The sequence below is a fragment of the Rutidosis leptorrhynchoides genome, chromosome 1, assembly GCF_046630445.1.
Source record: "Rutidosis leptorrhynchoides isolate AG116_Rl617_1_P2 chromosome 1, CSIRO_AGI_Rlap_v1, whole genome shotgun sequence".
NCBI lineage: Eukaryota > Viridiplantae > Streptophyta > Magnoliopsida > Asterales > Asteraceae > Rutidosis > Rutidosis leptorrhynchoides.
The window spans coordinates 47,197,690-47,269,778 of record NC_092333.1 but is presented as its reverse complement, the minus strand read 5'-3'; the positions used below and the strand labels follow the sequence as shown (position 1 = coordinate 47,269,778).

The following is a 72,089-nucleotide window of genomic DNA, read 5'->3' as shown; positions in this document are numbered from 1 at the left end:
GAAGTTACAGGTATTTCAGGTGGTTTAAGTGTTGTACCACTTCTTGTGGTAATGGCTTTAGCTGTTTCATTCCGGGGGTTAGCATTTGTATCACTAGGTAGACTTCCCGGTTTTCTTTCACCTATTAACCTTGCTAGGTTACTCACTTCTTGTTCCAGATTTTGAATAGAAGCTTGTTGATTTCTAAATGCTTGAGCATTTTGTTCATTGGTTTGTTTCTGAGATGTGAAAAACTGTGTTTGAGTTTCAACTAGCTTTGTCATCATATCTTCTAAATTCGGCTTTTTATCATCGGTTTGTTGTGGTGGTTTGTTTTGAAAATTAGGTCTTTGCTGGTTGTAAGTATTATTGGATACTTGTTGATTGCTAGGACCTTGTTGGTTGTTGTATGGAATATTTCGGTTATAATTCTGGTTTTGATTGTAAATCGGTCTTGGCGGTTGATAATTATTCTGATAATTATTTCCAGGCCTTTGGTTTATGTATGAAATATTCTCTCTTTGTTCCATTGTTAATTCAATACTGAGACAATCTTTTGTCAAATGTGGTCCTCCACACTGCTCACAACTAATTCGTATTGAGTGAATATCTTTAGTCATCTTTTCCATTCGTCTCTCTACAGCATCTATCTTTGCGGAAATGGAATCTAAGTCATGGCTAGAATCGGCTCTAGCTGCTTTAGATGATCTAATGATGTCTTTTTCTTGGTGCCACTCATGTGAGTGGGAAGCAGTATTATCAATAATTTTGTAAGCATCAGTTTCGGTTTTCTTCATAATAGAACCACCAGCTGCTATATCTATGTCTTTTCTTGTAGTGATGTCGCATCCTTGGTAGAATATTTGTACTATTTGACAGGTGTCTAAACCATGTTGCGGACATCCTCTTAACAACTTTCCATATCTAGTCCACGCCTCATATAGAGTTTCATTTGGCTTCTGTGTGAACGTAACAATTTCTGCTTGAAGTCTTACGGCTTTAGATGCAGGAAAGAATTGTTTAAGAAATTTGTCAACTAAAACGTCCCATGTATCAATCGCCCCTTCAGGTAATGATTCCAACGAATCTTTGGCTTCTCCCTTTAAAGTCCAGGGAAATAACATGAGATATATCTGTTCATCCTCCACTTCTCGGATTTTAAATAGTGTGCAGATCCTATTAAAGGTACGTAGATGTTCATTTGGATCTTCCTTAGGCGCACCACTAAATTGGCATTGATTAGTCACCATGTGTAGAATTTGTCCTTTGATTTCATAATCTGGTGCATTAATGTCTGGATGAGTAATTGCGTGACCTTGGCCAGTGCGTTTAGCTCTCATTCGGTCTTCCATACTTAAAGGTTTCAGATTCTCCATAATTGAATTTGTTGAATCGGTATCACTAGATGATTCTGATTTAATGGTTCGTTCCTCAACACTCTCTGTTTGAATGATTGGTGGCTCCGGAGGAAAGTTTAATGGTTCAGGATCTACGAACCGTTCCTGAATATTTTCCGGATTCTCAATTGTGAGGTCGGGTTCAAAAAATGGATTATCGGAAATTTGAACTGAAGTACTTGGTCTACTGGATGACGATTCTAAAGAAAAATCAACGGTGGTTATATTTGCTAAATGTCTTGATCTAGTTACAGGTGGTGAACGTACAAAAGGTGATGAACGTCTTGCTCGGTGCATTCACTGAATATCCTATTAGTTTTTAAAAGGAAAGAAAAATTATAATAAGTTATCCAATTAATAGACTTTTCTGATTTTGCCCACGTTTCGAATAGCCAAAAGATGCAGCAGAGGGGCAGGATTCGTTTGGTCTCAATATAATTGAGGACTGTTTGGCTCCAATAACCCGGTCCACGTACAAATCCAACTATTACTACGAACCAGAAAATTTTGATGTCTATTAATTTAACCACTTAAAATAAATTTTCGTAATTTTAAGAAAGTTTAGATAAGAAGTAGAAAAAATCTATGTCCTAAAACTAGAATAGCGAGAAATGAGAGAGAAAAAGAGTTCGTCGCAAAAGGTCGAAAAAGAAAAAATGGTTGAAAAATAAAAGGTGACGGAAAAATAAAAGAAACTTATAAAAACTTAAAAATACTTGACTAACCTAACCTTATTACTACAACTAACTTAAAATTATAATCGCAAATTGATATTACTAATTGGAATGATAATTGGTACATAGTAAAAGTCGTCTAAAAATATTAAAGCTTACAGGAAAAACTAAATCCCAAATGGAAATAACTTAAAAAGAAACTAAAACTTAAAAAGGCGTCGCAAAATTTTAAAGTACCTAAATCTTAGTCTAAAGAAAAAGCACTTAAGGAATTCTACGGCAAAGCCTAAAAATCTAGGAGTAAAATTAACTATAGCAAAAACTAAGTTTAAAATTAAATATGAGCGAAAAATACAAATATTATGCTACAACGATTAAAAAGGGACAAAATATAAAAATATACAAAAAGTTGTAAAAATTACAATTTTTATAAAAATATTATTTTTATATTATTTATTTAATAAAACTACTAATTTTACAATTTAATTAAACTAATTAATACTAAATACAAATTAATTAAAAAGTAAAAGTTAAAATAAAACTAATAATAATAATAATAATTATTAGGGTTAAATAATAATAATAATTAATAATTATCCGTAATTAATGCAGGATTAGGGCTTCCTGTTCGCGTGTCAGAGCAGCTCCGCGAGTTGCGGTAATTTATAAAGAAAACCCCGCGAGTCGCGGGGTTCAGAAATTCAGATGACAGCTTATAATTTCAACGCGTTTTTCTTTATTTATTTATTTTTTTTTTTCTGTTTTTTATATAAATAAAAGATATTTAAATAAAACTTATATTTTTTATAAACTAAAATAAAAATAAAGAAACTTATAAAACTTTTAACAAACTCTTAAAAATATATAAATTTTTGTTTTTCTTTTTATATTTTCGAATTTTTAAAACGTATTTTTACAAAAGCGACTTTTAATAAAAGTAAAATAAAAATCTTTTTTTTTTTTTTTTATATTAGCATTCCGCTTCCGGCTTTTAAGAGATTTCCCCGGCAGCGGCGCCAAAAATACTTGGTGTCAAAGCTAAGGTATACGAAATAGTTTATATTTTACTAGGGAAAACTATTAAATACGATACAATTTTACACAAGATATTTATTTATTTAGAGAATGGATATACTTAAACCTTGCTACAACACTTATAGGCAGTGTACCTAATCGTACAGTAGTGTAGTTTTTAGTAAGTCCGGTTCGTTCCACAGGGAATCTTTTTTAAACAAAGCTCAACGCTATATTAGTTTACTTTTATAAAAATACAAATATATATAAGTAATATTATTATTATAAAGGGGGGTTTTTACCGTTTAATGACCGGTTTGTCGATTTTAAAACTTTAGTCGTAGTTAAAACCTAATGTAAAATATTAAATAAATAAAAGACTTAAATTAAAACTTAAAGTAAATAACGATAATGAAATTGCGAATAATAAAAGTGCGATAAAATAAACTTGCGATAATTAAAAAGTACGATAATTAAAAGTGCGATTAAATAACAATAAATAAAAGTGCGATAATTAGAAGTGCAATTAAATATAAAATAAAGGAAATTAAATATGAAATAAAAGAATTATGCTTATTTAAACTTCCGTAATCATGATGTTCGACGTGTTGATTTTAGTTTTATGCCCATGGGTTAATTGTCCTTTGTCCTGGATTATTTAATATGTCCGTCTGGTTTTTGTCCATAACAGTCCATCAGTCATAAATATAAAGTGCGAGTGTCCTCATCAAATTATTCTTATACCCGAAGTTAAATATTCCAACTAATTGGGGATTCGAATTGTAACAAGGTTTTAATACTTTGTTTAATGAATACACCAGGTTATCGACTGCGTGTAAACCAAGGTTTTACTACTTTGTTAACAATTACACCAATTACCCTTGAATGTAATTTCACCCCTGTTTTAATTATTCTAGTGGCTATTAATCCATTCCCGTGTCCGGTTAAATGAACGATTATTCGTACATATAAATACCCCGCCCATCGTGTCCGATTGAGTGTATATGGTAATTTATAGGGACGCCCAATTGTAAATCTTTATATTAACATTAACAAACTATCATTTAGTTAAACAAATATAAAGCCCATTAATAGCCCATAGTCTAATTTCCACAAGTGTCGTTCTTTTGTCCAAACCCCAATTATGGTACAAAGCCCAATTATCCAATTTTAGTAATTAGCCCAACATCATGATTACTTCGTTTTAAATAAGCATAATAATAACTTAGCTACGAGACATTAATGTAAAAAGGTTGAACATAACTTACAATGATTAAAAATAGCGTAGCGTTACACGGACAGAATTTCGACTTACACCCTTACAATAATCGCTAACATACCCTTATTATTAGAATTATAATTAAAATTAAAATATAAATTATAAATATAAATATAAATTTTACGTATGAATGAGGAAGAAAAAAGATGGATTTTACGATCAGAATTCGGTTGGCTTTATAGGCATAATTTCATTTTGGGGCTCCGCGACTCGCGGCATATTTTGCCTTCAAACTCCGCGAGTCGCGGAGTTTGAAATTCCAGCTCACACTTTGGAGTCTTCTCTGCCGACGATTTTTATTTATAAATATAATATATATATAATTAATATAATTAATTATATATTATATTATATTTATATACATAGTTAACTTGTAATTTTTAGTCCGTTGCGTCGAGCGTTGAGAGTTGACTCTGGTCCCGGTTCCGGATTTTCGAACGTCCTTGCGTACAATTTAATATCTTGTACTTTGCGTTTTAAAATCTTGTACTCTTGTAATTTCGAGACGTTTCTTATCAATAATTGGAACCTTTTTGATTGTCTTTTGTACTTTTGAGCTTTTTGGTCGTTTGCGTCTTCAATTCGTCGAATCTGTCTTTTGTCTTCACCTTTTATTATTTAAACGAATATCACTTGTAAATAGAACAATTGCAACTAAAATAGCAGTGTACCTAATCGTACAGTAGTGTAGTTTTTAGTAAGTCCGGTTCGTTCCACAGGGAATCTTTTTTAAACAAAGCTCAACGCTATATTAGTTTACTTTTATAAAAATACAAATATATATAAGTAATATTATTATTATAAAGGGGGGTTTTTACCGTTTAATGACCGGTTTGTCGATTTTAAAACTTTAGTCGCAGTTAAAACCTAATGTAAAATATTAAATAAATAAAAGACTTAAATTAAAACTTAAAGTAAATAACGATAATGAAATTGCGAATAATAAAAGTGCGATAAAATAAACTTGCGATAATTAAAAAGTACGATAATTAAAAGTGCGATTAAATAACAATAAATAAAAGTGCGATAATTAGAAGTGCAATTAAATATAAAATAAAGGAAATTAAATATGAAATAAAAGAATTATGCTTATTTAAACTTCCGTAATCATGATGTTCGACGTGTTGATTTTAGTTTTATGCCCATGGGTTAATTGTCCTTTGTCCTGGATTATTTAATATGTCCGTCTGGTTTTTGTCCATAACAGTCCATCAGTCATAAATATAAAGTGCGAGTGTCCTCATCAAATTATTCTTATACCCGAAGTTAAATATTCCAACTAATTGGGGATTCGAATTGTAACAAGGTTTTAATACTTTGTTTAATGAATACACCAGGTTATCGACTGCGTGTAAACCAAGGTTTTACTACTTTGTTAACAATTACACCAATTACCCTTGAATGTAATTTCACCCCTGTTTTAATTATTCTAGTGGCTATTAATCCATTCCCGTGTCCGGTTAAATGAACGATTATTCGTACATATAAATACCCCGCCCATCGTGTCCGATTGAGTGTATATGGTAATTTATAGGGACGCCCAATTGTAAATCTTTATATTAACATTAACAAACTATCATTTAGTTAAACAAATATAAAGCCCATTAATAGCCCATAGTCTAATTTCCACAAGTGTCGTTCTTTTGTCCAAACCCCAATTATGGTACAAAGCCCAATTACCCAATTTTAGTAATTAGCCCAACATCATGATTACTTCGTTTTAAATAAGCATAATAATAACTTAGCTACGATACATTAATGTAAAAAGGTTGAACATAACTTACAATGATTAAAAATAGCGTAGCGTTACACGGACAGAATTTTGACTTACACCCTTACAATAATCGCTAACATACCCTTATTATTAGAATTATAATTAAAATTAAAATATAAATTATAAATATAAATATAAATTTTACGTATGAATGAGGAAGAAAAAAGATGGATTTTACGATCAGAATTCGGTTGGCTTTATAGGCATAATTTCATTTTGGGGCTCCGCGACTCGCGGCATATTTTGCCTTCAAACTCCGCGAGTCGCGGAGTTTGAAATTCCAGCTCACACTTTGGAGTCTTCTCTGCCGACGGTTTTTATTTATAAATATAATATATATATAATTAATATAATTAATTATATATTATATTATATTTATATACATAGTTAACTTGTAATTTTTAGTCCGTTGCGTCGAGCGTTGAGAGTTGACTCTGGTCCCGGTTCCGGATTTTCGAACGTCCTTGCGTACAATTTAATATCTTGTACTTTGCGTTTTGAATCTTGTACTCTTGTAATTTTGAGACGTTTCTTATCAATAATTGGAACCTTTTTGATTGTCTTTTGTACTTTTGAGCTTTTTGGTCGTTTGCGTCTTCAATTCGTCGAATCTGTCTTTTGTCTTCACCTTTTATTATTTAAACGAATATCACTTGTAAATAGAACAATTGCAACTAAAAGCTTGTCTTTCTTGAGGAATAATGCTATGAAATATATGTTCGTTTTTAGCATTATCAAATATTCCCACACTTGAGCGTTGCTTGTCCTCAAGCAATATCGTTTTGAAATACTAGAATCACTTCTTTATTCTTCACATTTTGTACATCAGTGATTTTCTATACTGCGGTATAAACAATGGTAGTAACGATATGGTTTACAGTCCCACATGACTATAAAAATTTAGATCCATTAAGGAAATTGGATCTTTATGAAAACATTTGATCTTTTGAAAATTAAATCTAGTTTTTACCCTAGATAAGTTTTTCGGGATAACCCTTTACCGGTGTTTGCAAAATATTTTTGTGGGTTTGGTGGGTTTCAGAATTGAAAATTTTAGCTCAAAACTTGCTGTTTTGTGTCACCCACTTGCTAACCTTGTATTTGGAAAGCAACACTTCCAGTTTACTTGTCCCGTATATTACCTTTCGATAAACTACCGTCCGGTTGTAAAGGAAAGCGTTGAACAAGCAACTGTTAAGGCAATGTCCCCTGACATGCTTTTAATTATGGTCTATAACGTGTCGGACGCAATTACTATCCTTGGTAGGAGCAATAGTAAAGCTCACCCTTATAATTTTTCGGTATGGCACAAGGTCCTGTCTTTGACCATGCTATGCAACCACCGTTCTTACGGTTGACACCCGATTTGGTTCAGGTGACCTAATGAATTCCAGGTGAATTCCTAGGATTTTACGTTCAATGGTAATGAACGCATTGAAAATGGGTTTTCAGACAACAAATCGGTTTATAATTTTGATCAAAATATTTTCTCGTTCAAGCTCGAGTTTAGATATCATTGAATTCCATGAGTTTGAATTCTCAATCTTTAAGGTCAATCTCTAGGATTGAGTAATATCAGTCTTAAAAGCTGATTTTTAATCTTTAAGGAGATTATCCTTTCTGGGGATCTGATTCATTAGTCTTATCCAGCTAATTTGCATGGTGCCCCCCATTGTACGAGATAAATCCTTCTCATGGTTAGGATAAATCTGACCACTTGGCGACCCTGTTTAATGCTGAGGTCCGTGGATTTCCTGCTGATTTTAGTGATGACTTTTCTAGATTTTTCGTCAACCTACAGCTGGTCTGGACGACAACTTCATGACCTAAATCAAGAAGCGCGTGTCTTTTTCGGAAGACTTTACTTCCTTTTAATGATGGAATTGATTCATCGTGTAGATCCATATCTTCTTTTCTTTCATCGGGTAAAACAGTTTAGTTTAGTCCAAAGCAAAAGTATTTTCAGTTATTTGTTACAGATATATGTGATATATGTTTTGAATAACTTGGAGAATTTTCCCACACTTGGCTTTTATTTTCCTTTTTATCGTCCTCTATTCCATTTTAAATGAATTTTAACATTTTGGTTTGTTTCTCAATTTATGTCCTTTCCGAGGTTACAATAATTTCGGTGTTAAAACCTAGTTTTATCGTTCATAAATATGTATAAACATGATTTTGAGTTCATTTAATTGAAAATTTTGAAAATTTTTTACTAGAATTGGGTAGTCAGTATATAAGACCAGGGTTGTTCTTTATTATCAGAGAGCACTAGATTCTAATACAACTACTGCTTTACTAGTATTTTTAATGATAACCAAGTGTTTAAGATAAAAATTTTAAAATTCGAAAGAATTTAACCCCTTCCCACACTTAAGATCTTGCAATGCCCTCATTTGCAAGAAATCAGTAACAATTTAAATTATTGAGGGTGATTTGTGTGAAAATGATTAAATTTTTACCAAAGTTTCCAAATATATTGGCGTTTGTTTGCTGAATGATAAATGGTGCACATCATTTGTTCATTCCGTCTTGTTGTTATTTCACATATATTTTGCATCTTGTCGTCAAAATTAGTTGCTTTTGCTGAACTTAATGCCAGTCTTTGAAAATGCGTTGTTTTACCCTGTTGTGTACATAAGATAAACTGCAAACATATATACATATTTTTGAAGTTTGGTATATTACCCCACATTCAAAAATTATTAAAATCTAAGAATAAAAGTTAGATAACTATAAAAATGATTATAATATTAACAAAAGTATTAAACGTATCAATAATTACAAATTACAAAATAAAAAAAAAATAATAAGTAAACTAAGGATGATATTGGTACCAATAGGGGTTCCAGGCATAACCATAGGTGCTATAGAATGCTTCGGCAGGGTCATACGTAGGATATGGTGGCTGCATCTCTATAGACCAAGGAGGGAAGATGGGTTTCGATGTAGGAATATAGTTTCTACCTATATGTTGTAACATCCCAACCAGTTAACCACCCAAATACGCGTAATAATTTTTTTTTTATAACAGACAGGTGCGCCGAGCGCACCACACCCAGTGCGCGGCGCGCACAGGGGCCTGGGACAGTTCTGATCAAATTTTCCTTTTTACGCAAAAAGATCTTCCGCTTCCCGACACTTTTAGACAAAACGACTTTCACAACATATTACAATAAGTAAAACTAACACGTTTTGATAATAAACAAGTTTTACGACACCGGGCCCACATCGGCCCGTTTTACGAGTTAAGTACGAAATACAATTTTCGACCACATGTTTCTAACACAAAATAAAAGCCGAGCATGGCGATTGGAGATACGCTACCCAATTCTAATCCAAGTCCAAAAGCAAGTCCACTAATGCCCGCGCTCACCCGAGCCACCGCCTCCAATGCAAATCTATAGAAAAGTAAATAACGAGAGGGTAAGCTAAAGCTTAGTGAGTAGAATAAATATATACATGCATATACAACCTACCTACTCGCATCCACGACATCACATAAATACATATATATATATACATACCCTGTCGTATCAATAGCTAGCATCATCAAATCGTACAACTACTAACATCATTAGCATAAATAATCATAGTAAATATTAAATGCTACCATCAACAAATTATAAACCATGGTTAACCAATTCTTCGCAAGGGAATGACTTCGCGAAACAAGTCATCGATGTTCATAACAACCGTTAGCTTCCAAACACGGCTATGGCATGCTAACCCCCGAGGTGTTCCAAAAACGGCTATGGCATCACCCCCAAGTGTTCCAAAAATGGCTATGGCATCACTTGATCAATGAGTGAGTAAAACACGGCTATTACTCACAATCATGTGCACAAACACGGCTATGTGCACAATTAATACGGATAACAACGTGGGAGTAAAACACGGCTATTACTCGCCACCATATGCACAAACACGGCTATGTGCATAAATAATACGGACAAACGATGTATGAGTAAAACACGGCTATTACTCACAATAATCAATATGGACAAGAACGGCTATGTCCCACAACTATGGTCACAAAAACGGCTATGTGACACCATTACTACGGGCACATAAATCATATACATACATATATAGATATTCCACTCACCTTGTCCCCTTGATGAAATGCTATCGAATAATCCGCAACTCGCCGATGGAATATACCTATTCCATTATCACAAATACAACAACACACTTAGAGTGGATTTACAAACCAACTCAATTCGACACTTAGTGCAATTTCCACCAATTGCACTTCCAACACAAACGCGCCCAAACTAACCAATAATCACTAACACAAGTGAAAATGATCTTAATATGCTAAATGAACCCAATCATAATTGTTAAACACTTATTATTCACAAAATCACCCAAAACCCTAATTTTGACTCATTTCAAAATTAGTCTTTCAAATACACTATAATGGGTTCCAATACTTCCATAATCACTAAACCTAGTGATTAAACCCAATTACAAGTCCTAATCAAGGCCAATTTGTTCACTAACCTAAAACCCACCAACAACAACCAATAACCCGATTACTAACATCAATAAACTCACTTCAAGAGTTTAAATGGATTTCTCAACAATTTAAGTTCAAACCCTAACTTGAATATCAAAATCAAACAATAAAATTCGGAGTTAGAACTTACCACAACAACCAAAACGTAGCTAGGAACGAGGTGAAAAACTTTAACACTTGTGCTTTTGATCAAACCAAGCTTCTTCTTCTCCAAAACCCCAATTCTCTCTCTAGAACTCTCCCTCTCTCTAGAATAGTTGAGAGTGTTTGTGGATGTGAAAAGTGATCCAAAACTGAATCCAAAACAGCTGATATGGCCTGGGATCCGGCCTCATGTGAAAAGACCAAAAAGCCCTTCATTAAACTCTAAAAAGAAAAAGAATGCGTGTCGCGCACCTTTAGGTTTGCGCTCGGCGCACTATGCCAGCGACAGAATTCAGCCTTTTTCTTTTTAGAGTTTAATGAAGGGCTTTTTGGTCTTTTCACATGAGGCCGGATCCCAGGCCATATCAGCTGTTTTGGATTCAGTTTTGGATCACTTTTCACATCCACAAACACTCTCAACTATTCTAGAGAGAGGGAGAGTTCTAGAGAGAGAATTGGGGTTTTGGAGAAGAAGAAGCTTGGTTTGATCCAAAGCACAAGTGTTAAAGTTTTTCACCTCGTTCCTAGCTACGTTTTGGTTGTTGTGGTAAGTTCTAACTCCGAATTTTATTGTTTGATTTTGATATTCAAGTTAGGGTTTGAACTTAAATTGTTGAGAAACCCATTTAAACTCTTGAAGTGAGTTTATTGATGTTAGTAATCGGGTTATTGGTTGTTGTTGGTGGGTTTTAGGTTAGTGAACAAATTGGCCTTGATTAGGACTTGTAATTGGGTTTAATCACTAGGTTTAGTGATTATGGAAGTATTGGAACCCATTATAGTGTATTTGAAAGACTAATTTTGAAATGAGTCAAAATTAGGGTTTTGGGTGATTTTGTGAATAATAAGTGTTTAACAATTATGATTGGGTTCATTTAGCATATTAAGATCATTTTCACTTGTGTTAGTGATTATTGGTTAGTTTGGGCGCGTTTGTGTTGGAAGTGCAATTGGTGGAAATTGCACTAAGTGTCGAATTGAGTTGGTTTGTAAATCCACTCTAAGTGTGTTGTTGTATTTGTGATAATGGAATAGGTATATTCCATCGGCGAGTTGCGGATTATTCGATAGCATTTCATCAAGGGGACAAGGTGAGTGGAATATCTATATATGTATGTATATTATTTATGTGCCCGTAGTAATGGTGTCACATAGCCGTTTTTGTGACCATAGTTGTGGGACATAGCCGTTCTTGTCCATATTGATTATTGTGAGTAATAGCCGTGTTTTACTCATACATCGTTTGTCCGTATTATTTATGCACATAGCCGTGTTTGTGCATATGGTGGCGAGTAATAGCCGTGTTTTACTCCCACGTTGTTATCCGTATTAATTGTGCACATAGCCGTGTTTGTGCACATGATTGTGAGTAATAGCCGTGTTTTACTCACTCATTGATCAAGTGATGCCATAGCCATTTTTGGAACACTTGGGGGTGATGCCATAGCCGTTTTTGGAACACCTCGGGGGTTAGCATGCCATAGCCGTGTTTGGAAGCTAACGGTTGTTATGAACATCGATGACTTGTTTCGCGAAGTCATTCCCTTGCGAAGAATTGGTTAACCATGGTTTATAATTTGTTGATGGTAGCATTTAATATTTACTATGATTATTTATGCTAATGATGTTAGTAGTTGTACGATTTGATGATGCTAGCTATTGATACGACAGGGTATGTATATATATATATATATGTATTTATGTGATGTCGTGGATGCGAGTAGGTAGGTTGTATATGCATGTATATATTTATTCTACTCACTAAGCGTTAGCTTACCCTCTCGTTATTTACTTTTCTATAGATTTGCATTGGAGGCGGTGGCTCGGGTGAGCGCGGGCATTAGTGGACTTGCTTTTGGACTTGGATTAGAATTGGGTAGCGTATCTCCAATCGCCATGCTCGGCTTTTATTTTGTGTTAGAAACATGTGGTCGAAAATTGTATTTCGTACTTAACTCGTAAAACGGGCCGATGTGGGCCCGGTGTCGTAAAACTTGTTTATTATCAAAACGTGTTAGTTTTACTTATTGTAATATGTTGTGAAAGTCGTTTTGTCTAAAAGTGTCGGGAAGCGGAAGATCTTTTTTCGTAAAAAGGAAAATTTGATCAGAACTGTCCCAGGCCCCTGTGCGCGCCGCGCACTGGGTGTGGTGCGCTCGGCGCACCTGTCTGTTATAAAAAAAAATTATTACGCGTATTTGGGTGGTTAACTGGTTGGGATGTTACAAATAAAGCCAACCGAATTCTGATCGTAAAATCCATCTTTTTTCTTCCTCATTCATACGTAAAATTTATATTTATATTTATAATTTATATTTTAATTTTAATTATAATTCTAATAATAAGGGTATGTTAGCGATTATTGTAAGGGTGTAAGTCGAAATTCTGTCCGTGTAACGCTACGCTATTTTTAATCATTGTAAGTTATGTTCAACCTTTTTACATTAATGTCTCGTAGCTAAGTTATTATTATGCTTATTTAAAACGAAGTAATCATGATGTTGGGCTAATTACTAAAATTGGGTAATTGGGCTTTGTACCATAATTGGGGTTTGGACAAAAGAACGACACTTGTGGAAATTAGACTATGGGCTATTAATGGGTTTTATATTTGTTTAACTAAATGATAGTTTGTTAATGTTAATATAAAGATTTACAATTGGGCGTCCCTATAAATTACCATATACACTCAATCAGACACGATGGGCGGGGTATTTATATGTACGAATAATCGTTCATTTAACCGGACACGGGAATGGATTAATAGCCACTAGAATAATTAAAACAGGGGTGAAATTACATTCAAGGGTAATTGGTGTAATTGTTAACAAAGTAGTAAAACCTTGGTTTACACGCAGTCGATAACCTGGTGTATTCATTAAACAAAGTATTAAAACCTTGTTACAATTCGAATCCCCAATTAGTTGGAATATTTAACTTCGGGTATAAGAATAATTTGATGAGGACACTCGCACTTTATATTTATGACTGATGGACTGTTATGGACAAAAACCAGACGGACATATTAAATAATCCAGGACAAAGGACAATTAACCCATGGGCATAAAACTAAAATCAACACGTCGAACATCATGATTACGGAAGTTTAAATAAGCATAATTCTTTTATTTCACATTTAATTTCCTTTATTTTATATTTAATTGCACTTCTAATTATCGCACTTTTATTTATTGTTATTTAATCGCACTTTTAATTATCGTACTTTTTAATTATCGCAAGTTTATTTTATCGCACTTTTATTATTCGCAATTTCATTATCGTTATTTACTTTAAGTTTTAATTTAAGTCTTTTATTTATTTAATATTTTACATTAGGTTTTAACTGCGACTAAAGTTTTAAAATCGACAAACCGGTCATTAAACGGTAAAAACCCCCTTTATAATAATAATATTACTTATATATATTTGTATTTTTATAAAAGTAAACTAATATAGCGTTGAGCTTTGTTTAAAAAAGATTCCCTGTGGAACGAACCGGACTTACTAAAAACTACACTACTGTACGATTAGGTACACTGCCTATAAGTGTTGTAGCAAGGTTTAAGTATATCCATTCTCTAAATAAATAAATATCTTGTGTAAAATTGTATCGTATTTAATAGTTTTCCCTAGTAAAATATAAACTATTTCGTATACCTTAGCTTTGACACCAAGTATTTTTGGCGCCGCTGCCGGGGAAATCTCTTAAAAGCCGGAAGCGGAACGCTAATATAAAAAAAAAAAAAAAAGATTTTTATTTTACTTTTATTAAAAGTCGCTTTTGTAAAAATACGTTTTAAAAATTCGAAAATATAAAAAGAAAAACAAAAATTTATATATTTTTAAGAGTTTGTTAAAAGTTTTATAAGTTTCTTTATTTTTATTTTAGTTTATAAAAAATATAAGTTTTATTTAAATATCTTTTATTTATATAAAAAACAGAAAAAAAAATAAATAAATAAATAAATAAAGAAAAACGCGTTGAAATTATAAGCTGTCATCTGAATTTCTGAACCCCGCGACTCGCGGGGTTTTCTTTATAAATTACCGCAACTCGCGGAGCTGCTCTGACACGCGAACAGGAAGCCCTAATCCTGCATTAATTACGGATAATTATTAATTATTATTATTATTTAACCCTAATAATTATTATTATTATTATTAGTTTTATTTTAACTTTTACTTTTTAATTAATTTGTATTTAGTATTAATTAGTTTAATTAAATTGTAAAATTAGTAGTTTTATTAAATAAATAATATAAAAATAATATTTTTATAAAAATTGTAATTTTTACAACTTTTTGTATATTTTTATATTTTGTCCCTTTTTAATCGTTGTAGCATAATATTTGTATTTTTCGCTCATATTTAATTTTAAACTTAGTTTTTGCTATAGTTAATTTTACTCCTAGATTTTTAGGCTTTGCCGTAGAATTCCTTAAGTGCTTTTTCTTTAGACTAAGATTTAGGTACTTTAAAATTTTGCGACGCCTTTTTAAGTTTTAGTTTCTTTTTAAGTTATTTCCATTTGGGATTTAGTTTTTCCTGTAAGCTTTAATATTTTTAGACGACTTTTACTATGTACCAATTATCATTCCAATTAGTAATATCAATTTGCGATTATAATTTTAAGTTAGTTGTAGTAATAAGGTTAGGTTAGTCAAGTATTTTTAAGTTTTTATAAGTTTCTTTTATTTTTCCGTCACCTTTTATTTTTCAACCATTTTTTCTTTTTCGACCTTTTGCGACGAACTCTTTTTCTCTCTCATTTCTCGCTATTCTAGTTTTAGGACATAGATTTTTTCTACTTCTTATCTAAACTTTCTTAAAATTACGAAAATTTATTTTAAGTGGTTAAATTAATAGACATCAAAATTTTCTGGTTCGTAGTAATAGTTGGATTTGTAAGTGGACCGGGTTATTGGAGCCAAACAGTCCTCAATTATATTGAGACCAAACGAATCCTGCCCCTCTGCTGCATCTTTTGGCTATTCGAAACGTGGGCAAAATCAGAAAAGTCTATTAATTGGATAACTTATTATAATTTTTCTTTCCTTTTAAAAACTAATAGGATATTCAGTGAATGCACCGAGCAAGACGTTCATCACCTTTTGTACGTTCACCACCTGTAACTAGATCAAGACATTTAGCAAATATAACCACCGTTGATTTTTCTTTAGAATCGTCATCCAGTAGACCAAGTACTTCAGTTCAAATTTCCGATAATCCATTTTTTGAACCCGACCTCACAATTGAGAATCCGGAAAATATTCAGGAACGGTTCGTAGATCCTGAACCATTAAACTTTCCTCCGGAGCCACCAATCATTCAAACAGAGAGTGTTGAGGAACGAACCATTAAATCAGAATCATCTAGTGATACCGATTCAACAAATTCAATTATGGAGAATCTGGAACCTTTAAGTATGGAAGACCGAATGAGAGCTAAACGCACTGGCCAAGGTCACGCAATTACTCATCCAGACATTAATGCACCAGATTATGAAATCAAAGGACAAATTCTACACATGATGACTAATCAATGCCAATTTAGTGGTGCGCCTAAGGAAGATCCAAATGAACATCTACGTACCTTTAATAGGATCTGCACACTATTTAAAATCCGAGAAGTGGAGGATGAACAGATATATCTCATGTTATTTCCCTGGACTTTAAAGGGAGAAGCCAAAGATTGGTTGGAATCATTACCTGAAGGGGCGATTGATACATGGGACGTTTTAGTTGACAAATTTCTTAAACAATTCTTTCCTGCATCTAAAGCCGTAAGACTTCAAGCAGAAATTGTTACGTTCACACAGAAGCCAAATGAAACTCTATATGAGGCGTGGACTAGATATGGAAAGTTGTTAAGAGGATGTCCGCAACATGGTTTAGACACCTGTCAAATAGTACAAATATTCTACCAAGGATGCGACGTCACTACAAGAAAAGACATAGATATAGCAGCTGGTGGTTCTATTATGAAGAAAACCGAAACTGATGCTTACAAAATTATTGATAATACTGCTTCCCACTCACATGAGTGGCACCAAGAAAAAGACATCATTAGATCATCTAAAGCAGCTAGAGCCGATTCTAGCCATGACTTAGATTCCATTTCCGCAAAGATAGATGCTGTAGAGAGACGAATGGAAAAGATGACTAAAGATATTCACTCAATACGAATTAGTTGTGAGCAGTGTGGAGGACCACATTTGACAAAAGATTGTCTCAGTATTGAATTAACAATGGAACAAAGAGAGAATATTTCATACATAAACCAAAGGCCTGGAAATAATTATCAGAATAATTATCAACCGCCAAGACCGATTTACAATCAAAACCAGAATTATAACCGAAATATTCCATACAACAACCAACAAGGTCCTAGCAATCAACAAGTATCCAATAATACTTACAACCAGCAAAGACCTAATTTTCAAAACAAACCACCACAACAAACCGATGATAAAAAGCCGAATTTAGAAGATATGATGACAAAGCTAGTTGAAACTCAAACACAGTTTTTCACATCTCAGAAACAAACCAATGAACAAAATGCTCAAGCATTTAGAAATCAACAAGCTTCTATTCAAAATCTGGAACAAGAAGTGAGTAACCTAGCAAGGTTAATAGGTGAAAGAAAACCGGAAAGTCTACCTAGTGATACAAATGCTAACCCCTGGAATGAAACAGCTAAAGCCATTACCACAAGAAGTGGTACAACACTTAAACCACCTGAAATACCTGTAACTTCTGATGAAACTATTCCTACTCCACAAGAACCACAACCTGATCAAGATAAGGAAAAAGAACCGGTAGTTGAGAAGGTTAATGAAGATAACAAAGTTAAGGATAAACCTTATGTTAAACCATACCAACCACCACTTCCTTACCCGAGTAAAATGAAGAAAGAGAAACTTGAAGCCGAGCAATCCAAATTTTTGGATATGTTTAAACAGATAAATGTAAATCTTCCTTTCATTGATGTGATTTCAGGAATGCCAAGATATGCTAAATTCTTGAAAGATCTAATCTCAAATAGAAAGAAAATGGAAGAACTCTCGGCTGTTACTATGAATGCTAATTGTTCAGCAGTGCTGTTGAATAAGATACCAGAAAAACTATCTGATCCAGGAAGTTTCACAATTCCATGTTTTCTGGGTAGTCTTAGTTCAATAGAAGCATTGGCAGACTTAGGTGCTAGTATAAATCTAATGCCGTATTCACTATACGCTAAACTAGACCTTGGAGAATTGAAACCAACCAGAATAAGCATACAACTAGCCGATAGATCAATAAAATATCCTAGAGGGATAATGGAGAACATGCTAGTTAAAGTTGGTACTTTAGTATTTCCAGTAGATTTTGTTGTTTTGGACATGGAAGAAGATTCTCAAGTTCCTCTCATATTAGGAAGACCATTCTTAAACACGGCTAAAGCAATGATAGACGTGTTCGGTAAGAAACTGACCCTAAGTATAGAGGATGAGAGTGTTACCTTTTCAGTTGATAGAGCAATGCAACAACCACAATCTGCAGATGATACATGTTATTATATTCAAACTATAGATGCACATGCAGAATTATTAGAAGAATTTCCAGAATTACAAGGAACAGGAGAATGTTCTTTAGGAGAAGGTAATGAACCAATTGATGAAGCTGAAATGTTAGCTACACTTATAGCTAATGGATATGAACCAACAACAGAAGAAATTCAAATGCTAAAAGAAGAAGACAGATATCGATATAAATCATCGATAGAAGAACCTCCGAAATTAGAGTTAAAGCCACTTCCAAACCATTTGGAATACGCTTATTTACATGGTGAATCTGAATTACCTGTAATAATATCGTCTTCTCTTACTGAAAATGAGAAATCACAACTCATTTCTGTGTTAAAAGCTCATAAACCAGCCATTGCATGGAAGATTCATGATATTAAAGGAATAAGTCCTTCGTATTGCACACATAAAATCCTTATGGAAGAAGGTCATAAAATGTATGTGCAACGCCAACGAAGACTAAATCCTAATATGCAAGATGTAGTTAAGAAAGAGATTATTAAACTGCTAGATGCAGGTTTGATATATCCAATTTCTGATAGTCCATGGGTAAGCCCAGTTCAATGCGTGCCTAAGAAGGGTGGCATGACTGTCATTACAAATGAGAAAAATGAGCTTATTCCTACTAGGACTGTAACAGGATGGCGTGTATGTATTGATTATAGAAAATTAAATGACGCCACCAGAAAAGATCACTTTCCCTTACCTTTCATAGATCAAATGTTGGAAAGATTAGCCGGAAATAGTTACTATTGTTTTCTAGATGGATTTTCCGGATATTTTCAAATTCCAATAGCACCCGAGGATCAAGAGAAAACCACATTCACGTGCCCTTATGGTACTTTTGCTTACAAACGCATGCCATTTGGACTTTGTAACGCCCCTGCAACCTTTCAAAGGTGCATGATGGCGATTTTTCACGACATGATAGAAGAATGCATGGAAGTATTCATGGATGACTTTTCAGTCTTCGGTGATACATTTAAATCATGTCTAGTTAATCTGGAACGAATGCTAATTAGATGCGAACAATCAAATCTAGTACTTAATTGGGAGAAATGCCATTTCATGGTTAAAGAAGGCATCGTTCTTGGACATAAAATTTCAAAAGAAGGAATTGAAGTGGATAGAGCTAAAGTAGATGTAATTGCTAAACTTCCACATCCCACCAATGTTAGAGGAGTTAGGAGTTTTCTAGGGCATGCCGGTTTTTACCGACGTTTCATAAAAGATTTTTCAAAAATTGCCACTCCTATGAATAAACTCCTAGAAAAGGATGCTCCATTCATCTTTTCAGATGAGTGTATCAAATCTTTTAATATTCTTAAAGAGAAACTCACTAATGCACCGATCATGATAACACCAAATTGGAATCTACCATTTGAACTAATGTGCGATGCAAGTGATTTTGCAATGGGAGCCGTTTTAGGACAAAGGATTGAAAAACGATTTCAACCTATATATTATGCTAGTAAGACGTTACAAGGAGCACAAACGAACTATACAACTACTGAAAAAGAACTCCTTGCTATTGTCTTTGCTTTTGACAAATTTCGTTCATATCTCGTTCTAGCAAAAACGGTGGTCTATACCGACCATTCTGCTCTTAGATACCTATTTTCAAAACAAGATGCTAAACCAAGATTAATCCGTTAGATCTTACTCTTACAAGAGTTTGATATTGAAATCCGAGATAAAAGAGGAGCAGAAAATCTCGCCGCTGATCATCTTTCTCGTCTTGAAAATCCCGAATTAGAAGTTCTGAATGAATCGGCCATACAAGACAACTTTCCTGATGAATATCTATTGAAGATAGATTATAAAGAAATCCCATGGTTTGCAGACTATGCAAACTACTTAGTTTGTGGATTCCTTGAAAAAGGATTATCGTACCAAAGACGAAAGAAATTCTTCAGTGATATAAAACACTATTTCTGGGAAGATCCACATCTGTTTAAAAGTTGTCCCGATGGAATAATACGCCGATGTGTATTTGGAGATGAAGCTAGTAAAATTTTAAACCATTGTCACACAGGACCAACAGGAGGGCATTATGGGCCTCAACTAACAGCAAGAAAAGTTTATGAAGCTGGATTCTATTGGCCTACAATTTACAAAGACGCACACCTTCTTTGCAAATCCTGTGATGCATGTCAAAGGGCCGGAAAAATAAGTCAACGTGATGAAATGCCACAAAATGTCATCCAAGTATGTGAAGTATTTGACATTTGGGGTATTGACTTTATGGGTCCATTTCCAAAATCTCATAATAATCTATATATACTCGTAGCCATTGATTATGTATCTAAATGGGCGGAAGCACAAGCTCTCCCAACTAACGATGCACAAGTTGTAGTCAACTTTTTAAAACGTCTTTTTGCAAGGTTTGGAACACCGAAAGCCTTAATAAGTGATCGGGGTACTCATTTCTGTAATAATCAACTTGAGAAAGTTCTTAAAAGATATGGAGTAACTCATAAAATCTCCACCGCATATCATCCACAAACAAGTGGACAAGTTGAAAATACCAACCGAGCTTTAAAACGTATTCTAGAGAAAACCGTAGGATCAAATCCGAAGGAATGGTCCATTAAATTGGAGGATGCACTCTGGGCTTTTAGAACAGCCTACAAAACTCCAATTGGAACCACACCTTTTAGACTTGTTTATGGAAAAGCATGTCATCTTCCAGTAGAAATTGAACACAAAGCATTTTGGGCTTTGAAGACATGTAATCTTGATTTACATGAAGCTGGACGTCTACGATTAAGTCAACTAAACGAATTAGAAGAATTAAGACATGAAGCATACGAAAATTCGTTAATCTATAAAGAAAGAACGAAGAAATGGCATGATAAAAGAATCAGAAGTTCAAAAGAATTTAAAGAAGGAGACAGAGTTCTTCTTTTCAATTCACGATTCAAGCTATTTCCTGGAAAATTGAAATCAAGATGGTCTGGACCATTCATAGTCAAAAGAGTTTTCCCATACGGAACGATAGAATTAATAAATTCAAATGGGATTGAATTTAAAGTTAATGGTCACAGAGTTAAACATTACATACATGGTCCGATGGAAGTCGACAACGAAGTTAATCACAATTTCGACACCACAGCTAACTAAGTGTGGGGAGAATCGAGTCTTTAAAGGATAATATGTATTTCTGTTAGAGTTAGATTGTCTGTTTTCGTGTAGTTCTCGAAAATGGAACCCGAATGGTCTTTCCCTAGCAGACCCTAAAGAACTAGTCTTCTCCCCCCATTCTGAATTTTTATTTTTTTTAGGTTTTTACAAAATGAAGACTGCCTGTGAGCTAAACCATGGTCTAATGCTACATGCTTTGATCACTAAACGTAATAATGACATACTACAGAGTGAAATAGTATCAGTAATCAGAGAAAGAATGGACGGAGTTAGAAAAGAATCCAGATGCGAAGATAATAAGTTACAATTTGGTAAAGGAAAATCAAAATCCGCAGCGAAAAGAAGAGCACGACACCTAGAAAGATGTCACAAATGCGGAAAATGGTCACATGGAGGTAAATGTTCAAATAATCAAACCTATTCAAATACCGAATTTGTTACTTTATGCAGAGACGGACCGTTCATATGTTTAAAAGAAAAGACACTGAATGCTCGAGGTTACGCCTATGTAGCCATGGAAAATCAATTAAACCGACTATCTTATGAATGGGATAGATCATATAACTAAGAAATCTATTCCACAGGTATGTCTGTACAGTTTTTATTTTTATTTTTATTTTTAATCTTTTAATAATAAATGCTAATTTGTTCGCTAAAAAGTATTAAATTGGTATTAAATAAAATTAGGTTTGGCGACCGAAATTATTGATATCATTCAAAAATTTATTACATCACTGCGAAATTTAACGTTTATTCTTAAGGTATAAATATCTTTAATCAATCAACACAAAATATTTCAAAAATTCGTCATGAGTTAAATTAAGTCTTGGAACCGAAATTACTTTACCGAAAAGAGGGGCGCATATTTTTGATAATATTTGATTGATTAAAGTGGGATAAAAAGACAAAAAGATTTTTAATTTTATTTTTACCATGTTTTTTTTTAAAAAAAATTAATATTTGAACCCTTTATAAATATTGTAAACTTTGTAAAATCAATATTTTTAAAATTGTAAATATTTGAAAAAATTAATATAAGTTTGGTGTGAATTTATAATATGAATTTTTAAATTAATATTGGTGTGAACTTTTAATTTTTAAAATATGAATTTTTAATTTTATGCATTTCAAATTTTGAGTTTGGTGTGAATTTTTAATATTAATTTTGAATTTTATATTTAAGTTGTGTGAATTTAAAAACAAAAATTTACTTTATCTCATTAAGTTAAGAATATGATTTTTAAAATTCATCGTAAGTTGAAGACTAGGTCTTTGAACCGAAATTGCTTTACCCGAGGGAGGGACGAGAACTTTTAATATCATTATTTTTAATCTTATTGAATTAAAGTATGCCAAAAACATTGAAAAAACCCAAAAATCTTAGCTTTTAAAACAATCGCTACAAAAAGACAAATTTTAAAATTTTGTCGAAGGACGGACTAGGACATCGATCCGAAACGACCTCGTCCTAAATAACAGGGGAAACAAAATTTTAAAATTAATTACTTAATTGTTTTAATAAGTTAATGATTATAAAAAAAATAAAAAATAAAAAATACCAAACTCCGCGAGTCGCGGAGTTTGGAGGGTTAATCCCCGCGACTCGCGGGAGAGTCGGATTACAGAAAAAAAATAAAGAGCTGCAACAGCTCAGTTTCACACACCCAAAACAGAAAATAGCTGCGAAATACTCCGAAAATACCCGAGAAAAAATCCCCAAAATCACAATTTTTAACAGTTAATCACCAAATCTTTTGCTAAAATCATGTTGAGAAGGATGCTATCTAAGAATTACTCAAGAAAAACGGTAAATTTCTACACCTAAACACCATTTAATCCGAAATTTGGTGTTCTTGAGTCATTTTTTTCCCAATTTGATTTGATGCTTTTTAGTGTAATTAAACTTAAATTGTTTATGTATTATGCTTGTATAACTTAGATTGATGCTGTTTAACATAATTAGAAGCCTTAAACTTCAAATTTTGTGTAATCTAGGGTTTGTGTTCTTGAGCAAATTTGGGGCTTTTTGATATAAACAGGTTATGGCCGATTTTTGTCATGAATTGTTGCTAAAATAAGTAGTGTAACATGTCTAGGTAGTTGAATGATCCAAACTTTGAGCCTAAACATGATTTTGAGAATTAAAGTGGACTTTTTCAAGTCTAAAATTCATGAACTTGATTTTTGAAAGATAATGCCATTTGAAACTTGTTTAATTGCTAGTAATGATTATTTTGACATGTTATTTGAGTTGAATGATTATGAACTTGGCGAACATTTTCGTATATGCTTATTTGAAAAAGTGTAGATTTGATGAAAATATGAAAATGAGCTTAAGTTTGATATAAATTGATAATGTCATTGTAATTATTTTGATTGATGATTTTGCTGAAACTAATGCATATTTGGATGCACAAAAATTGTGTTTGATGTGTTTTGCAGAATGAAAGGGGTGAATCTTCATCCCAAGCCCGCAATGCTCCTGCTGAGAATTTGGAACAACAGGAGGTGGATAACTACTACAAGCAGGATATACCTCATCCAGTCATGACCTTTTCCGATATGCACTTGGAAGAGTTGCACCCGAACCTGAAATTTGACAGACTTTGGATAGATTATCCAAAATATCAACGGGGTTTGCATACTCTTCATTCTAAGGTTGTTGAGGTACCGAGGGTCATAGAATGGGGACCCTTAGAAGCTGTAGAATTGGCCGGGCCAATTAGGGAATTACTTGTACAGAGGTATGGTAATTCTTCTTTTAATGACTGGGTACGTTTATTCACCATGCGTAGACCTGTATATAAAGTATGGTGTGAAGAATTGTTATGTAGTATAGAGTTGAATGATCGGGTAGCTAGTTTAACCGATCGTTCTTTTATTAGATTTTTGTTAGGCGGTTCGATGCGCCACATGTCTTTACTGGACATGGCTCAGGCTTTACGTATATATACGCCTGAGGAGTTAGCGTCTGCTGATTGTAGAGGATTGATACTAAACGGTAGAAAGATAGATGAAAATTTTGATACACACGGTGTGTGGAGTCAAATGACAAGCCATCACCGTTTCAAAGGGGGAAATTACTCTTATTTGGATATAGATAGAGCCGAATTAAGAGTGATACATAGGTTTTTAGCTAATTCGATTACACAAAGGGGTAAAAACAAGGAAAAGGTAAATGAACAGGATTTGTTTTACCATATGTGTATTCGAGACCCACAAAGCGCTGTAAGTATACCATATTGTGTGGGTTATTATTTATCAGCTATGGTTCGGGGGATGCGACCGCATAGCATAATAGGAGGTGGTATTTTTATTACTTTGATTGGTGAATATCTCGGTGTGGATATAAGTCGGGGGGGATTATTAGTAGAAGAACCAGAACCCCGCGATACTATAGGTTTAAATGTATACCATGGTGCGAAAGTTTTGAAAAGGCGAAATAACGCCGCAGTACGATACCATGGTAGACATCCACAGGTGGAGAGAAACCAACAACAAGGTAATGTAGGAGGGGGGAATGAGATGCAAGAAATGCATAGGTTTATAGCTTCTCAGGAATACGAAAATGCTAGACAGAGAGCATTTGAAGATTGGCAAGTTCATCAGAACCAGATCATAGCTCATTGCCAACATATAGGTAGAAACTATATTCCTACACCGAAACCCATCTTCCCTCCTTGGTCTATAGAGATGCAGCCACCATATCCTACGTATGACCCTGCCGAAGCATTCTATAGCACCTATGGTTATGCCTGGAACCCCTATTGGTACCAATATCATCCTTAGTTTACTTATTAATTTTTTTTTATTTTGTAATTTGTAATTATTGATACGTTTAATACTTTTGTTAATATTGTAATCATTTTTATAATTATCTAACTTTTATTCTTAGATTTTAATAATTTTTGAATGTGGGGTAATATACCAAACTTCAAAAATATGTATATATGTTTGCAGTTTATCTTATGTACACAACAGGGTAAAACAACGCATTTTCAAAGACTGTCATTAAGTTCAGCAAAAGCAACTAATTTTGACGACAAGATGCAAAATATATGTGAAATAACAACAAGACGGAATGAACAAATGATGTGCACCATTTATCATTCAGCAAACAAACGCCAATATATTTGGAAACTTTGGTAAAAATTTAATCATTTTCACACAAATCACCCTCAATAATTTAAATTGTTACTGATTTCTTGCAAATGAGGGCATTGCAAGATCTTAAGTGTGGGAAGGGGTTAAATTCTTTCGGATTTTAAAATTTTTATCTTAAACACTTGGTTATCATTAAAAATACTAGTAAAGCAGTAGTTGTATTAGAATCTAGTGCTCTCTGATAATAAAGAACAGCCCTGGTCTTATATACTGACTACCCAATTCTAGTAAAATTTTTCAAAATTTTCAATTAAATGAACTCAAAATCATGTTTATACATATTTATGAACGATAAAACTAGGTTTTAACACCGAAATTATTGTAACCTCGGAAAGGACATAAATTGAGAAACAAACCAAAATGTTAAAATTCATTTAAAATGGAATAGAGGACGATAAAAAGGAAAATAAAAGCCAAGTGTGGGAAAATTCTCCAAGTTATTCAAAACATATATCACATATATCTGTAACAAATAACTGAAAATACTTTTGCTTTGGACTAAACTAAACTGTTTTACCCGATGAAAGAAAAGAAGATATGGATCTACACGATGAATCAATTCCATCATTAAAAGGAAGTAAAGTCTTCCGAAAAAGACACGCGCTTCTTGATTTAGGTCATGAAGTTGTCGTCCAGACCAGCTGTAGGTTGACGAAAAATCTAGAAAAGTCATCACTAAAATCAGCAGGAAATCCACGGACCTCAGCATTAAACAGGGTCGCCAAGTGGTCAGATTTATCCTAACCATGAGAAGGATTTATCTCGTACAATGGGGGGCACCATGCAAATTAGCTGGATAAGACTAATGAATCAGATCCCCAGAAAGGATAATCTCCTTAAAGATTAAAAATCAGCTTTTAAGACTGATATTACTCAATCCTAGAGATTGACCTTAAAGATTGAGAATTCAAACTCATGGAATTCAATGATATCTAAACTCGAGCATGAACGAGAAAATATTTTGATCAAAATTATAAACCGATTTGTTTTCTGAAAACCCATTTTCAATGCGTTCATTACCATTGAACGTAAAATCCTAGGAATTCACCTAGAATTCATTAGGTCACCTGAACCAAATCGGGTGTCAACCGTAAGAACGGTGGTTGCATAGCATGGTCAAAGACAGGACCTTGTGCCATACCGAAAAATTATAAGGGTGAGCTTTACTATTGCTCCTACCAAGGATAGTAATTGCGTCCGACACGTTATAGACCATAATTAAAAGCATGTCAGGGGACATTGCCTTAACATTTGCTTGTTCAACGCTTTCCTTTACAACGCTTTCCTTTACAACCGGACGGTAGTTTATCGAAAGGTAATATACGGGACAAGTAAACTGGACGTGTTGCTTTTCAAATACAAGGTTAGCAAGTGGGTGACACAAAACAGCAAGTTTTGAGCTAAAATTTTCAATTCTGAAACCCACCAAACCCACAAAAATATTTTGCAAACACCGGTAAAGGGTTATCCCGGAAAACTTATCTAGGGTAAAAACTAGATTTAATTTTCAAAAGATCAAATGTTTTCATAAAGATCCAATTTTCTTAATGGATCTAAATTTTTATAGTCATGTGGGACTGTAAACCATATCGTTACTACCATTGTTTATACCGCCGTATAGAAAATCACTGATGTACAAAGTGTGAAGAATAAAGAAGTGATTCTAGTATTTCAAAACGATATTGCTTGAGGACAAGCAACGCTCAAGTGTGGGAATATTTGATAATGCTAAAAATGAACATATATTTCATAGCATTATTCCTCAAGAAAGACAAGCTTTTAGTTGCAATTATTCTATTTACAAGTGATATTCGTTTAAATAATAAAAGGTGAAGACAAAAGACAGATTTGACGAATTGAAGACGCAAACGACCAAAAAGCTCAAAAGTACAAAAGACAATCAAAAAGGTTCCAATTATTGATAAGAAACGTCTCGAAATTACAAGAGTACAAGATTCAAAACGCAAAGTACAAGATATTAAATTGTACGCAAGGACGTTCGAAAATCCGGAACCGGGACCAGAGTCAACTCTCAACGCTCGACGCAACGGACTAAAAATTACAAGTTAACTATGTATATAAATATAATATAATATAATATATAATTAATTATATTAATTATATATATATATATTATATTTATAAATAAAAACCGTCGGCAGAGAAGACTCCAAAGTGTGAGCTGGAATTTCAAACTCCGCGACTCGCGGAGTTTGAAGGCAAAATATGCCGCGAGTCGCGGAGCCCCAAAATGAAATTATGCCTATAAAGCCAACCGAATTCTGATCGTAAAATCCATCTTTTTTCTTCCTCATTCATACGTAAAATTTATATTTATATTTATAATTTATATTTTAATTTTAATTATAATTCTAATAATAAGGGTATGTTAGCGATTATTGTAAGGGTGTAAGTCGAAATTCTGTCCGTGTAACGCTACGCTATTTTTAATCATTGTAAGTTATGTTCAACCTTTTTACATTAATGTCTCGTAGCTAAGTTATTATTATGCTTATTTAAAACGAAGTAATCATGATGTTGGGCTAATTACTAAAATTGGGTAATTGGGCTTTGTACCATAATTGGGGTTTGGACAAAAGAACGACACTTGTGGAAATTAGACTATGGGCTATTAATGGGCTTTATATTTGTTTAACTAAATGATAGTTTGTTAATGTTAATATAAAGATTTACAATTGGGCGTCCCTATAAATTACCATATACACTCAATCGGACACGATGGGCGGGGTATTTATATGTACGAATAATCGTTCATTTAACCGGACACGGGAATGGATTAATAGCCACTAGAATAATTAAAACAGGGGTGAAATTACATTCAAGGGTAATTGGTGTAATTGTTAACAAAGTAGTAAAACCTTGGTTTACACGCAGTCGATAACCTGGTGTATTCATTAAACAAAGTATTAAAACCTTGTTACAATTCGAATCCCCAATTAGTTGGAATATTTAACTTCGGGTATAAGAATAATTTGATGAGGACACTCGCACTTTATATTTATGACTGATGGACTGTTATGGACAAAAACCAGACGGACATATTAAATAATCCAGGACAAAGGACAATTAACCCATGGGCATAAAACTAAAATCAACACGTCGAACATCATGATTACGGAAGTTTAAATAAGCATAATTCTTTTATTTCATATTTAATTTCCTTTATTTTATATTTAATTGCACTTCTAATTATCGCACTTTTATTTATTGTTATTTAATCGAACTTTTAATTATCGTACTTTTTAATTATCGCAAGTTTGTTTTATCGCACTTTTATTATTCGCAATTTCATTATCGTTATTTACTTTAAGTTTTAATTTAAGTCTTTTATTTATTTAATATTTTACATTAGGTTTTAACTGCGACTAAAGTTTTAAAATCGACAAACCGGTCATTAAACGGTAAAAACCCCCCTTTATAATAATAATATTACTTATATATATTTGTATTTTTATAAAAGTAAACTAATATAGCGTTGAGCTTTGTTTAAAAAAGATTCCCTGTGGAACGAACCGGACTTACTAAAAACTACACTACTGTACGATTAGGTACACTGCCTATAAGTGTTGTAGCAAGGTTTAAGTATATCCATTCTCTAAATAAATAAATATCTTGTGTAAAATTGTATCGTATTTAATAGTTTTCCCTAGTAAAATATAAACTATTTCGTATACCTTAAAACAAAGCTTTATTAATTCCATCTTCTGGTGCTGGTTTTTCAGAATTCGTTGAAACCATATTAACATTCTCATTCCGAGGATTTACTTTAGTATTACTCGGTAGCTTTCCTTGTTCCCTCTCACTCATCATGCTAGCAAGAGTACCTACGTGTTTTTCAAGATTCAAAATGGAAGCTTGTTGAGTTCTTAATGACTGATCAAACCTCTCGTTCGTTTGGGTTTGAGATGTAATGAATTGTGTTTGAGATTCAACTAGCTTGAATACCACGTCTTCCATATTTGACTTTTTCTCTTCGGTTTGTTGTTGTGGTTTATATAAGCCAGGTCTTTGTTGATTGAAAGTGTTGTTTTGAGTTGGTTGGTTATTCGGACCTTGTTGGTTATACCAGTTATTTTCGGGTCCTTTTGGATTGTAAAGAATGTTTTGATTTCGATTGAAGTTTAGCTTTGGCGGTTGATAATTATTTTGATAATTATTTCCAGGCCTTTGGTTCATATAGGAAACATTCTCTCGTTGTTCCAATGTTGGTTCAATGTGACAATCTTTCAATAAGTGTGGTCCACCGCATAGCTCACAACTGATTCGTATTGCGTGAATATCTTTATTCATCTTTTCCATTCGTCTTTCGAAAGCATCTATTTTTGCTGAAACGGAATCAAAGTCATGGCTAGAATCGGCTCTAGCCACTTTAGATGAACGAAAAATATCTTTTTCTTGGTACCACTCATGCGAGTGGGAGGCTGTGTTATCAATAATTTTGTAAGCTTCAGTTGCGGTTTTCTTCATAATGGAACCACCAGCTGTTATTTCGATGTCTTTTCGTGTAGCAACGTTGACACCTTGGTAGAATATTTGTACTATTTGGTAAGTGTCTAAACCGTGTTGAGGACATCCTCTCAACATCCTTCCGAATCTTGTCCACGCCTCATATAATGTTTCATTTGGCTTTTGCGCGAAAGTAACAATTTCTCCTTGAAGTCTCACGGCTTTAGATGCCGGAAAGAATTGTTTAAGAAATTTTTCAACTAAAACATCCCATGTGTCAATCGCCCCTTCAGGTAACGATTCTAACCAATCTTTGGCTTCTCCCTTTAAAGTCCAGGGAAACAACATGAGATAGATCTGCTCATCTTCCACTTCTCGGATTTTGAATAGTGTACAAATTCTTTTAAACGTACGAAGGTGTTCGTTAGGATCTTCATTCGGTGCACCACTGAATTGGCATTGGTTAGTTACCATGTGTAGAATTTGTCCTTTGATTTCATAATCTGGCGCATTAAATTCTGGCTTAATAATGGCGTGACCTTGGCCCGTGCGTGTGGCTCTCATTCGATCTTCCATACTTAGAGGTTCCGTTACTTCCATAATTGAATTTGTTGAATACGAATCACTAGAGGATTCTGATTTAATGGTTTGTGGCTCAGGATGAATAATTAGTGGTTCAAGATCTTGGAATTGTCCTTGAATATGCTCCGGGTTCTTAATTGTGAAGTCGGGTTCAAAAGATGGATTATCGGAAATTTGAGTTGGAGTTCTTGTTCGACTAGATTACGATTCTAAATAAAAATCAACGGCGACAATATTTGCTAGATGTCTTGATCGAGTTACAAGTGGTGAACGTATGACCGGCGGCGAACGTCTTGCTCGGTGCATTCACTGAATATCCTATTAGTTATTAAAAAGGAAAGAAAAATTATAATAAGTTATCCAATTAATAGACTTTTCTGATTTTGCCCACGTTTCGAATAGCCAAAAGATGCAGCAGAGGGGCAGGATTCGTTTGGTCTCAATATAATTGAGTACTGTTTGGCTCCAATAACCCGGTCCACGTACAAATCCAACTATTACTACGAACCAGAAAATTTTGATGTCTATCAATTTAACCACTTAAAATAAATTTTCGTAATTTTAAGAAATTTAGAGAAGAAGTAGAAAAAATTCTAAGTCCTAAAAACTAGAATGGCGAGAAATAAGAGAGAAAAAGATTACGCGTCGAAAAGTGTCGAAAAATAGGCGTCGAAAAATAAAAATAAGAAAGTAGTGCGAAATACGGCGTCGTAAAATTCTAAAGCACCTAAAACTTAGTCTAAGGAATAAGCACTTAAGGGATTTTACGGCAAAGCCTAAAAATTCTAAAAGTAAAAATAACTATGGCAAAACTAAACTTAATACTAAAAGTTGCGACTATAGTCTAAAAATCTAAAGGTAATAAAACTAAAAAAAAAACATTTTTTTTTTTATAGACAAAATCTTAAAAAAATATATATATATTTTTTTTTAATAAACTACACTACTGTACGACCATCAAGTATTTCAATTTTCGTATACTTGGTGTCAAAGCTAAGGTATACGAAATAGTTTATATTTTACTAGGGAAAACTATTAAATACGATACAATTTTACACAAGATATTTATTTATTTAGAGAATGGATATACTTAAACCTTGCTACAACACTTATAGGCAGTGTACCTAATCGTACAGTAGTGTAGTTTTTAGTAAGTCCGGTTCGTTCCACAGGGAATCTTTTTTAAACAAAGCTCAATGCTATATTAGTTTACTTTTATAAAAATACAAATATATATAAGTAATATTATTATTATAAAGGGGGGTTTTTACCGTTTAATGACCGGTTTGTCGATTTTAAAACTTTAATCGCAGTTAAAACCTAATGTAAAATATTAAACAAATAAAAGACTTAAATTAAAACTTAAAGTAAATAACGATAATGAAATTGCGAATAATAAAAGTGCGATAAAATAAACTTGCGATAATTAAAAAGTATGATAATTAAAAGTGCGATTAAATAACAATAAATAAAAGTGCGATAATTAGAAGTGCAATTAAATATAAAATAAAGGAAATTAAATATGAAATAAAAGAATTATGCTTATTTAAACTTCCGTAATCATGATGTTCGACGTGTTGATTTTAGTTTTATGCCCATGGGTTAATTGTCCTTTGTCCTGGATTATTTAATATGTCCGTCTGGTTTTTGTCCATAACAGTCCATCAGTCATAAATATAAAGTGCGAGTGTCCTCATCAAATTATTCTTATACCCGAAGTTAAATATTCCAACTAATTGGGGATTCGAATTGTAACAAGGTTTTAATACTTTGTTTAATGAATACAGCAGGTTATCGACTGCGTGTAAACCAAGGTTTTACTACTTTGTTAACAATTACACCAATTACCCTTGAATGTAATTTCACCCCTGTTTTAATTATTCAAGTGGCTATTAATCCATTCCCGTGTCCGGTTAAATGAACGATTATTCGTACATATAAATACCCCGCCCATCGTGTCCGATTGAGTGTATATGGTAATTTATAGGGACGCCCAATTGTAAATCTTTATATTAACATTAACAAACTATCATTTAGTTAAACAAATATAAAGCCCATTAATAGCCCATAGTCTAATTTCCACAAGTGTCGTTCTTTTGTCCAAACCTCAATTATGGTACAAAGCCCAATTACCCAATTTTAGTAATTAGCCCAACATCATGATTACTTCGTTTTAAATAAGCATAATAATAACTTAGCTACGAGACATTAATGTAAAAAGGTTGAACATAACTTACAATGATTAAAAATAGCGTAGCGTTACACGGACAGAATTTCGACTTACACCCTTACAATAATCGCTAACATACCCTTATTATTAGAATTATAATTAAAATTAAAATATAAATTATAAATATAAATATAAATTTTACGTATGAATGAGGAAGAAAAAAGATGGATTTTACGATCAGAATTCGGTTGGCTTTATAGGCATAATTTCATTTTGGGGCTCCGCGACTCGCGGCATATTTTGCCTTCAAACTCCGCGAGTCGCGGAGTTTGAAATTCCAGCTCACACTTTGGAGTCTTCTCTGCCGACGGTTTTTATTTATAAATATAATATATATATATATATATAATTAATATAATTAATTATATATTATATTATATTATATTTATATACATAGTTAACTTGTAATTTTTAGTCCGTTGCGTCGAGCGTTGAGAGTTGACTCTGGTCCCGGTTCCGGATTTTCGAACGTCCTTGCGTACAATTTAATATCTTGTACTTTGCGTTTTGAATCTTGTACTCTTGTAATTTCGAGACGTTTCTTATCAATAATTGGAACCTTTTTGATTGTCTTTTGTACTTTTGAGCTTTTTGGTCGTTTGCGTCTTCAATTCGTCGAATCTGTCTTTTGTCTTCACCTTTTATTATTTAAACGAATATCACTTGTAAATAGAACAATTGCAACTAAAAGCTTGTCTTTCTTGAGGAATAATGCTATGAAATATATGTTCGTTTTTAGCATTATCAAATATTCCCACACTTGAGCGTTGCTTGTCCTCAAGCAATATCGTTTTGAAATACTAGAATCACTTCTTTATTCTTCACACTTTGTACATCAGTGATTTTCTATACGGCGGTATAAACAATGGTAGTAACGATATGGTTTACAGTCCCACATGACTATAAAAATTTAGATCCATTAAGGAAATTGGATCTTTATGAAAACATTTGATCTTTTGAAAATTAAATCTAGTTTTTACCCTAGATAAGTTTTCCGGGATAACCCTTTACCGGTGTTTGCAAAATATTTTTGTGGGTTTGGTGGGTTTCAGAATTGAAAATTTTAGCTCAAAACTTGCTGTTTTGTGTCACCCACTTGCTAACCTTGTATTTGGAAAGCAACACGTCCAGTTTACTTGTCCTGTATATTACCTTTCGATAAACTACCGTCCGGTTGTAAAGGAAAGCGTTGAACAAGAAACTGTTAAGGCAATGTCCCCTGACATGCTTTTAATTATGGTCTATAACGTGTCGGACGCAATTACTATCCTTGGTAGGAGCAATAGTAAAGCTCACCCTTATAATTTTTCGGTATGGCACAAGGTCCTGTCTTTGACCATGCTATGCAACCACCGTTCTTACGGTTGACACCCGATTTGGTTCAGGTGACCTAATGAATTCCAGGTGAATTCCTAGGATTTTACGTTCAATGGTAATGAACGCATTGAAAATGGGTTTTCAGAAAACAAATCGGTTTATAATTTTGATCAAAATATTTTCTCGTTCAAGCTCGAGTTTAGATATCATTGAATTCCATGAGTTTGAATTCTCAATCTTTAAGGTCAATCTCTAGGATTGAGTAATATCAGTCTTAAAAGCTGATTTTTAATCTTTAAGGAGATTATCCTTTCTGGGGATCTGATTCATTAGTCTTATCCAGCTAATTTGCATGGTGCCCCCCATTGTACGAGATAAATCCTTCTCATGGTTAGGATAAATCTGACCACTTGGCGACCCTGTTTAATGCTGAGGTCCGTGGATTTCCTGCTGATTTTAGTGATGACTTTTCTAGATTTTTCGTCAACCTACAGCTGGTCTGGACGACAACTTCATGACCTAAATCAAGAAGCGCGTGTCTTTTTCGGAAGACTTTACTTCCTTTTAATGATGGAATTGATTCATCGTGTAGATCCATATCTTCTTTTCTTTCATCGGGTAAAACAGTTTAGTTTAGTCCAAAGCAAAAGTATTTTCAGTTATTTGTTACAGATATATGTGATATATGTTTTGAATAACTTGGAGAATTTTCCCACACTTGGCTTTTATTTTCCTTTTTATCGTCCTCTATTCCATTTTAAATGAATTTTAACATTTTGGTTTGTTTCTCAATTTATGTCCTTTTCGAGGTTACAATAATTTCGGTGTTAAAACCTAGTTTTATCGTTCATAAATATGTATAATTATGATTTTGAGTTCATTTAATTGAAAATTTTGAAAAATTTTTACTAGAATTGGGTAGTCAGTATATAAGACCAGGGCTGTTCTTTATTATCAGAGAGCACTAGATTCTAATACAACTACTGCTTTACTAGTATTTTTAATGATAACCAAGTGTTTAAGATAAAAATTTTAAAATCCGAAAGAATTTAACCCCATTATTTCATAATACTTGGTGTCAAAGCTAAGGTATACGAAATAGTTTATATTTTACTAGGGAAAACTATTAAATACGATACAATTTTACACAAGATATTTATTTATTTATTTTTTTTTCTATTTTTTATATAAATAAAAGATATTTAAATAAAACTTATATTTTTTATAAACTAAAATAAAAATAAAGAAACTTATAAAACTTTTAACAAACTCTTAAAAATATATAAATTTTTGTTTTTCTTTTTATATTTTCGAATTTTTAAAACGTATTTTTACAAAAGCGACTTTTAATAAAAGTAAAATAAAAATCTTTTTTTTTTTTTTTTATATTAGCGTTCCGCTTCCGGCTTTTAAGAGATTTCCCCGGCAGCGGCGCCAAAAATACTTGGTGTCAAAGCTAAGGTATACGAAATAGTTTATATTTTACTAGGGAAAACTATTAAATACGATACAATTTTACACAAGATATTTATTTATTTAGAGAATGGATATACTTAAACCTTGCTACAACACTTATAGGCAGTGTACCTAATCGTACAGTAGTGTAGTTTTTAGTAAGTCCGGTTCGTTCCACAGGGAATCTTTTTTAAACAAAGCTCAACGCTATATTAGTTTACTTTTATAAAAATACAAATATATATAAGTAATATTATTATTATAAAGGGGGTTTTTACCGTTTAATGACCGGTTTGTCGATTTTAAAACTTTAGTCGCAGTTAAAACCTAATGTAAAATATTAAATAAATAAAAGACTTAAATTAAAACTTAAAGTAAATAACGATAATGAAATTGCGAATAATAAAAGTGCGATAAAATAAACTTGCGATAATTAAAAAGTACGATAATTAAAAGTGCGATTAAATAACAATAAATAAAAGTGCGATAATTAGAAGTGCAATTAAATATAAAATAAAGGAAATTAAATGTGAAATAAAAGAATTATGCTTATTTAAACTTCCGTAATCATGATGTTCGACGTGTTGATTTTAGTTTTATGCCCATGGGTTAATTGTCCTTTGTCCTGGATTATTTAATATGTCCGTCTGGTTTTTGTCCATAACAGTCCATCAGTCATAAATATAAAGTGCGAGTGTCCTCATCAAATTATTCTTATACCCGAAGTTAAATATTCCAACTAATTGGGGATTCGAATTGTAACAAGGTTTTAATACTTTGTTTAATGAATACACCAGGTTATCGACTGCGTGTAAACCAAGGTTTTACTACTTTGTTAACAATTACACCAATTACCCTTGAATGTAATTTTACCCCTGTTTTAATTATTCTAGTGGCTATTAATCCATTCCCGTGTCCGGTTAAATGAACGATTATTCGTACATATAAATACCCCGCCCATCGTGTCCGATTGAGTGTATATGGTAATTTATAGGGACGCCCAATTGTAAATCTTTATATTAACATTAACAAACTATCATTTAGTTAAACAAATATAAAGCCCATTAATAGCCCATAGTCTAATTTCCACAAGTGTCGTTCTTTTGTCCAAACCCCAATTATGGTACAAAGCCCAATTACCCAATTTTAGTAATTAGCCCAACATCATGATTACTTCGTTTTAAATAAGCATAATAATAACTTAGCTACAAGACATTAATGTAAAAAGGTTGAACATAACTTACAATGATTAAAAATAGCGTAGCGTTACACGGACAGAATTTCGACTTACACCCTTACAATAATCGCTAACATACCCTTATTATTAGAATTATAATTAAAATTAAAATATAAATTATAAATATAAATATAAATTTTACGTATGAATGAGGAAGAAAAAAGAAGGATTTTACGATCAGAATTCGGTTGGCTTTATAGGCATAATTTCATTTTGGGGCTCCGCGACTCGCGGCATATTTTGCCTTCAAACTCCGCGAGTCACACTTTGGAGTCTTCTCTGCCGACGGTTTTTATTTGTAAATATAATATATATATATAATTAATATAATTAATTATATATTATATTATATTTATATACATAGTTAACTTGTAATTTTTAGTCCGTTGCGTCGAGCGTTGAGTGTTGACTCTGGTCCCGGTTCCGGATTTTCGAACGTCCTTGCGTACAATTTAATATCTTGTACTTTGCGTTTTAAAATCTTGTACTCTTGTAATTTCGAGACGTTTCTTATCAATAATTGGAACCTTTTTGATTGTCTTTTGTACTTTTGAGCTTTTTGGTCGTTTGCGTCTTCAATTCGTCGAATCTGTCTTTTGTCTTCACCTTTTATTATTTAAACGAATATCACTTGTAAATAGAACAATTGCAACTAAAAGCTTGTCTTTCTTGAGGAATAATGCTATGAAATATATGTTCGTTTTTAGCATTATCACTAACCGAGTCGGGTTAATCAATTTGATGTTAGGTATTGACCGAATGCGTTTGACTAACCAAGTTGGGTTAATCATTTGTCGTTAGAGGTTTGACCGAGGCAGGTTAACCAAGTGAGTTTGACTAACCGGGTCGGGTTAATCAATTAGATGTTGGGTGTTGACCGAGGCGGGTTAACCAAGCGAGTTTGACTAACCGAGTCGGGTTAATCAATTAGATGTTAGGTGTTGACCGAGGCGGGTTAACCAAGTGAGTTTGACTAACCGGGTCGGGTTAATCAATTAGATGATAGGCATTGACCGAGTCGGGTTGACCTAGGGTATTTGACTAACCGAGTCGGGTTAATCAATTTGATGTTAGGTATTGACCGAATGCGTTTGATTAACCAAGTTGGGTTAATCATTTGTCGTTAGAGGTTTGACCGAGTCGGGTTGACCAAGTAAGTTTGACTTAACCAAGTCGGGTTAATCAATTAGGTGATAGGTGTTGATCGAGGCGGGTTGACCAAGCGTGTTTGACTAACCAGTTCGGGTTAATTGTTTTGGTGTGGAGGCTTAACCAAGTCGGGTGTAACCATGAGGTGATTAGAGGGTTACTTGTATTGTTCTCCATAATGGTTAGCGTAGAAATGGTATGCCGTTCGAGAGGCGTTTACGTTGACCAAGTATGTGTGCAAGAAGAGTCACGGATGTTGACTATCTTTGATGTGTGTAGTTTTCGGCCAGTCTTCATGATTGTTGGATGTGTGATCTATTGGTGGTTTTATATGCCGAGAGTGAGGTCGTGAGGACCACGTCGTGGGATTAGTGAGGCGATAGCCGTGTTTCGCTCACATGTTGTTACGGGTGTGACAATAGTCGATTTTGTACACCTTAGGTTTAGCATAGCCATAGTCATTTTGGGCGCTTTTGGTTTTACCCGTTGCTTATGATGTTAGGATAGTGGCGTATTGGTTGTATTGCGCACTACAAAGGATGTTTAGTGGTAAGTGTAATCTGTAAGGATTCATGTGGTTCGATCTTCAACGTTCGGATCGTTGACTTTAGGTTGAGACTTGGTCGCTTTTAGCGTTGTCCTTGGTAAAGGTACGCTAAGGAATTGATATCTCGGTACGAGATTGGTTGAGTTTTTCCCGATATGGGGAATTGAGCAGGTTTTAGTGTTCGGATTGTGGTTTTGATAAATCTCGGGTGACGATTTTAGTTGTTAAAGGTGATTCATTGGAAAGAATTGTCTAGGAAAGTTCGGATTGGGACTTATGATTGAGGACCGTTGAGTAGTTCCGGATTGGTTAAGTGGAGAAGATCACGAGGACGTGATCGAGTTTAAGTGGGGGAGAGTTGTAAGACCCAAATATTTATTGTACATAATGTATTTATGGTGTACGATGCGTGTATGAAGTGTACGTGTAGCTTGCTCGAACGCCGAAGGAAACTGGACGTTGTCTGAAGTGGCAAGGTGTGTACGTATCTTTTCAACCCCAAATAAAGTTTGTGTTGATGTTTAAAAGCCTTACCATTGGAAAGGAAATATTATTACGTTTCCAACGATATTTGATTCATCGAAAACGGAGCTACAGTCAAAAAGTTATGGCCAAAACAAGTTTCTGAAAACTGACCTGTAGGTTGGAGCGGCGCTCCACCTTTCGGCGTGGCGCGCCGAACCCGTCTGATGCAATTTTCAGCCTTTTTAAAAGGTCTAAATGAGGGGTACTTTTGTCTTTTCATTTAGGGTCGGTTTAGGGTCATCAAAACTGAACTAGAACTCCATTGGAGCTCATTTTCACTCATCAAACACTCTCATCTTCAAACCCTAGAGTGAGAGGAGAGTTTTAGAGAGAGAGAGCTCCAATTGGAGAAGAAGAAGGGTGTTTCGGTCAAACCTCGGGTATTAAAGTTGTTCTACTCGTCAACGGCATCATTTTGGCGGTATTGGTAAGTTCAAACTCCGAACTTCATCTTTGTAATTTGATATTCAAGTTTATGGTTTTGAACTAGTTAGTTATAAAACCCATTTAGGAGGTGAAATGGGTAATTGTAACTAGTTATTGTTGATGTTGGTGGGTTTAGGGTTGGTTAATGATTTAACCATGTTTAAGGCTTGTATGTAGTGTGTAATCTCTAGTATTAGTGATTCTAGTAGTGTTGAAACTCTTTTGGGTATGTTTGGTTGACTAACTTTGACTAGAGTCAAAGATTAGGGTTTGGTGATGATTATAACCCAATTGTCGATTTAATAAGGTTTATAAACTTAAAATGGATTAAGTTGAAGTATAAAACCGAGTTAAATATGTTTTGTTAGTAAAACTTGATAATGGCGCGATATTGACTTCTTATGGGTCAAATTAGTGTTTAAGTGCCATTTTGGGCAAGATAGGTGTTTAACACCTATGATTGGGTCTAATTGGCGTATTAGGACCATTCTCACTTGTGTTAGTGATTATTGGTTAGTTTGGGCACGGTTTGTACTTGGAAGTGCATTTGGGTCGAAATTGCACTAGTTGTCAATTTGGGTTGATTTGTAAATCCACCCTAATTGTGTTGTTGTGTTTGTGATAATGGAATAGGTACATTCCATCGGTGTGTTGCGGATTATTCGGTGGCATTTCTTCAAGGCGACAAGGTGAGTGGAATATTTATACATGTATGTATGTGGTTTATTTACTCGTACGCGATGTGGGCCTTAGGCGCCACATCGTGAGTATTGGGCGTTATGTCACAAGTTGGTGACTTATCGAGGCTATGGGTGAAGAGAACTATAAGTCTGTAGTGTCTCGTTAGGAGATTCACAAGTCGGTGAACCTCTTGGAGGTTCACAAGTCGGTGACCTCGTATGTATTGGCGGGTGATTCACAAGTCGGTGACACCCTATAGTGCTTCACAAGTCGGTGACACTTATTGGTGGCGCTTCACAAGGCGGTGATGTCACATGGCGTTCACAAGTCGGTGACCCATAGATATTGGTGGGTAGTTCACAAGTCGGTGACACCCTTTGGTGATTCACAAGTCGGTGGCACCTTATGATGAGTCACAAGTCGGTGACATTTCTTAGTGTTCACAAGTCGGTGACACTAGGTGGGGCTTCACAAGTCGGTGATGCCACATGGTGATTCACAAGTCGGTGACACCTTATGATGAGTCACAAGTCGGTGACATCATACGAGTGAGACTCGACGTTAATGGTCGTCTACAAGTCGGTAGTGCCATAGCGGGGAATGGTTTGTTATATTTATGCATTATTGTGATTTAGTATATTATTGTGGCGATTTATATACTAACGTTGTTGCTAGTCGTATGTTTGGTGTTGCTAGCTCGTTTATGCATTTTGTTTGCATGGTATTGTAAGTGGATGCGTGTAGGTAAATTACATATGTATATGTATAAGTATTGCATTCACTAAGCGTTAGCTTACCCTCTCGTTGTTGACTTTTTTATAGATTGCATGGATGCGGAGGCTCGGGTAAGCGGGGACTAGTGGACTTGCGTAGTTGCTTTAGAAGGCTTGCTTTTGGATTGATTAGGATTGGGTAGCGTATCCCCAATCGTCATGCTCGGCCTTTATTTTTTATTACAAATCATGTGGTTGAAAACTTGTATTTTCGTACGAAAGTCGTAAAACGGCCGATGTGGGCCCGGTCTCGTAAAACTTATTTTATGAATGGAACATGTTAGTTTTTCATATATGAATATGTTGTGAATAGCGTCTTGTCTAAATACGTCGGGAAGTGGTCAAACATTTTAGCATTTCAAGACTTTTTGGACAGGCCACTTTGGCGCGCCGCGCAAGGTTATGGCGCGCCGCGCCACCTGCTGAACAAAGAAATTTTTTTTATGTTGGTAAATTTCACGTGGTCGATTGTATATCGGGTTGGATTGTTACAGTTTTTGATAATATCAATTGTTTTGGATTATTTTACTTAGTTTAATATATAGCAATTGTCGTGTACATATTCATTTGCACATTACAATTTAGATTCAGGTGTTATTTATCGGTACACTTTATTATTGGACATATAATACATATAATACAATATATAATCATATAAAAATAAAAAGCAACCACGAACAATTTTAACAATGTGTATAAAAAAGTTGTATCCCTCAAGGATAAGCAAAATCAAGTGTTATCCATGCTATATTAAGAAAAGACCCCATATTTTTTAATGTGCCACTTTAACATTCTTTTTCTTAATACTAACAATAATTAAAAACACAATTATAATGCAAGAATAAAGGAATATATATGAAAAAAAATCTTATATGCGCACAGACTCTATGTTATAAAGAATCAAGAACTCGAAATACATTTCTCATTAGGTATTTAGATGGAAAATTCAAAGTCGATAGAGATAAATGTATCGTTTGTATGAGTAGATCATCATCATTACCATCTAAATCAAAAAATATAGTAAGCTTTAAAAATTAGTGTGTTGAAATCAAAAATAATAATGTTTAAAGATTAAACATCGTTATTATGTATAAAATTATGAATCTTCAAGATTTTACTATAAGCAAATTGTATTTACTACTACTCAACTCACTATCTTAAAACTCAACTTTAAATTATTTTTATAACTTATAGTTACTATCTTGAGATAAATAAATGAATTTATTTATATTTACAAAATAAATGAATGTAAATAAATAAATGTAAATAAATAAATGTAATTTCTTGCTTTCATCAATTAGAAAAATAAAGGAATATAGAGAATTACTCTTAACCATTATGTTGAGTGAATATATTTTACTTCGTACATTATTATTATTATTATTATTATTATTATTATTATTATTATTATTATTATTATTATTATTATTATTATTATTATAATTTATGTATACATAATGAGTAGTGCATAATTATTACATTTTCATTTTTTTACTACTTTATTACATCATCACTTATCATTTCGTATATGATAATTAATCACAATTTCAATAAGGAGTCAATATTAAGTAATATATATATTAACTAATTTATTACTTTTTATCTTTATTTATTATAAATAATTTCCCTTTATTACATTAAATCTAAAAAATAAAAGAAAAATAAATAAACCTTATATTCTCTTGCAAGTCTTCTTGAACTATACCAAATTTTTAATTACAATTTTAAATTATTTCTTTTTATAATAAAAAAATTGATAATAATAATTTTGTTCTTATTATTGTAATATTAATATTTATATATATATATTTATATATATATATATATATATATATATATATATATATATATATATATATATATATATATATATATATATATATATACACACACACATACACACAAATTAAACGATTGTTACATATTACAGAGTAATTACTTAACTAATATACAAATACAAAACAAATGCTAGAATGAAATCTAAGAAAGTAAACTACATACATAATTATAAAATAACTTGTATAAAAAATATACATATATAAATGAACTCTAAATTACTATCATTATTGATAAACAATTACAAAAATTGAAGAAAAAAATTATATGAACCTCAATAACATCTTTATATAGTGATATCGCAATATACGTTCGATGTTATGTGATTGATGAAATCAACATAAAAAGAGCAAAACAACCTACAAAAATTATGATGATGATGATGATGGATTACATTTGAATATGTGAGTAATGTGAAGATGAGAATGAGTATTTATAGAAAAAAAACTGTAACATCTCATGAAAAATAAAAGGAATAGTAGGATGGGGTATTTAATTAAAGGAAAATGAAAAGTTTATAACTATTACTATTATTTAAGATATAACTTCAATAGGCTTAAAATTTATTTACCTTAGGTATTAAATTAGTTAACCTTTTAACTATTAGTTACTATTTACTATTTTAATATTATTAAATGTTTGGTTAAAAGTTTAATTTTTTACCTTAAATTTTTCACCATTTTACTATAATTTAATACATGAATTAAATTATATTTATGAGTCTAGGACTCAATTTTTAAGTGTATTAATAATTAATAAAATAATAATAATAAAGATAAGATTATTAATTTTTACCATGTGGTTAAGAGATTATATTAGGTAAAAAATAATAGTAATTAAGTTGGGTGAATGAGCATATTTATGACACTTGGAGTCAATATTTAATATTTAATATTATATATTATTATTATTATTATTATTATTATTATTTATGTATACATAATGAGTAGTGCATAATTATTACATTTTCAATTTTTTTACTACATCATCACTTATCATTTCGTATATGATAATTAATCACAATTACAATAAGGAGTCAATATTAAGTAATATATATATATATATATATATATATATATATATATATATATATATATATATATATATATATATATATATATTAACTAATTTATTACTTTTTATCTTTATTTATTATAAATAATTTCCCTTTATTACATTAAATCTCAAAAATTAAAGAATAATCATAAACCTTATATTCTCTTGCAAGCCTTCTTGAACTATACCAAATTTTAATCACAATTCTAAATTATTTTTTTTATAATAAAAAAATCAATAATAATAATTTTGTTCTTATTATCATAATATTAATATTTATATTGTTTATATATATATATATATATATATATATATATATATATATATATTTATACATACACACAAATTAAACGATTGTTACATATTACGGAGTAATTACTTAACTAATATACAAAATACAAAACAAATGCTAATAATATTAGAATGAAATCAAAGAAAGTAAACTACATATATAATTATAAAATAAATTGTATAAAAAATATACATATATAAATGAACTCTAAATTACTATCATTATTGATAAACAATTACAAAAATTGAAGAAAAAAATTATATGAACCTCAATAACATCTTTATATAGTGATATCGCAATATACGTTAGATGTTATGTGATTGATGAAATCAACATAAAAAGAGCAAAACAACCTACAAAAATTATGATGATGATGATGGATTACATTTGAATATGTGAGTAATGTGAAGATGAGAATGAGTATTTATAGAAAAAAACTGTAACATCTCATGAAAAATAAAAGGAATAGTAGGATGGGGTATTTAATTAAAGGAAAATGAAAAGTTTATAACTATTACTATTATTTAAGATATAACTTCAATAGGCTTAAAATTTATTTACCTTTAGGTATTAAATTAGTTAACCTTTTAACTATTAGTTACTATCTACTATTTTAATATTATTAAATGTTTGGTTAAAAGTTTAATTTTTACCTTAAATTTTTTACCATTTTACTATAATTTAATACATGAGTTAAATTATTATTTATGAGTCTAGGACTCAATTTTTAAGCGTATTAATAATAATAATAATAATAATTAATAAAATAATAATAATAAAGATAAGATTATTAATTTTTACCATGTGGTTAAGAGATTATATTGGGTAAAAAATAATAGTAATTAAGTTGGGTTAATGAGCATATTTATGACACTTGGAGTCAATATTTAATATTATATATCATTATATATTATTATTATTATTATTATTATTATTATTACTATTATTATTATTATTATTATTATTATTATTATTATTATAATTTATGTATACATAATGAGTAGTGCATAATTATTACATTTTCAATTTTTTTTACTACATCATCACTTATCATTTCGTATATGATAATTAATCACAATTACAATAAGGAGTCAATATTAAGTAATATATATATATATATATATATATATATATATATATATATATATATATATATATATATATATATATATATATATATATATATATATATATATATATATATATATATAGGGGCAGGACTAATGGGGAAGTAACCAATCGGGGGGAAGCGGGGGGAAGCAAAATTTTTTTTTTCCATTTTTTTGAATTTTTTTTTCCCGCCATCAAGATCACACGAAAATATGAACATTTAGAAGAGACACTTAGTGATGAATGTTATTATTTAGGTGGGAAAACGATCGACAAAAATAACATTCAAGATAATATTGTTCGTGAAGAATATGAACGTTTTTTTTTCTTCATGTTTTGTGAAGTAAAATTTAGCCCGATTTAGAGTTTAGGGTTTAGGGTTTAGGGTTTAGGGTTTGGTGTTTTGGGTTTATTCCATAAACCCAAAACACCAAATCCTAAACCCTAAACCCTAAACCCTAAACTCTAAACCGTTCGTGTTAAAAACTCAATCTAAATCCTAAATCTAAACCCTAAATCTAAACCCTAAACCCTAAATTTCTAAACCCTAACATCTAAACCCTATAAACCCTAATATCTAAACCCCAATAGCTAAAACCTCAATATACGCTCGAAAAGCACGATAATTGTTATATATTACTTCTTCGAGCGTTTTCCCGCCAAAATAAAAATATTTATCACAAAGTGTCTCTACTAAATGTTCATATTTTCATCTCATCTATAATGTTCGTGAACAAAGTTTTTTCAAAAAATGAAAAAAAAAAAGTTTTTGCTTTCCCCCGCTTCCCCCCGATTGGTTACTTCCCTCTTGATCCTACCATTATATATATATATATATATATATATATATATATATATATATATATATATATATATATATATATATATATATATATAAAAACTAATTTATTACTTTTTATCTTTATTTATTATAAATAATTTTCCTTTATTACATTAAATCTCAAAAATAAAAGAATAATACATAAACCTTATATTCTCTTGCAAGTCTTCTTGAACTATACCAAATTTTAATCACAATTCGAAATTATTTTTTTATAATAAAAAATCAATAATAATAATTTTGTTCTTATTATCATAATGTTAATATTTATATTGTTTATATATATATATATATATATATATATATATATACACACTCACACGCATATATATATATACACACACACACACACAAATTAAACGATTGTTACATATTATGGAGTAATTACTTAACTAATATACAAATACAAAACAAATGCTAATAATATTATAATGAAATCTAAGAAAGTAAACTACATACATAATTATAAAATAAATTGTATAAAAAATATACATATATAAATGAACTCTAAATTACTATCATTATTGATAAACAATTACAAAAATTGGAGAAAAAAATATATGAACCTCAATAACATCTTTATATACTGATATCGCAATATACGTTCGATGTTATGTGATTGATGAAATCAACATAAAAAGACCAAAACAACCTACAAAAATGATGATGATGATGATGGATTACATTTGAATATGTGAGTAATGTGAAGATGAGAATGAGTATTTATAGGAAAAAAAAACTGTAACATCTCATGGAAAATGAAAGGAATAGTAAGATGAGGTATTTAATTAAAGGAAAATGAAAAGTTTATAACTATTACTATTATTTAAGATATAACTTCAATAGGCTTAAAATTTATTTATCTTAGGTATTAAATTAGTTAACTTTTTAACTATTAGTTACTATTTACTATTTTAATATTATTAAATGTTTCGTCAAAAGTTTTATTTTTTACCTTAAAATTTTTATCGTTTTACTATAAGTTAATACATGAGTTAAATTATATTTATGAGTCTAGGACTCAATTTTTAAGTGTATAATAAAATAATAAAATAATAATAATAAAGATAAGATTATTAATTTTTACCATGTGGTTAAAAGATTATATTGGATAAAAAATAATAGTAATTAAGTTGGGTTAATGAACATATTTATATATATATATATATATATATATATATATATATATATATTTATAATTAATTATTATATTAATGGTAAACAATATTTTTTTTTAAATAAAAGTGATTTATCATGTGGTTAAGAGTTAAGATGGGTAAAAAAGGTTAAATTAATGAAGTTAATGATCTAATTAATGGAGATGGGAGTCAAAATTTAGATATATATAGATAGATATATTTCACTTTTGCCACTTAAAAAACCAATCACTAAATATTGGAGTATTAAACTCTTCAATTACTATTACTATACTATCTATTAGACAAAAATGATGAATAATATCAGGGGCATTTTTGTCTTTTCACATTTTTTCCTTTCTTTTAACTAACACCACAAACGCCCCCCACACTTTGTTCAAAAATTAAAATCGGCCCCCAAAACAGGAGTTTAATGTGTCAAATCAAAATTTTCATAAAATATCTTAAATAAACTCCACTCAAATATTCAACGGGTCATATCTTCTCGCTCGCAACGAGTTAAATTTTTTCGACATCATCATTAAACTCGAAATAATTTTATGAACACAATGTCACTAACTATAGGCAAAATGGACACTTTTTTAAAAAACGCTAAATATCTAGGGTACTTTTCATATACGTTGATTTTCACTCGCAAGCTCCGTAACTAAACACAATAAAATACATTAAAAACCAAACTCCCGGCGCGAAGGGAGTGTCACGACCCTACTTTTTCCGTTATCTTTTACCGTTAATTATTTAACGACCGTTAACTGTTATTTGTTCTACGTCATTTCTATGACCTATATTATTATATTAATAATAATATATTAATTATTAAATGTTATGTGAATAATTGTATTCATATTTTAATTTATACGTTTCTACGTGTCGCGGATTTCTATCCGGCGAATCTTTTCGGTTTTTAAACCAACGGTCGCGTTTTTGGGATATTTAAATCCTAATTATTTTAAATATGATATTTTAAGATCATATTATTATATAGGGTATTTATATTTATTTTTCATCGCGCGTTTGTTATCTTTCAGATTTTTAATCGCGTAAGTGCGTTTTCGCGTTTCGGGACTCGTTGGGCTTTTGGGCCACAAGGAATTATCATTTAACAAGTTTGGCCCACCATGGGGCCCACCCCATCCCAAATTCGGCCGAACCCCATGGGGGGGGGGAGTGCCATTCATTTATTTTCTTTTTTTTTTTACATTTACACTTCACATTTATTTTCCTAAAACCTAATTATCAAGTTTTCGCTCTCCCTCCTCCCTTTCTCTCTTTTTGGCGACGGCAACCACCACCCACATCATCATCATCATCAATCAACTCAAGACTTGGATCATCAATCAATTAACACCAACGCATTCCTCGTTCCGTTCTCTACGCGATCATACCAATTGTTTCTTGATTAGGGTATAAACCCTAACCCTAGGACTTTTAATTTTTCATTACTTTTCTGTATTTTGATGATTTATTAGTAGTATGATGATTATTGATTGTTGTAATGATGTTTGTATGCATAGAATTACTCGTAAACATATGTTTTCGGTTTGATCTTTTTGGGACAGCAGCTAATTCGTGTGTTTCTGACTTTGTGACTGATATAAAAGTTAAAATAAAGTATCTAGATGAGTTACTCTCATCAAGACATTAATTTTAGACTCTGGATTCATGTGTTTCGATTCCCGGAGCCCTAGATATGATCAAAGTGGTATTTTGTTAAGATTGAAATGTGATTTTGGTATGAACCAGGTTTGGTCCGACTTTGTGACCATATTTGGTGACTTTAGGGTGTGTTAGTGTGTTAGTACTGATGGTGGGGCGAACTTTCATGTTCGGGTCATCTCAATCCGAGCCACGAATCACCCGTTACGTCTAAAACACGATTTTGAGTGAATTGAAGTTCCAAGTAGTGTAATGGCTGTACATCATGACTTGTGGACTGTTCTTGGGGTGTTCTTGAGTGTACCAAAGTGTCGGGTGGTTTGATTAGGCGGAGATATATGTAAGGCTCGCCGAAAACCGACACCCGGGGCTCAGGATACGACCCGATGAACTTTTGATTTAAAACTTGTGACTAATTATTAAACTTATGATATAAATAATGGATTTCAATATCATTTAATTACTTATGGTAAAAAAAGTAATTATTATTATTTACAACTTATGATATATATTTATTATATCATTTAATTAATACTTATGATTTAATTAACGTTTTAGTTAAACTTATGATTTATAATACTTCATTATTAATGGAAAATACTTATGATAAGTATTAAACTTATATTATGAGATTACTATTATAAGACTTATAATTGGGATTAATTAATTATTTAATTATTATAAGGCTTAGTTATTATTTAATTATAATTTAATTATTAAATACTTATGATTTAATAATTATAACTAGAAACTTATGATATGATTAATAATTCATTATTAATTAATAATACTTATGATATGATTTAAAATTTATTATTAATTAATAATATTTATATTATGACTAATATTTAATTAATTAATTAAATACTTATGTTATATTAATTATATCATTTAAACTTATATTAACTTTAATAATTCATTTTAATTTAATTAAACTTATGTTATGACATAATTAAACATATTTAACTTTAATAAACGTTATAACTTATATTATTATTATAACTTACACTTTCAAAATTTACATTGACCATGTTTGACCAAGGTTGACTTTTGAGTTGACTTTCGGTTGACTTTGACTTTCAGTTGACTTTTTTTGACTTTCTAATTAAGGAAACTTTCCTAACTTATAAACTTTCCAAAAATAGAAACTTTCCAAAAATAGAAACTTTCCAAAAATAGAAACTTTTCAAAAATAGAAACATGCTAAAAATAGAAACTTTCTAAAAATAGAAAGTGTGTGTCCGTAATTTGTTCCGATCTAACCGATGCATATTGAGTATTGTTCTATGTCTACTTGCAACATGTACAATAGCTATCATACTAAGACTTGACCTAAGTTAGTTATTTATATCGACTTGCCTTATTTATAGGTCAGTGTTGTGATCATTCCTGATCACTGTACTACATTTGATGTTCGCTTAATTGTGTTGGTTACTTCATTACTATTAAGGTGAGTTATAGTCACATTTTTACATACTTTTCAAAGTATATTTTTGGGATGTGATTACATGCAATTCATTTTACGTTTAGACACAAGTGACAATTAAATTTAAATTATTCATTGTGAGTTGGACAAAAATATTCCCTAGTCTGGTAACTGTAATCATTGGTTTCTACCGGTGAACGCGAATCCTACGGATAGATCTATCGGGTTTGACAACCCCATTTCGAGCTAGTCGCGCTAGCAATTTATAATCGGAATGTTTAGTACTTCGTATTTTGTTGTAGATACACTGTCCAGTGTATATTTTTTTTTGTGTTTGGCAAGGGTAAATAAAGGGTTAAGTGGTTACCAGGTGGCTCATTGATAATGGAATAATGTTTAATGTTTTCTAATATTTTTAAATCTTGTGGTCTAAAGTTTATTTAATTATTTAAACCTATAATTCACTCAACCTTTGTGTTGACAGTTTACTCGCATGTTTTCACAGGTACTTGAGTTTATGTGATGCTTCCGCTGTGTTTAGAAGAGTCTGCATGCATTTGGGCAGATTTTTATGAAACAATTTATGAAACTTTGGCTTGCATTCGGTTTTTGAATAATTAATACTTGTGGGTTGTTGACAATGTTTTGTGTCAATTTTGGATTATTAATATGTTGGGTTACTTTTAAACTACATATTTTGGTATGCTTTCCTTTTTGGGAAACTTTTGAAACAAAAGAATGCAATGTCGTTTGTTAAATTCATTTAAGTTCGATCAAGCTGTGAGACCAAGTGACGGAGCCGTTAAGTGTTTTGACGGGGCCATCACAGTTGGTATCAGAGCTCTGGTTGTAGGGAACTAGGCGGTCTTAATGTGGTCAACCCGTGATTCTTAGGGTGCATTAGAGTCTAGTCTACAGCCCGACCCTTTTGCTATAGCATTATTATGCATTTCATTTCGTATGAGTTATATCATTAGCATTTATATCTTTTGGTATATGGTTTGCGGTTTTACTGTTTGCAGATGTCGACTTCGAGCGATAACTCCGTTGCTGCTCCTGCTCCTCCGGCTGCCGCCAGACGCCGTGCTGGTCAACCCCAGATCGATGATCCTGTTCACTACTACTTTTCCACCCTTACTCATATGAACAGGGCTTACAATGAAGTGACGCGTATTAATGCTCTTAGTGATTGTATGCGTACTTTACCACATAACGAGATGATGGACCAGATTTGAGCTAGTATGGATTCGTTTGTTAGCTTCAAGAACAATGTTGGGTTCAAGAATCGTAAGCGTAACCGTGAAGTTGACGCTAGGTTCGAGGCTCTAGAGAGCACAATTCGTGGTTTGAAGGCAGAGTTGGAAGAAGTGAAAGGAAATTTGCGGAAGTATGAGCCTTCTGCTGAGACTCATCCTGGCCCAGCATATCACACCCGCTCTAAGCAGATATGATATGATGATTCATGATTGATAATTTATTTCATAAGACTTAATGTCCTTTCATACATACATTTTTGGGTTATGTACGGCGTTTTGCCGAGGATTTTATTAAGGTTTTGTTATGGGATGCTTTTCATTATGTATGGATGGTTATTTTTATGACATATATTATCATTATCACATTTTATTTCTGATGTTGTGACTCTTGGCATGTTATATTATGCGTAATGTAGATCATGTATGTTAGGTGCTATGTATGTTGTATGATGTTATCATAAAATATGTATGCATGTGGTGGTTATTTCTATAACAATCATAACTGTCATGTTATTACTCATAGTGGTTACTGACTATTATTTTAATGGTTAATCTTTTCGTGTTCGATCTATTCCTTTATAACACTGGTATTATTCTTAGTACTAATGATTGTGTTATTCTGTTTTGAAGATCATGCCTCCTAGAGAGTCCAACGAAGCCCGTATCCAACGTCTGGTTACCGAAGGGATAGCTGCTGCTATGGCAGCGAATGCTAACGCGAACAAAAATCAGGTGGGATGCTCCCACAAAACGTTCATGGCAAGTCGCCCACAGGAATTCAGTGGTGCAGAAGGACCCATAGGACTTACCCGCTGGTTCGAGAAAATCGAGTCTATTTTCAGGGTTAGTCGAGTCCGAGAAGAAGACAAGGTTAGTTTTGCTAGTTGCACTTTGAAGGATAGTGCATTGACCTGGTGGAACAACTTGGTTAACAGTTTGGGAAATGATGTGGCTTATGGTTTAACTTGGAATAATTTCAAGGAAAGAATGATCACCCGCTACCGTCCTAGGGGTGAGCTTAAGAAGTTAGAGGTTGAACTTAAAAACTTAAAAATGAAGGGCACCGAATTAGATGCCTACGAGCAGAGGTTCTTCGAGTTGACTTTGTTGTGCCCTAATGTTTATGCCAATGAGAATCTTAAGATTGAAGCTTACACTGATGGGTTGTCCGAGAAAATTGAACATGGAGTTGAATCTAGTGAGCCCCAAACTATTGAGGCCGCTATGTCTATGGCTCATAAGTTGAATGATACGATCTTGAGAAGAAGCAAGGCTGCTATAACCGCATCTAGTGAAGAGGCTGTTAAGAAAGCTGATAATGGGAAGAGAAAGTGGGATAATAACCGCAATCAAAGCCAAGGTCAGTAGAAAAAGCAGGATACTTCTGGTTCGAATAACCACAGTCAGCATGTGTGTCCACGTTGTTACAAGGCTCATGATGGTTTCTGTACCGTGACTTGCAAGAGGTGTTCTAAACAGGGACACATTGCTAAGGATTGTACGGTGCTTCTGCCGGGTTCTGCTACTCCTGCTGCAGGTGGTAATAGTGGTAATAATGCTGGTAATAGAGGTGGGAATGGTAATGGTAATGGAAAGTTGAATAATGGTGGTAATCCGAGAGTTTGTTACGAGTGTGGGAAGCCGGGGCATTTCCGTGATGCCTGTCCCAACAAGAAGACTGCAGAGACTGCGCGAGGAAGAGCGTTCAACATTAACGCCAGGGATGCTGAGGAAGATCCTAAACTTGTTACTGGTACGTTCTCGGTCAACGATTTATCAGTTTATGTACTATTTGATTCAGGGGCTGATTTGAGTTTTGTGTCGAGTAGATTAAGTCCAAAAATCAAAACACCGTTAACTCCTTTAGACAATACGTATGTTGTTGAAATAGCTAATGGTAAGGTACTCACTGCCAAGACTGTGCATCATAAGTGTAACATTAGTTTAGCTGGTAGAGATTTTGAGATAGATTTGGTACCGATTGAACTTGGTAGTTTTGACATTGTCATTGGGATGGATTGGTTATCTGCGAATCGTACTGAGATTGTGTGTTATGATAAAGCTATTCGTATTACTAATGTGGTTGGAGAGCCGCTTATGGTTCTTGGAGATAAGAAATGCCGACAGTTAAATCTTATTAGCTGTTTGAAGGTTCTTAAACATCTTCGCAAGGGCTGTCATGCTATTCTAGCCCATGTTGTTGATTCCGATAAAGAAACGAAGAGTGTTGGAGATGTTCACATTGTTAGAGATTTTCCCGAGGTATTTCCCAAAGATTTACCTGGCCTTCCGCCGCAACGCGCGGTAGAATTTCAAATTGATCTTGTTCCCGGTGCTGCTCCTGTAGCACGTGCTCCTTATCGTCTTGCGCCTTCCGAACTTCAAGAATTGTCAAGTCAACTCCATGAGTTGTTAGACAAAGGTTTTATTCGTCCTAGTTTGTCCCCTTGGGGAGCTCCTGTTCTGTTTGTTAAGAAGAAGGATGGTTCTTTTTGTTTGTGCATTGATTATCGTGAGTTGAACAAGCTTACTATTAAAAACCGTTATCCTCTTCCGAGAATTGATGATCTGTTCGATCACCTTCAGGGTTCATCTGTTTATTCAAAAATCGATCTTCGTTCCGGCTATCATCAGTTGCGTGTTAAAGAATCTAATGTTTCAAAAACTGCTTTTCGCACCCGTTACGGTCACTTTGAGTTTCTTGTTATGCCGTTCGGATTGACAAATGCACCTGCTGTGTTCATGGGCCTCATGAACCGTGTGTGTAAACCCTATCTGGACAAGTTCGTTATTGTGTTCATCGACGACATCCTTATTTATTCGAAGAGTGATGAAGAGCACGAGGAACATTTGAGGTTAGTGCTCGACCTGTTAAGAAAAGAGGAGTTGTACGCTAAGTTCTCTAAGTGTGCATTCTGGTTACGAGAAGTTCAATTCCTTGGACATATTGTTAGTAAACAAGGGATACAAGTTGATCCTGCTAAGATTGAGGTGATTGAAAGGTGGGAAACTCCGAAAACTCCTACCCAGATTCGTCAGTTCCTAGGATTAGCAGGTTACTATCGAAGGTTCATCCAAGATTTCTCTCGTATCGCAAAACCTTTGACTGCTTTAACGCATAAGGGGAAGAAGTATGAGTGGAAGGATGAACAGAGGCTGCTTTTCAGATTTTAAAGAAGAAGTTGACTACCGCTCCGATATTGTCACTACCTGAGGGTAATGATGATTTTGTTGTTTATTGTGATGCTTCGCGTCAAGGCTTTGGTTGCGTTTTGATGCAACGAAAGAAAGTTATCGCGTATGCGTCACGTCAATTGAAGATTCACGAGCAGAACTATACAACTCATGATTTAGAGTTGGGGGCCGTTGTTTTTGCACTTAAGATTTGGAGACATTATTTGTATGGGGTCAAGAGTACTGTGTACACAGATCACAAAAGTCTTCAACATATCCTCGATCAGAAACAGTTGAACATGAGACAACAAAGATGGATTGAGACGTTGAATGATTACGATTGTGAACTTTTGTATCATCCGGGTAAGGCCAATGTGGTGGCGGATGCGTTGAGTCGTAAAGAAAGGGCTGAACCTCGCAGGTTTAGGGCCTTGAATATGACAATTAGAACAAACCTCGCAAGGCAGATTCTTGAGGCACAACAAGAAGCCTTAAAGGAAGAGAATTTTGTGAAAGAGAACGTAAGAGGTATGGCTAAGAAATTTGAGATTCGAGCAGATGGTACTAGGTACTTTGCAGGACGTCTTTGGGTTCCGAAGTTTGGTGAACTGCGACAACTTGTTTTGGATGAGGCTCATAAGTCTAGGTACTCTATTCATCCTGGTTCAGGAAAGATGTATCATGATCTTAAGGAGCTGTATTGGTGGCCAAATTTGAAAGGTGATGTGGCTACGTATGTGGCTAAGTGTTTGACCTGTGCTAAGGTTAAAGCTGAAAATCAAAAACCGTCTGGACTGTTGGTACAACCCGAGATTCCCAAGTGGAAGTGGGAAGGAATTACAATGGATTTTATTACTAAGTTACCGAGAGTTGCGGGTGGCTATGACACTATTTGGGTGATTGTAGATCGACTCACTAAGTCGGCTCACTTTTTGCCGATTAGGGAAACAGATTCAATGGAAAAGCTTACTCGTTTGTACTTGAAGGAGATTGTTTCTAGGCATGGTGTTCCTGTATCCATTATTTCGGACCGAGACAGTCGATTTGTATGGAGGTTTTGGCTATCTTTACAGGAAGCCTTGGGAACTAGGTTAGATATGAGCACCGCTTATCATCCTCAAACGGATGGTCAGAGTGAAAGGACCATTCAGACGTTAGAAGATATGTTACGAGCGTGTGTTATTGATTTTAGTAATGGGTGGGATAAATATTTGCCGCTAGCTGAGTTTTCCTATAACAACAGTTATCACGCAAGTATTCAAGCCGCACCGTTTGAAGCTCTGTATGGTAGAAAGTGTAGGTCCCCTGTCTGTTGGAATGAGGTTGGGGATGCTCAACTCACAGGTCCAGAAATTATTCACGAGACTACCGAGAAGATTGTACAGATTAAGGAAATGTTGAGAACCGCTAGAAGTCGGCAAAAGAGTTATGCCGATAGGGGAAGGAAAGATGTGGAATTTCAAGTTGGTGATCGTGTTATGTTAAAGGTTTCACCTTGGAAGGGTGTGATCCGTTTTGGTAAAAGGGGAAAGTTAAGTCCTCGTTTTGTTGAACCGTTTGAGATTGTTGAGAGAGTTGGACCGGCGGCATATTGTTTGAAATTGCCCCAAGAACTCAGTGCTGTTCACGATGTTTTTCATGTATCGAACTTAAAGAAGTGTTTGGCCGAGGCCGACAAGACTATTCCTCTGGAAGAACTTCATGTGGATAAGCAACTACACTTTATTGAGGAACCTATTGAGATTATGGATCGAGAAGTTAAGACTCTTAAGCAGAGTCGAATTCCTATTGTCCGGGTTAGATGGAATGCCAGACGTGGTCCCGAGTTCACTTGGGAGCGTGAAGATCAGATGAAGCAGAAGTATATCCGCATTTGTTCCCAGATGCTGAGTCAACCCCTGCACCTGCTTAAATTTCGGGACGAAATTTCCGTAACGGGAAGGTACTGTCACGACCCTACTTTTTCCGTTATCTTTTACCGTTAATTATTTAATGAACGTTAACTGTTATTTGTGCTACGTCATTTCTATGACCTATATTATTATATTAATAATAATATATTAATCATTAAATGTTATGTGAATAATTGTATTCATATTTTAATTTATACGTTTCTACGTGTCACGGATTTCTATCCGGCGAATCTTTTCGGTTTTTAAACCAACGGTCGCGTTTTTGGGATATTTAAATCCTAATTATTTTAAATATGATATTTTAAGATCATATTATTATATAGGGTATTTATATTTATTTTTCATCGCGCGTTTGTTATCTTTCCGGATTTTTAATCGCGTAAGTGCGTTTTCGCGTTTCGGGACTCGTTCGGGCTTTCGGGCCACAAGGAATTATCATTTAACAAGTTTGGCCCACCATGGGGCCCACCCCATCCCAAATTCGGCCGAACCCCATTGGGGGGGGGAGTGCCATTCACTTGTTTTCTTTTTTTTTTTTCATTTACACTTCACATTTATTTTCCTAAAACCTAATTATCAAGTTTTTGCTCTCCCTCCTCCCTTTCTCTCTTTTTGGCGACGGCAACCACCACCCACATCATCATCATCATCAATCAAATCAAGACTTGGATCATCAATCAATTAACACCAACGCATTCCTCGTTCCGTTCTCTACGCGATCATACCAATTGTTTCTTGATTAGGGTATAAACCCTAACCCTAGGACTTTTAATTTTTCATTACTTTTCTGTATTTTGATGATTCATTAGTAGTATGATGATTATTGATTGTTGTAATGATGTTTGTATGCATAGAATTACTCGTAAACATATGTTTTCGGTTTGATCTTTTTGGGACAGCAGCTAATTCGTGTGTTTCTGACTTTGTGACTGATATAAAAGTTAAAATAAAGTATCTAGATGAGTTCCTCTCATCAAGACATTAATTTTAGACTCCGAATTCATGTTGTTTCGATTTTCGGAGCCCTAGATATGATCAAAGTGGTATTTTGTTAAGATTGAAATGTGATTTTGGTATGAACCAGGTTTGGTCCGACTTTGTGACCATATTTGGTGACTTTAGGGTGTGTTAGTGTGTTAGGACTGATGGTGGGGCAAACTTTCATGTTCGGGTCATCTCAATCCGAGCCACGAATCACCCGTTACGTCTAAAACACGATTTTGAGTGAATTGAAGTTCCAAGTAGTGTAATGGCTGTACATCACGACTTGTGGACTGTTCTTGGGCTGTTCTTGAGTGTACCAAAGTGTTGGGTGGTTTGATTAGGCAGAGATATATGTAAGGCTCGCCGAAAACCGATACCCGGGGCTGAGGATACGACCCGATGAACTTTTGATTTAAAACTTGTGACTAATTATTAAACTTATGATATAAATAATGGATTTCAATATCATTTAATTACTTATGGTAAAAAAAGTAATTATTATTATTTACAACTTATGATATATATTTATTATATCATTTAATTAATACTTATGATTTAATTAACGTTTTAGTTAAACTTATGATTTATAATACTTCATTATTAATGGAAAATACTTATGATAAGTATTAAACTTATATTATGAGATTACTATTATAAGACTTATAATAAGGATTAATTAATTATTTAATTATTATAAGGCTTAGTTATTATTTAATTATAATTTAATTATTAAATACTTATGATTTAATAATTATAACTAGAAACTTATGATATGATTAATAATTCATTATTAATTAATAATACTTATGATATGATTTAAAATTTATTATTAATTAATAATATTTATATTATGACTAATATTTAATTAATTAATTAAATACTTATGTTATATTAATTATATCATTTAAACTTATATTAACTTTAATAATTCATTTTAATTTAATTAAACTTATGTTATGACATAATTAGACATATTTAACTTTAATAAACGTTATAACTTATATTATTATTATAACTTACACTTTCAAAATTTACATTGACCATGTTTGACCAAGGTTGACTTTTGAGTTGACTTTCGGTTGACTTTGACTTTCAGTTGACTTTCTAATTAAGGAAACTTTCCTAACTTATAAACTTTCCAAAAATAGAAACTTTCCAAAAATAGAAACTTTCCAAAAATAGAAACTTTTCAAAAATAGAAACATGCTAAAAATAGAAACTTTCTAAAAATAGAAAGTGTGTGTCCGTAAGCTGTTCCGATCTAACCGATGCATATTGAGTATTGTTCTATGTCTACTTGCAACATGTACAATAGCTATCATACTAAGACTTGACCTAAGTTAGTTATTTATATCGACCTGCCTTATTTATAGGTCAGCGTTGTGATCATTCCTGATCACTGTACTACATTTGATGTTCGCTTAATTGTGTTGGTTACTTCATTACTATTAAGGTGAGTTATAGTCCCATTTTTACATACTTTTCAAAGTATATTTTTGGGATGTGATTACATGCAATTCATTTTACGTTTAGACACAAGTGACAATTAAATTTAAATTATTCATTGTGAGTTGGACAAAAATATTCCCTAGTCTGGTAACTGTAATCATTGGTTTCTACCGGTGAACGCGAATCCTACGGATAGATCTATCGGGTTTGACAACCCCATTTCGAGCTAGTCGCGCTAGCAATTTATAATCGGAATGTTTAGTACTTCGTATTTTGTTGTAGATACACTGTCCAGTGTATATTTTTTTTTTTTTTGTGTTTGGCAAGGGTAAATAAAGGGTGTAACATCCCGCGTTTTTCCGTTAAATTTAATTTTAACACCGTCTTTTTTTTTTAAAACATAATCTTTCGTATTTAAATTAATAGTTTCCGTGAGTAACGTTCATTATATTCCCGCTATTTAATTTTGACATCACCCGTTTACTCGAGCGTTTTAAAATATTCGTTTGGTTAATTACCGCTCCCGCTTTGAAACTTGAGGGACCAATCTCGTCACTTGGCCAAATTGGGGCAACTAGTCACCACCTCCCCACCTTCCTCACCATTCAACCATCTCCCTCTCTCTCTCTTTCTCTCTAGCAAGAACACACACACAAACCCCAACTTCATAAAATCATCATCTAAATCCGGATCGGGAAGCAAACTTCAAAACAAATTACATATTTGGAATCCTCTCTTCATCCTCTACAATTTGATACCAACTTCATCTCGTTTGGGTAACATTTCTAAAACTCTAGATTTCTCTAAATTCGTGTTTTTGATTTGAAATGGTGTTAGTTAGTGTCTATGGCTCAAGTCTAACATGAATATATGTTTGGTTTGCTCGATTTGTTGTTTTTGGAGTAACTAGCATGAACTTGAAATGGGTGTGCTTAATCCTTGATTTTGGATGAGTTAATGTTGTTAGATTGTTAAAGTGCATGTTTTAATTGTGTTACTAGTATCACTAGCTTCGTTTTGATGCGTAGGTTGATTAAGAAAACTTCAAAAACCCGATTAATGATTTTGTGATGTTTGACTAGGGTTTGATAGTTCTTGACATGAACTTTTGATGCTTGAATGCCATGGAATGTTAATTGTTAGTGTTTAGTTGTAATGTATGCCTCATTACCTTCAAAACGGCATATCATATGTGAGAATTGGATTCCCGAAACTCAAAATGCATTTTATGAACTTGAAAATTTGAAAATAGACTTTTAATGATCACTTGACGAGAAATCGGTTATGGAAAATGTTGTTTTTGTTTGATGAAACATGTTTAGTTGTGTTCCTTGTCAAAAGAGCTTTCCAACGGTATAAGATACGCTTTCTAATTGTTTACGGTTTGAGTTTTGCGTTTGTTTGAAATTTTACCAAGCCTTGAACAAGTGAAACAGGCCAGGGACCAGGCCACGGCCATTGTCGCGGCGCGACAGGCCTGGCCGCGGCGCGACATAAGCCGCGTCCAGATTCTGTTTCCCTTGACCTTTTTACTAAAAATGTTTGACATGTTCTAGACCTCCAATTTACATGCAACTTGTTTTAACATGCTTATATATGAATAACTAGCATAGAAAAATAGTTCGGGACCCGACCCGAACGTGTTGACTTTTTCGTTGACTTTGACCAAGTTTGACTTTTAGTCAAACTTAACCAAACTTTTATACAATCGTTCTAACATGCTTTTATACTTGATTCTTGCATGAAACTTGACAACGTGATTCACATGCTATACTATTCGAGTCGTAACGAGCCATAGGACTAATTGAACACATTTCACCCAACCATGTGTCGTAACCGGTTAATTGATACAATTTACTTGTTTAGGTCAAGACTAAGCAACTTTCATGCACACGTTTACTTTGTGAAGTACCTTTATACTCGTGCACTCGAGGTGAGATCATAGTCCCACCTTTTCACCAACTTTTTATACTTTTAAATTGTGGGCTGAGAAACATATACCTTGTTACATTTTGTACTACTTACTTTTATACTTTGAACACAAGTACAAGGAAAACAAACATTCCACAGCGAGTTAGAACAAAAATCCTCAAATCGATTATCATTAGTTACACTTGCAGGGTGTAAGCGAGAACTTATATTGTGTGGCCATACGGGTTTGACAAACCCTCATTACGGACGGTTCGCTACCGTCTACGGATGAAATATATTTTCGAGAAACAGTGTATGTTCTAACACTATTGTGATGGGGTATTCAACGGACGGAACGTTAAGTCTTGATAATTGGGTGCTCGCGAACAATACTTTTGGAATGCAAACGATTTTGGATAATCAACTATGGGAATACTAAATCTTGTGGTTCAAAAACAACGTTTACAAACACCAATGATTTCACCAACGTTTTTCGTTGACAGTTTTCTATATGTTTCTCAGGTTCATACTTGGCTATTTGATACATGCTTCCGCGTACACTCATACTTGCTTGGAGTCGAGCATACATGCATACACTCTGATTACTTGCTTGGAGTCAAGCATACATACATACATACGCTAGTGATAGCACCTTTGGATTCAAACATATTGTTTACATACTTACGCTATTTATAGCAACTGTGATTTTCAACTTATATTATGTCGTAAGTTATGTCATTTATACTTTACAACTTTTGTAAACTTAGACTTGTTGTCGAACGGTTTTGTAAACTAAACTTGCAAGTCTTGTACCTTTCAAATGAATGCGACATAATTTTGGTCAAACGAGTCTCATATAGGGACTGCGACCACGCAACGGGACCTAAGTTAACGGCGCCGTCAATAACGGTTTTGGTCGGGTCGTTACAAGTGGTATCAGAGCGTTGGTTGTAGGGAACTAGGACGTGCATTAGTGTGTCTAACAGAGTCGTTAGGACGCATTAGTGAGTCTAGACTACAACCGGATAGTTAGCATTTGCATTCTGACATACATTTGCTATAGATAGCACTTACTTGACTACTTGTGCATTATACTTGAATCATTCTTAGGCAAACTTTTTAATGGTACCCAACCTTCATCATACGAACTCGTATTCCGCCACTTTTTGGTAACACACGTAAATTCATGATTCATACACGTATGGATGACGACGACTTCATTAGTCACACTTGTTCGGGAACTCTGTCTCCCGGATTGTTATTTGCCACCGTTTCAACTTACTATCGGTTTCCCACTGGTGTTTCTTACTATCTACTTTTGGTGTTACTACCATCACTACTCTAGGTGAGTATCGTCATCAACATTTACCACTACGGTTGCGTGCTACTCGTTATCATGACTCGTTACCCTTTTCATACCTGAATACCTTATTGTCTGACTCGAACCACATTGCCGTGGACAATTATTTATACACTTCCCTCGGGGAACGCTTCTTTATAGTTACACTAATTCTTTCGATTCAATACGAGTCACGTTAGAGACGTTGTTACACTTTGTTTATTTTAAACTTCACGATTGCACGAACTTGAATCTATAGAGTGATGTGGGAATGGAGGTATGAGTTAGCGTAATATAACGACACTCGATCAACGTGGTTATATTACGGTAAGACATACCAAAGTTCTAGTGACACGTGATGGTGGTTAGACTCGATCAACCTAAACACCACCATGTGCCATGTACATAACTTCATCCTTTCAGGTTTGGACATCCGAAAACTCCGAGAATATTTATAACAACCATACCGGGGACACACCTTCAATTATTGTCAAATTATATTTATGCTTCCGAATGAATTACCGATTCCATTCGACTTCAACCGTATGTCACACGGGTATACTAGCTCGTCCTCGCGCAGTCTTATTGACTAACTACAATTTACTCGTTATGCTCGCATCGAGGCGGAAACTTCTCTCGCCTTACACTCGTAATTCTGGTTCAGGAAATCTTTTATTTTAAATTCTCAATGGAGAGAGACTCTCCACGTTATACTAGTATTCACCTCGAGGGTGAATAGTTCCGACGAACGTTTTTCTTTCAGAAACCGAGGAGAACTTGCCCCGACGAACGTTTTTGGAAACCGATAAATCTTCCGCGACGCGAATTTTCTTGAGAAACTTGTCCTAGCTAACGTTTTCAATTCCTAGCAAACTTGTTCAATATGCCTTAGGGAAATGTACCCCGTTTCGGATCGAGATCCTCGTTTCACTTCTAGATTTTGGAGTACCTTACAAAAAGCCTCGGGACCACGTTTAAACATGAGTACCACGCATCAACCATAAACCGACGAACAAAGCAAATGTACGATTCAAACCTTGGAAACCGTAATACGAGCTTGTATTACTAACTTCAAATTTACTTGAGAAAAGTATTTTCCTTTAGCTTAATCCTCGTACTACAATGATCTTCATTCGAGCTTTAACGTCACACCTTTTGAAACCACATGTGACCGGAAACGTCATTCTCCTTTTTGTCGAAACCAAATAAACGATGATCAATTCACCGGGGCCGAGCTTATTCATGAGCAATCGAGAGGATTTATTCATATTCAAGCAAGACCCAACGCGACTCGTAATCACCAGGAACTATGCCGATGTTACACGTAAACCTTTCGAATTCCATGGGAAACCGCGTCACGTTAAAAGTCGCACCTTGAAAAGGTGTAGTCCGTTTCGGAAACGTAGAAAGCTAAATCCGCGATATTTTTAGTCCTTTTGAAATCTTGGGGTGTGTTGTGCCCATTGCTTACCGCTTCGAACTTCCGACTCAAACAAATTCCGTTCATCCTACATTCTGTGTACCAAACTTAAAGGCGTGTCTTGCGAGACAAGAACTTGTTATCCTCTTCGATGAACTTACTATCAACGATAAACCTCACTTCCAAGGAGGTAACGTTGGTGAAACTATAAATCGTGGAACCAAACTTTAAACCAACGTAAAATCGCGACTGTCGAAGTTCATTGAAATACCCGAGGGAGTACCTTCACTTATTCGTAGAATCGACAACACAAGATCTCGAGGAAGATTCAACAACTACTACTTCTAACTAAATTTCGGGACGAAATTTCTTTTGAGGTGTGGATAATGTAACATCCCGCGTTTTTCCGTTAAATTTAATTTTAACACCGTCTTTTTTTTAAAACATAATCTTTCGTATTTAAATTAATAGTTTCCGTGAGTAACGTTCATTATATTCCCGCTATTTAATTTTGACATCACCCGTTTACTCGAGCGTTTTAAAATATTCGTTTGGTTAATTACCGCTCCCGCTTTGAAACTTGAGGGACCAATCTCGTCACTTGGCCAAATTGGGGCAACTAGTCACCACCTCCCCACCTTCCTCACCATTCAACCATCTCCCTCTCTCTCTCTTTCTCTCTAGCAAGAACACACACACAAACCCCAACTTCATAAAATCATCATCTAAATCCGGATCGGGAAGCAAACTTCAAAACAAATTACATATTTGGAATCCTCTCTTCATCCTCTACAATTTGATACCAACTTCATCTCGTTTGGGTAACATTTCTAAAACTCTAGATTTCTCTAAATTCGTGTTTTTGATTTGAAATGGTGTTAGTTAGTGTCTATGGCTCAAGTCTAACATGAATATATGTTTGGTTTGCTCGATTTGTTGTTTTTGGAGTAACTAGCATGAACTTGAAATGGGTGTGCTTAATCCTTGATTTTGGATGAGTTAATGTTGTTAGATTGTTAAAGTGCATGTTTTAATTGTGTTACTAGTATCACTAGCTTCGTTTTGATGCGTAGGTTGATTAAGAAAACTTCAAAAACCCGATTAATGATTTTGTGATGTTTGACTAGGGTTTGATAGTTCTTGACATGAACTTTTGATGCTTGAATGCCATGGAATGTTAATTGTTAGTGTTTAGTTGTAATGTATGCCTCATTACCTTCAAAACGGCATATCATATGTGAGAATTGGATTCCCGAAACTCAAAATGCATTTTATGAACTTGAAAATTTGAAAATAGACTTTTAATGATCACTTGACGAGAAATCGGTTATGGAAAATGTTGTTTTTGTTTGATGAAACATGTTTAGTTGTGTTCCTTGTCAAAAGAGCTTTCCAACGGTATAAGATACGCTTTCTAATTGTTTACGGTTTGAGTTTTGCGTTTGTTTGAAATTTTACCAAGCCTTGAACAAGTGAAACAGGCCAGGGACCAGGCCACGGCCATTGTCGCGGCGCGACAGGCCTGGCCGCGGCGCGACATAAGCCGCGTCCAGATTCTGTTTCCCTTGACCTTTTTACTAAAAATGTTTGACATGTTCTAGACCTCCAATTTACATGCAACTTGTTTTAACATGCTTATATATGAATAACTAGCATAGAAAAATAGTTCGGGACCCGACCCGAACGTGTTGACTTTTTCGTTGACTTTGACCAAGTTTGACTTTTAGTCAAACTTAACCAAACTTTTATACAATCGTTCTAACATGCTTTTATACTTGATTCTTGCATGAAACTTGACAACGTGATTCACATGCTATACTATTCGAGTCGTAACGAGCCATAGGACTAATTGAACACATTTCACCCAACCATGTGTCGTAACCGGTTAATTGATACAATTTACTTGTTTAGGTCAAGACTAAGCAACTTTCATGCACACGTTTACTTTGTGAAGTACCTTTATACTCGTGCACTCGAGGTGAGATCATAGTCCCACCTTTTCACCAACTTTTTATACTTTTAAATTGTGGGCTGAGAAACATATACCTTGTTACATTTTGTACTACTTACTTTTATACTTTGAACACAAGTACAAGGAAAACAAACATTCCACAGCGAGTTAGAACAAAAATCCTCAATTCGATTATCATTAGTTACACTTGCAGGGTGTAAGCGAGAACTTATATTGTGTGGCCATACGGGTTTGACAAACCCTCATTACGGACGGTTCGCTACCTTCTACGGATGAAATATATTTTCGAGAAACAGTGTATGTTCTAACACTATTGTGATGGGGTATTCAACGGACGGAACGTTAAGTCTTGATAATTGGGTGCTCGCGAACAATACTTTTGGAATGCAAACGATTTTGGATAATCAACTATGGGAATACTAAATCTTGTGGTTCAAAAACAACGTTTACAAACACCTATGATTTCACCAACGTTTTTCGTTGACAGTTTTCTATATGTTTCTCAGGTTCATACTTGGCTATTTGATACATGCTTCCGCGTACACTCATACTTGCTTGTAGTCGAGCATACATGCATACACTCTGATTACTTGCTTGGAGTCAAGCATACATACATACATACGCTAGTGATAGCACCTTTGGATTCAAACATATTGTTTACATACTTACGCTATTTATAGCAACTGTGATTTTCAACTTATATTATGTCGCAAGTTATGTCATTTATACTTTACAACTTTTGTAAACTTAGACTTGTTGTCGAACGGTTTTGTAAACTAAACTTGCAAGTCTTGTACCTTTCAAATGAATGCGACATAATTTTGGTCAAACGAGTCTCATATAGGGACTGCGACCACGCAACGGGACCTAAGTTAACGGCGCCGTCAATAACGGTTTTGGTCGGGTCGTTACAAAGGGTTAAGTGGTTACCAGGTGGCTCATTGATAATGGAATAATGTTTAATGTTTTCTAACATTTTTAAATCTTGTGGTCTAAAGTTTATTTAATTATTTAAACCTATAATTCACTCAACCTTTGTGTTGACAGTTTACTCGCATGTTTTCACAGGTACTTGAGTTTATGTGATGCTTCCGCTGTGTTTAGAAGAGTCTGCATGCATTTGGGCAGATTTTTATGAAACAATTTATGAAACTTTGGCTTGCATTCGATTTTTGAATAATTAATACTTGTGGGTTGTTGACAATGTTTTGTGTCAACTTTGGATTATTAATATGTTGGGTTACTTTTAAACTACATATTTTGGTATGCTTTCCTTTTTGGGAAACTTTTGAAACAAAAGAATGCAATGTCGTTTGTTAAATTCATTTAAGTTCGATCAAGCTGTGGGACCAAGTGACGGAGCCGTTAAGTGTTTTGACGGGGCCATCACAGGGAGGGTTCGAAAACTAGTTTATAATTATTTATTACTTTAATTATTATTATTTTGATAAATGCAATCAAATCAAATCAAATTTATATTGAATAAAATGACAAAATTGACAAATATCAAAATTATTTTAAATTTAGCAAAATATCATAAAGTTCTCTCCCTCCGTCCCATATTAATAGCCCACTGGAAAAACCACTCAGTTTAAGAAAATGTCATAGTCCTGTACTTTCTGTTTACTTTCCAGTTTTACTCTTACTTTTTCTTTCTCCTTTAATCCTATCTACATACATTAAGGATATACTCCCTCCGTCTCATCTTATGTGTCCACTGTTGACTTTTTAAAGTCTTTGTTTGTCAACATTGACCATAAATATTTTTATTTGTGTTATATAATTTTTGATAAAAATTATATGGAATGAAAACACATTTAAAACTCAATTCATTTATATAATTTCCATCAAATATTATACATCACAAATGAAAATATGTACGGTCAAAGTTTACAAAGAAAGACTTTGAAAAGTCAAAAGTGGACACTTAAGATGGGACGAAGGGAGTAATAGAACTTAAGCTTCTTATTCTTTTATATTCGGTGAAGTAGACTATTAATTTGAAACATCCTAAAATAGAATACTGAACTATTAATATGAGACAGAGGGAGTATTATCTTTAGAACAGGAAAAGTTTTTTAAAAATGAATATGTTTTGTATTGCACATTTAAACTAGATCACAAAATAAATAATTTTTGCTATTGAAGTATACAATTCGAAATCAAGAGAATCTGTTAAAATAATAAAACTTTGTATACAAAATCAAAAAATAGGCAATTTATGAAGCCTGATTGTCAAAAGAATATTTATATTTATCTAAAATAATAATAAAATAACGTGGCAAGAAATTCGATACATTTATGATTTAGAGTATTAAATTCAATGCATTTTTCACTCCAATAAAGAAATTATTTCAAAAATTAATTTTGCATTAAATAATTTCTAAGAACCCATAAATGGAGATGCTCTAGACTTCGTGTATATATGACACCTTTCACATTGCACTTTGCACTTTTAAAATAGATAATAAAAAACACACTTTTGCTAGTAAGAATGGAGAGAAACACTTCGCAAATGACTTTTTTCATTGCTCTTTTAATCTTCTCTTCCGGTTAATTATCATTAACGACCATTTTCTTAATTTACACATGTATTTTTATTTAATTTCTTTATCAGCAAATGATTAATTAATATTATATTTTAACAGGTATGATGACGAATTTCTTTCAATTTTCTCATGCGATTGACTGTCACTCAGATGATGATTGCGACTTTAAGAATTGTGAACCGGATACTGCCAGATGCATTCTAAATAGATGTGTTTGTAATGGTAAAAAAAAATTGGGTTGATGTTTATTTGATGATCTAATCACTATTAAATAATAGAGATTGTAATGGCAATTTGAAGTTTATCTTTTATATTTATTTTAATTTAGTTATAAATTATCAATATTATGTTATGATTATGATTAAAATTGGAGTTCTCTCACGTAATTATATTACATAGAGTAGTATATATGAGTAAGAAATTTTGAGGATTATAATTATTTATTTACTTTTCTCACATTTCACATTTAGATATCATATTTTGGTCGGAGAAATTATAGCTACAAAAGCACGTAGCCAACTTCTCTACATGTACTATAAAAAAATGCACATTTTTTTCTATTTTTTAATCTGTTTTTTCAATTTTTCAACTATATAAAGACAAAATAAAAGAATCCATTCACTATAAACACTAATAATTTTATAACATTTTATACGCATGAAAGTTAATATCCTCACTATACATGTAAACATATACGCGTAATATAGATCATACAATTTTAACTTTATCACACCTTTTATTTGTATACTAGATACCAATAATAAACTTAAAACTTTTAGTTACCATATGAAAATGAAAAAAAAAAAAAAAAAAATATTAAAGACATAAAAATTATACATTTTTATGAGATACATGTAGGAAAGTTAGCTACATACTTTTGTAGCTCTCATTTTTCCATTTCGGTAACTAGAGAACATGATCATTTACATTGAGAAAATCCTCATCTCAATTCTTAAAGGATTATATTTTATTTAAAAAGTTTTGTTAACTACTACCGGCTTTATACATAGGTCCCAACTTTTAAATTACATTTACAGTTGAAATTAACCTTAGTCACAAGATATACATATACTTTTGATACACATGCCTTATAGAGTTGAGCTAAATTCAAACAAAATGACACATAATATTGGGATCCGTTTTATTCACCGGATAAAGTAATTTCTATGAGAAATTCTCAAATTCAGATTTTGACTGAAATTACACATATACTAAAAGAGCTCCATACCAATATTGCATTGATATATCTAACATCATTTTAATTCATCCATTATAACTGTGCATTAATAATTTGTACAATACAATATGTAAATGTATAATTTATGGTGGATGAAATAAAAATGATGATAGAAAAAAATTATGATGAAATTTTTTTTGATGAAAGTTTATGTAGTCTAGCTGTTAAATCCATTCATGCAAAAAAATTTTGATGAAAAAATTACGCCGTTGGTACTTTTAGTTTTTTTACATTATCATGACAACACCTAATTTTTTTTTGCGTAGTTGGTACCTAGGTTTTGTTTAACTTGTGTGGTTGGTACTCTTAACTGCCTGCAGACAAATTTTAATGATTAACTCCTCACATGTGTCAAACATGTGAGAGTATTTTCGTCATTTTTTTTTTTTTGTTCAATCAATCAACCTATTGAGAAATAATTACTTCAAATTAGAGCACTCCCAACGGTTAGTCCTGGAGACCCGCCCAAACTCGCCCAGGCTGGGCGCCGATGGCACCAAACCCGTCCAGGGTTCGCCCAGCACCCGCCCAGGCCCGATCGTCCAGCTCAATTACTATTGTGAGCATATTTGTGGGCGAAAAAAGTTGGGTGTTTTTGCCCGTTTTTTGCACTTGAAAATTTAGCATATTTTTTTTTATTTGTTTTCAAAGTTTGAGATGGAGATGGTGATGGTGATAAAAGAAATGAAGACATCTGGTTTATGTACATGAAGAAGATGATAGAGATATTTGTAGTTTAATATTATTTATTGTGAGTCCCAGAAATGTATGGCCAAAATTATTTACAAAGTTTGATTGAATGTAAAAAAATAATTAATAATTCTAATAATATTTTTTTACAGCATTCTTTTAATATTATTAATAATAATGAAAGTTTTTTTTAATTTAATTAAGATAATTAAATGTAATTTACTCTTTTATATGTTATTTTTATTAAAAAGTAATTAAAAAATATGAAAGAAGTAGTGTCATTGTTGGGAGTGTTTAGTCCTGAGTTTAGTCCTGGGAAGGAAGTGAGATGAAAGTGCTGATGTGGCGCTGAATGGTTGGTTAGTCCGGGAGGAAGTGTTGTCATGGTTGGGAGCAGATTGATTCCATAAGCCTCCTGTAACATTATTTTGAAAAGTCATCACTCAAAACAACATCCATCAATGTTTATCATCATCGAAAAGTGACTTCAACTTTCTATAAATTTTTAAAAAAGTGATTTCATGATTTTAGACACTTTCAAGCTACAATCTCTTCATGAAAGATATTTCAAATTCAATTCCTAACACTCGAAAATTATTATCATTGACTGAAACAATTCATAACTTGCGAATTTAATCAATAAAAACTCGTTTTCCTTTTTATCGTGAAACTTTCGATTCACGAAGTGATCAGTCAAACGAATGAATTAGAACCTCAAAATTTGCAGAAACGTTCACCTAATGCTCATGAACAAATCTAAAATTTTAGTTTTCGCGAAAACATTCTGGAATGTTCCGTACACCAACGCAGTTCGTTGTTTCGGTTAGTGATGGACACGATTTGAAACTTGATGAATTCGTAACTGTTATTTGATAGTGATGAATGTCGATAGTTCAGTAGATGATAAGGAACACATATCTGATCTTATTTTGTGTTTATGACCTCTAAATCATGAACGCCTAAATCGGTTCTACCTTGTGGTTATGAATATGAATATGTGCGATGAACTTTTGATGACGTTTAATTTGTGATATGATGTAGTACTAAAGTAGTTGTTGTGAAGTTTATGAAGATTAGATGATAAAAAGGAAGCAAAAATCACAAATCAAATTGTTGAAGTGTGATGAAGATGAACTGATGATGATCAATGATATGAGACAATGAAGTGTTTGAAAATATGAATATGTTGTTCTGCTTTCGGATCTATTATTTTGGATTTTGAATCTAAGATTTAATGAAATGATGATATGTATAAGTGATTTGTGAATTTGTGTTTTCGATTTGATGGTGAAATTTTGATGTTTAATGTCCTGATTGTTGAAATCGGACCGATGAAAAATGGGAATCGGATGGATGAAAAATTTGATTGAACAGATGAAAATACCCTCACATGTTTGTCACATATGAGGGGTTAATCATTAAAATTTTACTGTAGTTAGTTAGGAGTACCAACCAAACAAATTAAATAAAACTTAGGTACTAACTACGCAAAAAAAAAAAAATAGGTGTTGTCATGATAATACAAACAAACTACATGTATTAACGGCGTAATTTTTTCAATTTTAGTACACGATCCAAGTTTGAACCTTTTTTCTTTTCCGTTTTACTACATGCATATTTATGATAGATTATTAAATGAAAAATGGCAATAGCAACTGTTGTCATTAAAAAGTTTTTTAATGCAATAATAATAATGCATTTATAAATTAGGTGGAAGTTTTTTTCATGCATTCAGGTGGTTATTTAAAATGTACAATCAAAATATACATATACAAAT

The 72,089-nt window shown here is 33.1% G+C and overlaps 1 non-coding gene across 1 annotated transcript; it reads left to right on the top strand.

Annotated features, from left to right (window-relative positions):
- The first annotated feature begins 30,231 nt into the window (after nucleotides 1–30,231).
- On the top strand, nucleotides 30,232–30,338 carry LOC139887404 (small nucleolar RNA R71). The gene has a single exon (XR_011773238.1). It is a non-coding gene; the product is annotated as a small nucleolar RNA R71 (small nucleolar RNA).
- The last annotated feature ends 41,751 nt before the right edge of the window (nucleotides 30,339–72,089 follow it).